We start from the raw sequence: 72089 nt of genomic DNA on the forward strand, positions 1-72089 counted from the left end.
TCTGAACCCACTTGACCTGGTCCAAACCCAGTTGACTTGACTTGAACCTAGTTGGGTTTAAAGTCAAAGTCAAAGTCCTTTTTGGTCCAGATTCCGGTTTGGATTTCTGAACCCAGACTTAGCCTACTTGAGCTGAGTTCGAACCTGCTGAACCCAGTTGACTTGGATCGAACCCTGTTTGATTCAAACCACTTAGGTTGAGTAGCTTGACCTACTCTACCTCTTTCTCAACTAAGTCAGCTTCATCTGACTTAGTCTGACCTCTCGAAGGAAGGCTCGAAGCCCAAGAAGCAACCCGGAGCCGTTTCTTCCACGATTTGAAGTAAGTTCGCTTCATTGATCCATCTCTCTCAAGTATTTGATTATTGTATATAGAATATACTTTCTGAAGTAGTATCTTGCTTTAGTTCTTGGTTGAGCCCTCTAGGATGCTTCGGTGTTCACGCGCTCCCCTCGTAACTATCGTCGGATATATATGTTCGAATGCGCAGTATATGCGTTCTTCAAAAATAGTATCTCACCCTAGTTCTTGGTTGAGCCCTCTAGGACACTTCGGTGTTCACTCGCTCGCCTCGTAACTATCATTGGATACAGATCTATGTGTATATCTGCTGATTCTGCCGACGCGTCTGATATCGCACAGGCTATGTAATTTACCTTTGCCGTCGCGTCGTATGATGCCAAGGCTCCTTGTTTTCTGCACTTCCGATTACTGCACTTCCGATTATGTATTTACTTACGCCGTCGCGTCGAACGATGCCAAGGCTTCTGCTTTGTTATATATGTAGAATATTTCGTTCAGTTACACACCCTGAACAATAGTATATGCATTTCTTTACGCCGCCGCTGTATAAAGCACAGGCTTCTGCTTATACTACATATATAGCGCATAAATGAGCGTTCAAATGGAGATCAACTCCAAATCGCCCATGCGATTCCTTGATCGCTCCTCGTTCAAGATTCTGCTTGACGAATAAAGCCCCTATTGGAAAGGCTTCGCTTTTTGGCAAAATGTTCTTTACGTAAAGACTAAGTTAATTACGTATGGCCTGGCTATGGCCAAGGGTTCCTGCAACCTTGATGGATGCAAAGTACGCACAACGGTGCGCATCCATTTTCCTGAATTAAGCGTGGCGATTTCCTACCAAAGAGGGGAGATGCCGCTGAAATGAATAAAAGAAACGCACGCTTTCTCCGTAAAAGAGAGGAAGTGCTGCTGAAATTTCTGAAGAAGCTAAGAATAGCTCAGAAAGAACGTAGCAGGATACTCTGACATATAGCAGAGTGCTACCCAGTTCATGGTTTGCCCTCTACAACGTAGAAGGGTTCGTCGCACCACTGCCGGTAGAGCAGGGGAGGTGCTGACGAAATGGTCGGCAGAAGAGCTGCCGGAACCAATGGAACGGCATAATGATGTCCGTTGATGGAACGATGCCAGATCGGCTCGTATCCTTGTGCCTGCAAGGGCACCTTGCTCGTAAGGGCCGCTGAGCTGGAGTAGAGGTTGCGCCTTGGCTAGGTTTGGACTCGTTGCGTAAAAATACGCCGAGTAGCCGATCTATTTAGATCGAGTCATATGCATGCTCATTGAGAACGGTTACACAACCAGACTCGTAAGGGCCGAAGAGCCAGAGTGTGTTGTTTCCACCCAAAGAGGTGTGATGCTCGTGGTGGCCGAAATGCCAAAGAGCGGTGTTCTGCATGCATATGAATAAGACTTAAGGTCGCACATACCCCGCGGTTGAAGATCGTGTTAGGGGTACCCCCTCAGTAATGACTGTGTTGGGGAAGACTGAATGGGGTCGGGTACATACTCCCGTAGTGCTGAAAGCACGTGCTGCCTAAATGGCATGCAGATTCTGTCCAAGTAATTGTAAGACTGGCAGACCCCTTCAGGAATTATGCTCATTGTGGAATGACAGTGATGGTACAGCCTTGAGTGACATGTATTTTACTTTGGACCTGATAGAGTCCACGATGGCCTCAGTCACTCATGGGTTTTGGGGTCGTGGTTATCCTTAAGATCTAAGGATTGAACCCAACTACTGCAAGTAGAGGATGCATCCGAATATGGGCCTAGTAGGATTCTCCTAGTTGAAACACACTGCCCTACTATGGATAGGGTCAACAGGCCTCTGGGGTATCTAAAATACATAGAATAATCAACCCCCAGAACGTCGCATTGATGCCCGGACAATAGCTCTACCTGCGTACCAAAGGCGGGAGCGGTTAATTATCGAAACAATGCATTAGCTTAGGTTCAGCGATGCTTTGAATGTATGAGTGGATGACGTGTTGAGTCAGTCCTGCATAACCTTTGTGAAGGTGTCATGTTCGGTATACTACTGGACCGACTGGGCAAAGACCCGTGTTGTATCCGCACGACTAAGCGAAGCTCGAAGAGTTGTCCTTAGATGCATGGGATAGGGATGTGCCAAGTATGAAGACTTGAGCTAGACATCACTTTGAGACCTGGAAGAGGTCATGGCTAAGTCGTGGAGACTTAAGCGGCTATTCAAATCACAGCCCAGAAAAGGCTTGCTCTAAGTCATGAAGACTTGAGCGGATGTTCAACTCATAGCTTTGAGGAGGCTCCTGCGATATACGCTAAGTCTTGGAGGCTTGAGCGTCGTTATTGCGCATTGCGACTCTGAGTGGTCATTATTGTATTTGAGTTGAATGGATGTATGACTGCATGCTTACCAGACCATCAGTGGTTCTGACCCCGTTTCATGGGGATTTCAGGTGTTGTACCTGCGTGGCGATATGCGGAGCAAGGCGGCATCGAGTTCCAGGGTTTCTCTAGAGAGAGTTGTACTGCTTCCTTTTTATTGAACCTACACTGCTTTTCTAAGCAGTGGTGTTGTAATAAACAAGTGGTTTTTGATAAATGGAACACTTTGGTGGTCAATGAGTTGTTTGGCCACATACCTGCAATGTGCTCGGAGTTTTCTAAAACTGACGACTCATTATCGTCTGATTCCGCTGCTAAAAGCTTTTCTAAATTCCGCTGCAAAAAAAAAAAAAAAGAAATTCATGAAAATTTTAACTATTAGCTTTGTTTTGGAAATCCGGGGCGTTACAGAATTGGTATCAGAGCATGAGTCTGAGAAACCTGGTTCAAGATCCGTCATGGTCCCGATATCGCACTGTAAGTATATGTTTTTATACTTTTGTTCTAATCTGGGTGCATCTTTGTATAGATGGCAACTCATGACTCGCGTGGATACTGCTATCGCTGCAAGGTCATGCACGATGAGTGGATATGCCCGTATGAAGTCCAAGACTGCCAATACTGTGGCGAAGATGGGCATTCCTCCAATGAATGCCAAAGGAAATATACCGCCGATATAGGTTGGCGGGCATCAAAGGGTCTCAAGGATGAGACTTCGCGTGTTAGTGGACCGCATCACTCTAGTGTTGGGAGCAACCATACCCCAACATCTTTTGATGAATTACCAAGGCTGAGGGATTTTGATTTGAACTTCCCTGCGGAGGTCTATCACTCGCCAAGCTACCATCCGGCATCACATATGCCGAGCTTAAATGGCAGGAACAAAAGAGGGGATTCTTTCTGTTCGCCAATCATTATTCCAGACTCCCAGAGTCTTGATCTTGCTGACTGGGAAAGTGGACTGGAGTCCCTCATATATCCCCAATATTCGCTTGCTAGTGCGGAAGTGCCGCCCAAGCCAAAGCTAGTAGTGCCTGCACCAAGGCCATGTGGCAATAGATGGACCTTTTGGAGTTCGTCTTCATCAAAGAAATCCAAGTCTTAAAGAGACTGGTAATGTTTTGGAGTCAGTAGACTCATGTATATAGTTTATCAACGCCTAAAGTTTGCCAGTGCGGCATGACGTTTTGTTTAAGGCGATGTTTGTGTAAATGTGATATATATTAAGTAAATAAAGCTTTTACTTCCTCATATACATCGAAAAACTAAGAACAAGTGCCTGTGTGTGCATAGATAAATGGCTCCTACGACGAGGAGAACCATACCAAGCGAGGAGTCCCATACGCAGGGATTCCTGTTGGAGACACTCAACAACCTGGTTACCGCCATCCGTGAAACGAGGCCAGAACCAGTCGCACCACAAAACGAGCACCTGGGAGGAGCGACTTATGAGAAGTTCCTCAAGCTTGACCCGCCAGTTTTCATTGGCAAAGCCGATCCTGAGCTCACGGAGAGTTGGATCGAAGAGACAGAACGTGCCTTCTTAGTACTGGGAGTACCAGAGGAAAAGAAGACTAACTTTGGCACGTATCGGTTGAAAGACAATGCACTGAAGTGGTGGGATACCACTAAACTTATCCAGTTCTCACAAGTCGAAGTCATTCCTTGGACTGACTTTCGGAGGACTTTTATGGATAACTACTTCCCGTTGCATTCCAGAAACAAGAAAAAGATGGAGTTTCTGGAGTTGGAACAGGGCGGTATGAGTCTAATGGACTATACCACCAAATTTCAGAATCTAGAGCGCTACTGCTCTCGATTGTTCGAAAAAGACCAAGAAAGGGCCGACAAATATGTGAATGGTCTGCGCGAAGGGCTGCGATCTCGAGTGATAACAAGCATGCCTTCGACTTTTCAGGCTGCGGTAGCAGCAGCTTCAAAAATCCAAGAGGACTGGGCACGATCTAAAGTGATCGTAGCAAAGAAGCCCATAGTGAATGGTGAGAATCGTAAAAGGACGTTCCCAAGTGGCCAGGGTTCACGACAACCCTTTCAAAAGAAGAAGTTCCAAGGAGGGAACAACACTCAGCAAGTCGTGAGGCCAAGACAGAACCCAACTCCGAATGGTCAGCAGTCCAACTTCAGCTGCCCAAGGTGTCGTATGAACCACCCTGGAAAGCCATGTCCTCGTGACATTGGTGGGTGCTTGTATTGTGGCAAGATGGGCCACTTTATAAGGGATTGTGCCAAGAAGGCTGCAGATGAATAGAGGAGTAATGCCGGATCTGCCGGACCCTCTCGACCAGCACCACAACGTTCTCAGTTTCAACGACCTCCACCTAGAATAGAACAAAGGCCTACTGCAGGTCGTGTATATGCTGTAACGACTGAACAAGTCGAAAATGGTGACCTGATTGAAGGCACCGTACCTGTTAATGGACATGCAGCTTACGTCTTGTTTGATTGTGGTGCTACTCATACGTTTATCTCTGACGATTTCACCGAACAACTCCACGCTTCGGTGCAACCGATTGATAAAATGATCGAAGTGTATAACCCGTTGGGTTCACGCACCAAATGTATCCAGTGTGTGAAAAATTTGGATATTGAGATAGCAGGGCAACACTTGCCTACCGACGCCATCCTGATCGATATGATACAGTACGATGTCATTCTGTGAATGAATTGGTTGGCTCAGAATAATGCCAAGATTCTGTGCCGCGAGGGCAGAGTGATTCTATCTCGACCCGGATTGCCTAAAATGGAATACCGGTTATCCAAGCCTGTTCCACAGAAAAGGCTCATATCAGCACTTAAGGTACAAAAATACCTTAGGAAGGGTTGTGTGGCCTTCCTGTTGAGTCTCTCGGTGGAAAAATCCAACGACCAACCCCTTGAGAGTTTGGAAGTGGTACGGGAGTTTCCCAATGTATTTCCTGAGGAATTGCCAGGACTTCCGCCACTTCGTGAGGTTGAATTTGGAATTCAATCCTTACCTGGAACAGCGCCGATATCCAAAGCCCCGTATCGAATGGCGCCAGCTGAACTCAGTGAGTTGAAGTGTCAGTTGGAAGAACTGATGGAACAAGGGTTCATCCGACCGTGTGTCACCGTGGGGAGCCCCGGTACTATTTGTAAAGAAGAAGGATGGATCCCTTCGGTTATGCATCGATTATCGGATGCTTAACCAGGCAACTGTTAAAAATAAGTACCCGTTGCCTCGGATTGAGGACTTATTCGATCAGCTCAGAACAGCGAGGGTGTTCACCAAGATCGACCTCAGGTCTGGGTACCATCAGCTCAGAGTAAAGAAAGAGGATATACCCAAGACAGCCTTCAGAACGAGATACGGCCATTATGAGTTCGTAGTAATGCCCTTCGGACTCACTAATGCGCCTGCTGCCTTTATGGATCTAATGAACCGGATATTCAGACCATATTTGGATAGCTTTGTCATCGTCTTTATTGATGACATTCTCGTATATTCTGAGAACAAGGAACAACACGTGGAGCACTTGAAAATCGTCTTGAAAATCCTTCAAGATAACCAACTCTATGCTAAGTTTTCAAAATGTGAATTCTGGCTAGATAAAGTGATGTTCCTTGGTCATGTGATCTCGAAAGATGGAATCGCAGTAGATCCTGCGAAGGTGGAAGCTGTGATGGACTGGAAGCAGCCAGAAAATATCACTGAGGTTCGTAGCTTCCTTGGACTTGCCGGATATTATCGGAAGTTCATACAAGACTTCTCCCGAATCGCCGTACCGATGACGAAATTACTTAAAAAGGGAGTCAAGTTTGAATGGACTGACCAATGTAAGGAGTGCTTTGAGGTTCTCAAACAGAGGCTTACCACTGCCCCTGTCCTTACCTTACCTTCTGGTCAGGGAGGCTTCGTGGCTTATACCGATGCCTCGGGAACAGGTCTGGGTTGTGTGTTGATGCAGCATGGCAAAGTAATCGCCTATGCGTCACGACAGTTGAAAGTCCATGAGAAAAATTATCCAACCCACGATCTTGAGCTTGCCGCGGTAGTGTTCGCACTTAAAATTTGGCGACACTACCTTTATGGAGAGAAATTTGAGGTCATGTCGGACCATAAAAGCCTAAAATACCTCTTTTCTCAAAAAAAACTCAATATGCGGCAACGGCGATGGCTGGAATTCCTCAAAGACTATGAATTCACGCTTTCCTATCACCCTGGAAAGGCGAATGTTGTAGCAGATGCCCTTAGTCGCAAGACTGTTGGCACTCTGGCCAGCCTAACCGGACAATGGAAGTTGATGGAGGATTTCGTCAACTGGAGGCCATTTTTGGCTGATTCTGGCCGAATCCAAATGTCATGTTTGACGATCCACATTGAGTTCCTCGATCGCATCGTAGCCGAACAGTTCAAGGATCCCCAGTACTTGGAATTGAAAGCTCGTGTTGAAAAAGATGACACTTTCTTCCATTTGAAAGAAGATGGAGGAATATGGATGGAAGAAAGGATTTGGGTTCCAAATAACCCTGAGCTAAGACAGGAAGTACTCCAGGAGGCTCATAATAGCAAGTACACCATTCACCCTGGAGGTACGAAGATTTCTCGAGATTTGCAGAGGAAGTACTAGTGGAAGGGTATGAAGCGTGATGTGGCTACGTTTGTCTCGAAGTGTTTGATCTGCCAGCAAGTTAAGATCGAACATCAGCGACCTGGTGGAAAGATGCAGCGGATCGAGATTCCAGAATGGAAATGGGAAGGCATTACGATGGATTTCATCGTTGGATTGCCTCGATCCAAGAGACAATACGATTCGATATGGGTGATCGTGGACAGACTCACCAAGTCTGCTCACTTCCTGCCAATCAACACTCGATACTCAACTGAACGATTGGCAGAGATCTACATTCGGGAAATCGTTAGACTCCATGGAGTGCCGATTTCGATCATATCCGATCGTGACCCGAAGTTCACCTCTCACTTTTGGGAGCAGCTTCAGAGAGCCCTGGGGACGAAACTCAAGTTCAGTACAGCATTCTATCCCCAAACAGATGGGCAATCAGAACGAACCATACAGACTCTTGAAGATATGCTAAGAGCCTGTATGCTGGAATGGAAAGGTGATTGGGATTCCCACCTAGCGTTGGCTGAATTTGCTTATAATAATAGCCACCACGCTAGCATTGGGATGGCACCGTATGAAGCCTTGTATGGACGACCCTGTAGATCACCAATCCATTGGGGTGAAGTGGGTGAGCGAACCTTGGACTCGCCCATTGTGTTGCAGCATTATACTGAGCAGGTCCACATGATCAGAAAGAAGCTACTGACTGCTCAGAGTCGACAGAAGAGCTACGCCGATCAGCGGCGTAGGGAACTCACTTTTGCGGTTGGAGATAAGGTTTTTATCAAGGTCTCTCCAACCAAGAGTGTGTTTCGTTTTGGAAAGAAGGGGAAGCTCAGCCCCAGATTCATTGGTCCCTTCGAAGTTTTGAGCCGACTCGGAGAGACTGCCTACCGAGTAGCATTGCCACCACAATACGCGCAAATACATGATGTATTTCACGTATCAATGCTTCGTAAGTACGTTCATGATCCTTCTCACGTCATTCAACATGAAGACATTGACATCCGAGAAGATATGACGGTAGAAGAAAGGCCAGTGAAGATCATGGACCGACGGGAGCAAGTGCTAAGAACGAAGGTCATTACACTTGTTAAAGTGAGGTGGCAGCATCATGGAATCGATGATTGCACTTGGGAGCCTGAATCGGATATGCGGGATAAATATCCTGAACTCTTCACCTTGTACTCTTAGCTGAATTTCGCGGACGAAATTCCTTTAAGGGGGTAATGATGTAAGACCCGCAATTTTTCAGAAAATATCTGAATAAAATTCATGAGGCATTTACCGGTAAAAATAGCATTTCTTCTCAGAATGCGAAACGAATCAATTCCTGCGAGCCAGTTATACTTAGGATATTCGTCGAATCACGAATATATCCTCAAACACTCTGGAAGCCATAACTTCCTACCTGAATGAAATCAAAGGATTCCTGCGAGCCAACTTTCTTAGTTACGTCAATACGAAGGGAATGGCGTACTCAGAATTTTTCGGAAAAAAATCGTCGGAAACCCGAAATTCTTGCGGGACCCACGGAAATATTGGTGGGACCCACAGAAATATTCCTCAGAAAATATCTGGTGGGACCCACAAAAATATCCCATGGAATATCCAAGTGGGCCCCACACCAAGGAACCTCTTGGAATTAAAAAGAAGCCAAGGGGGTAGAAGGGGGATGAAAAAACCCAAGAGGAGGTGGGCTTGGGCTATAAATAGCCCTCCCCACTCTCTCTCTTCTCATAAAAATCGACCCCCTCTCTCTCTTGCCTTCTCTCTCTCTCCTAAACCTCCCCTACCTAGCCTAGCCCACCTGAGCCCACCTGACCTGGTCTGAGCCTGCCTGACTTAGCCTGAGCCTGCCTGACCTGGTCCTAACCCACCTGACCTGGGTCTGAACCCACTTGACCTGGTCCAAACCCAGTTGACTTGACTTGAACCTAGTTGGGTTTAAAGTCAAAGTCAAAGTCCTTTTTGGTCCAGATTCCGGTTTGGATTTCTGAACCCAGACTTAGCCTACTTGAGCTGAGTTCGAACCTGCTGAACCCAGTTGACTTGGATCAAACCCTGTTTGATTCAAACCACTTAGGTTGAGTAGCTTGACCTACTCTACCTCTTTCTCAACTAAGTCAGCTTCATCTGACTTAGTCTGACCTCTCGAAGGAAGGCTCGAAGCCCAAGAAGCAACCCGGAGCCGTTTCTTCCACGATTTGAAGTAAGTTCGCTTCGTTGATCCATCTCTCTCAAGTATTTGATTATTGTATATAGAATATACTTTCTGAAGTAGTATCTTGCTTTAGTTCTTGGTTGAGCCCTCTAGGACGCTTCGGTGTTCACGCGCTCGCCTCGTAACTATCGTCGGATATATATGTTCGAATGCGCAGTATATGCGTTCTTCAAAAATAGTATCTCACCCTAGTTCTTGGTTGAGCCCTCTAGGACAGTTCGGTGTTCACTCGCTCGCCTCGTAACTATCGTTGGATACAGATCTAGGTGTATATCTGCTGATTCTGCCGACGCGTCTTATATCGCACAGGCTATGTAATTTACCTTTGCCGTCGCGTCGTATGATGCCAAGGCTCCCTGTTTTCTGCACTTCCGATTACTGCACTTCCGATTATGTATTTACTTACGCCGTCGCGTCGAACGATGCCAAGGCTTCTGCTTTGTTATATATGTAGAATATTTCGTTCAGTTACACACCCTGAACAATAGTATATGCATTTCTTTACGCCGCCGCTGTATAAAGCACAGGCTTCTGCTTATACTACATATATAGCGCATAAATGAGCGTTCAAATGGAGATCAACTCCAAATCGCCCATGCGATTCCTTGACCGCTCCTCGTTCAAGATTCTGCTTGACGAATGAAGCCCCTATTGGAAAGGCTTCGCTTTTTGGCAAAATGCTCTTTACGTAAAGACTAAGTTAATTACGTATGGCCTGGCTATGGCCAAGGGTTCCTGCAACCTTGATGGATGCAAAGTACGCACAACGGTGCGCATCCATTTCCCCGAATTAAGCGTGGCGATTTTCTACCAAAGAGGGGAGATGCCGCTGAAATGGATAAAAGAAACGCACGCTTTCTCCGTAAAAGAGAGGAAGTGCTGCTGAAATTTCTGAAGAAGCTAAGAATAGCTCAGAAAGAACGTAGCAGGATACTCTGACATATAGCAGAGTGCTACCCAGTTCATGGTTTGCCCTCTACAACGTAGAAGGGTTCATCGCACCACTGCCGGTAGAGCAGGGGAGGTGCTGACGAAATGGTCGGCAGAAGAGCTGCCGGAACCAATGGAACGGCATAATGATGTCCGTTGATGGAACGATGCCAGATCGGCTCGTATCCTTGTGCCTGCAAGGGCACCTTGCTCGTAAGGGCCGCTGAGCCGGAGTAGAGGTTGCGCCTTGGCTAGGTTTGGACTCGTTGCGTAAAAATACGCCGAGTAGCCGATCTATTTAGATCGAGTCATATGCATGCTCATTGAGAACGGTTACACAACCAGACTCGTAAGGGCCGAAGAGCCAGAGTGTGTTGTTTCCACCCAAAGAGGTGTGATGCTCGTGGTGGCCAAAATGCCAAAGAGCGGTGTTCTGCATGCATATGAATAAGACTTAAGGTCGCACATACCCCGCGGTTGAAGATCGTGTTAGGGGTACCCCCTCAGTAATGACTGTGTTGGGGAAGACTGAATGGGGTCGGGTACATACTCCCGTAGTGCTGAAAGCACGGGCTGCCTAAATGGCATGCAGATTCTGTCCAAATAATTGTAAGACTGGCAGACCCCTTCAGGAATTATGCTCACTGTGGAATGACAGTGATGGTACAGCCTTGAGTGACATGTATTTTACTTTGGACCTGATAGAGTCCACGATGGCCTCAGTCACTCATGGGTTTTGGGGTCGTGGTTATCCTTAAGATCTAAGGATTGAACCCAACTACTGCAAGTAGAGGATGCATCCGAATATGGGCCTAGTAGGATTCTCCCAGTTGAAACACACTGCCCTACTATGGATAGGGTCAACAGGCCTCTGGGGTATCTAAAATACATAGAATAATCAACCCCCAGAACGTCGCGTTGATGCCCGGATAATAGCTCTACCTGCGTACCAAAGGCGGGAGCGGTTAATTATCGAAACAATGCATTAGCTTAGGTTCAGCGATGCTTTGAATGTATGAGTGGATGACGTGTTGAGTCAGTCCTGCATAACCTTTGTGAAGGTGTCATGTTCGGTATACTACTGGACCGACTGGGCAAAGACCCGTGTTGTATCCGCACGACTAAGCGAAGCTCGAAGAGTTGTCCTTAGATGCATGGGATACGGATGTGCCAAGTATGAAGACTTGAGCTAGACATCACTTTGAGACCCGGAAGAGGTCATGGCTAAGTCGTGGAGACTTAAGCGGCTATTCAAATCACAGCCCTGAAAAGGCTTGCTCTAAGTCATGAAGACTTGAGCGGATGTTCAACTCATAACCCTGAGGAGGCTTCTGCGATATACGCTAAGTCTTGGAGGCTTGAGCGTCGTTATTGCGCATTGCGACCCTGAGTGATCAATATTGTATTTGAGTTGAATGGATGTATGACTGCATGCTTACCAGACCATCAGTGGTTCTGACCCCGTTTCATGGGGATTTCAGGTGTTGTACCTGCGTGGCGATATGCGGAGCAAGGCGGCATCGAGTTCCAGGGTTTCTCTAGACAGAGTTGTATTGCTTCCTTTTTATTGAACCTACACTGCTTTTCTAAGCAGTGGTGTTGTAATAAACAAGTGGTTTTCGATAAATGGAACACTTTGGTGGTCAATGAGTTGTTTGGCCACATACCTGCAACGTGCTCGGAGTTTTCTAAAACTGACGACTCATTATCGTCTGATTCCGCTGCTAAAAGCTTTTCTAAATTCCGCTGCAAAGAAAAAAAAAAGAAATTCATGAAAATTTTAACTATTAGCTTTGTTTTGGAAATCCGGGGCGTTACATCAGGACTCTAACCCGGAGTTCCAGTTCGCTTGAGACCCTATTTTCAAAGATCTTGAATTTCAAATACTGATTTTAACCCCTTTTCAAAGCCATTTTCAGTGTTTATTTCAAAAATGTTCAAAATTCGATGTGGGTCCACTCAGTTGGCACCATATCCAGAGGAATTCTAACTCAGTTAGGACCTTATGCCATTTCAAAAATCCTAATTTTAAGTTTACTTTTGAAAATTTTTTGAAAACTCCTTCAATTTCAAGTTTTAAAATCGCTTTTTGAAAAACTCAAGTAGGGCCCACCCGGGGTGGCGCCATATTCGAGTAAGTCAGGGCTAGACTAGGGTTAGTTGATGTCTTGGTTAGTGTTAGAGGTTTAGAAGAGTCAAAACCATTTTGAAAAACTCATTTTTGAAAGTTAGTTTTTAAAACTAGTGTTTTTAAAGGTTTTTAAAAGTGTTTTAAAAACCCAATGTGAGAGAATGCCAAGTGGCACCACATTTGGGGGATTCTTAGGTTTAGCTAGGGGTTAATTAGGAACTATTTAGGATAATTTAGACTAGGGGTAGTTAGGTAACTCCACCCCAAAATCGCCCCCCCCCCCCCCTTTAGAGTCCAAAATTTTCAAAATTGTCAATTTTTAAACCTAATTTTTTTATTATAAATAGAGGCATAAGGGGGGTCGATTTTCCCATCTCTCTCTTATTGGATTCTTGGAGCTTCTCTCTCCTCTCCAGCCCTTCCTCCATTGCTGCAACTCCAAGGTATGAACTTCTTCACTTTTCTTATTTTATTTAATGCTTTTTAATGCTTTAAACCTAGATTTAGGCTTGGACACCCCTCCTTATGGAAGATCAACCATGGTTTCACCTCAAGAACCATCAAGAACCATCAAGAACCAGCAAGAACAATCCAAGAAGGTGATTTAACCCTGTTTTGGATAATTTACAGAGATTTTAATCCATTAGAATTGATTTTAACATGATTCTTTGCATTATTAACCAATAAAATATATGATTTACCCTTTTTAATGGGTTAAATCTATGTTTTAAAGGTGATATCAAATTCCAGCCATTGATTCCCTATTTTTAATTTATTTTCATGGTTTATTCATGTTTGTTTTACGTTCTATAGCATAGAAATAAGTTTTTTTTACTGTTTATGGTTTATTTTATTTATTTACATTAGTTAATGCATGGTTTTTCAAGTTTCTTAAATTTCTGTGTGTTCTAGGTTTAGAACAGTAAAGATGATGTTATTTTGGATTGAAGCACTCATTGTTTATTTCTTATTTTTTTATATGTGATGCATGCATGAGTTATTGAGTTACTGTAGAAAAATCAGAGGTTTTGGATCTCGGGAACCCTGTTAAAAAAATCAGACATCAAATCGGGTTTTTAAAGCTTTAAAATCATGGTTAAAATCAAGAAGGTAACTTGCTGTTATGATATTGCTCTCATCTTATATCCGATTTTAGATCTGTAAAGTGCTATGGATTCACATTGAGTAGATATGTCTGCTGTGAAATTTTAGGATTTTTTTATCACTGTTTATTATTTTTCCCTTTTTAGAGAATCTATTTTTAAATTTACAACTCGTTAGGGTTTACCAAAACCCTAATCAGATTTGTGTTAGTCATAAATCCCAAACCACAGATCCGATTTTAGATCTGTAAAAAGTGAGTATTGTTATTTTTCTGTCTACTGTTCACCACTAAAATTTCAGATATTTTTGTGTAGAATTGCTATTTATGTCTGTATTTTCAATCTGGAATAGCTGTTTTAATCCCTGTTAAGAGTGATATATTTTAGCTCAGATTGCCGGATGGATTTCTCCCTAACCGGAGATGATTTTTCCGATATGTAAATTGGGAAATCTCTGTTTTTCTTTCTAGTTAGTCTCTGTAAAATTTCATAAATTTTCATGGAGATTTGACCCCTGGTTCAGGTCTTGGACTGAGACTGGTTGGTGAATTAGGTCAAAAATAGCATATTTTTAGGGTTTAATGCAATTTTCGGATTAATTTAATGTCAAAAAATTATTTTTATAATTCCAATTATATATTAGTGTTATAACAAGTGCAGGTACCAATTTTTATGGATTTTGGAATCCATTTGATGGCTGAATTGAGCAAATTGCAAAACCGGGTTCCTGAAAGATCCAAAAACACTGCTAAAATCACAGTTTTTGTGATATTGTTGGATTTTCGTGCATAGGCATATATTTTTAGGGTTTAATCATGTTCATAATCATATTAGGATGCTTTAGGTTTAATTTTGTGCTCATTTGATTTCATTTAGTGCATAAAACCTAAATTTTTACCAAAATCTCTTTCTAAAAACCCTGATTTCAAGGCCATAGTCTTTCTATCAGGGGCAATTTGGTCATTTGATCTAAATTTCGAAATCCCTAACCCTACTTTCATATTTTTAATCATGTCATAGTATATTTGGTTTGAGTTTATTCCATTCAAATTTCAAAACTTGCATTTTATCAAAATATCTTTCTAAAAACCCTAATTTTAAGGCCATAGTCTTGTTATTAGGGGTATTTTGGTCATTTTGACCCCAATTTCGAAATTTCATATTTTATCTTTCTTATTTATCCAATCTTATTTCATATCTTATCAATTTTGATTTAAGGGAATCATGGAAAAGGCTTATATCTAGCAAAATTCAGTAATTTCTAGATATTACTGGATAAACCTAGAAAAGCCAACATATATTCATTAACCAAGTTTTCTAGTTTTGCAGGTACATTGAAGACTTTATTTTTCATGTATTTAAATTTCAATAGTGATGTAATTTGTAATTAAACTTTGGAATAAGAATTTATATTCCCTGCTTAGCTTAGGTTGCATTGCATATAGTTTATTTTTAATTTTAATGTGTGATGGATGATGATTCATGCATATTTTTACAAATTCACCATGGTCTACACGAATGGCACATGCACTAGCTTCTATGAAGTTTATAAACTTGGTGGAATTTGTATTTATGGCCATAGTCAGAATACGAATGATACTCAGATTTATGATCTTCACATTAGCCACATTCAGCCTACACTCTTAGGCTAACTTCAAAATGCACTGCATTTCTCAAAAATACAAAAAGTATTTCTCAATTTCTTAAATCCGTATTCATTCATTTCATGCATTTGCCAATTCCAATCTCAATTCAAAGAAGTTCATTTTCTCAAAATCTCCTAAGTCTTATAGCAAAATCGATTTTCCCAAAGACATTGAATTTCAAAGGATATTTCAAGTATTTCCCAAGTTCCAAATTCAAATTTTCTAAGTTAGAATTTCAATTTCCAAGTTTGAATTCCGAGAAACCAAGTCTCTCAGAATCGATTTTCACCAAATGTCAAGGATTCCTCAAAATCGATTTTTATTTCTTTCAGAAGTATATTTGAAATCCCAATTCACGATTTTCCAAGATTTACATTTTATATCATTCAAAGCAAACATCATGTTTTCAAATGTGCATTTTTCTGAATATTCATAGCACATGTCTGATTCTATGTGCATTTAAAAATTAGAATATGATTTAGATAAGTTGAATAGAGTAGAGCATAAGATTGATCCTTGGTTCAATTACCCCTGTTAAAGGTGGCAGGAACGGTTGAACCTCGTACCGACAGGCGAGTCCCATTCTACGGAATTTTCCCGCATTTTAAAACGGAGACGAGTTATTTTCAAAAATCTTTTTCAAAGGTCAGTTTGATTTGCAAAAGTAAAAATTTTGCGATGATAACAGAAATCTAAGAAACTTGAGAAAATATGCATTAACTAATGAAAAACAATAAAATAAACCATAAAACAGTAAAATAAAAATTATTTCTATGCTGGAAAACGTGTAATAAACATGAATAAGCAAAGAAAAAAATAAAATACAGGGAATCCATGGCTGGAATTTGCTTTCACCTTTGAAATCATGGATTTAACCCATTTAACGGGAAAATCTTACGTTTCGTCGGTTAGGAACATGAAAAACGCACCTCTCATCGATTCTAATGGATTAGAATCCTTGAAATCACCCTCAAACTGAGTTAGATCATCTTCTTGGGTCGATTTTGGGGTTCTTGGATGAAATCCATGGTTAAATCCATGAACACAAGAGTTTCCATGGTGAAATCTATTGAAAAATCATAAAAACTAATAAAATAATAATAAAATAATATTAAATAAACTCACCTTGGGGCTGCAGCTGAAATGGAGGAAGGTGGAGTTGCTGGAGAGGAGAGAGAGGCCACGAAAATTTGAGAGAAAAAGAGCCCCCTTTTGACCCCCTTTAGGTCCCCTATTTATAGATTTTCAAAAAGTCTCTTAATTAGGGTTAATTAAGAGGTTTTTCTTTTTTTTCAGGACTCTTTCTAAATAATCCACTAAGGGCAACGATTTTTTGTGGTTTTCTAACCCTAAATGAACTCTAATTAAACTCTAATTAATACCTAATTAAACCCTAAAAAGTCCAAATGTGACACCACCTAGTATGGACCCACATTTGGTTTTTAAAACCTGAATTTAAAACCTTTAAAAACCAATGGTTTAAAACTTAAATAAAATAGATTTTTAAAATTGATTTTGACTCCTCTAAACCCCTAACCTAACTAGGACAATGACTAACCCTAGTCTAACCTTGACTTATTCAAATGTGGCGCCACCCCGAGTGGGCTCCACTTGAATTTTCAAAAAATGATTTTAAAACTTGAAAATGAGAGGTTTTTGAAAAGAAATTCAAAAGTAAACTTTGAGATTGAAAGTTTTGAAATGGTACAGAGTCTTGACTGAGTCAGAACTCCTCTAGATACGGCGCCAATGGGGTGGGCCCCACATCGAAGTTTTGAAAAACTTGAAATAAATACTAAAAATGGCTTTAAAAAAGGGTTAAAATCAACAGTTGAAATTCAAAGTTTTAAAAATAGAGTTCTAAGCAAACTGGAACTCTGGGCTAGAGTCCTGGATTTATAGGACTCTGAGATTTTGGGTTTTAAAAGCCAAATGAAGGAGTTTTTGAAAAGATTTTATCAAAAAATGATGAAATAAGTTAGAAAATACTGTCAGGGTTAGACTCCTAACTCAATCAGGACTCTGAAATAGAGTCCTGAATTAACTGGACTCTACAAAATGACCTATTTTTGAAAACAAATGGAAATAAATGAAAATAGAATAAAAACAGACTTCAAAACAGACTCCTGACTGGACTAGGACTCCAGGACAGAGTCCTGATCGGACTAAAACTCTAGATTTTTTTTTTTTTTGTATTTTCTGAAAAATAAATGAAAGAACTTGTCAAAACAGTGAAAATAATAACGAATATTGAAATAAAAGAGAGTTCTGATTCAACTGAGACTCTATGGACAGAGTCCTGATTGAACTAGGACTTTCAGATTTTTGGATTTTCTGAGAAAACAAATAAGAGAATTTTGAAAAACAGTTAGAAACAGGATAAAATTAAAGTTTTGATTCAGAGTCCTGATCTGTATAGGACTCTAAGAAAGAGTCCTGATTCGATCAGAACTCTAAGAATTTTGGTTTTCTGATGAGCAAATGATGAAATTTGGGCAAAGCTTTTGAAAACCAGTGAAAATGAAGCGAGAGCATCAATTTTGGATAGAGTCCTACTTCGATTAGGACTCTGGGGTAGAGTCCTGATTTGATCAGGACTCTGAGATAAAATCTCAGAATTTTGAAATTCTTTGATAAAAGTGTAATAGTTTTGGTAGATTGAAAGATTTCTGAAAGATTCTCTCAAAATTGAAATCATGATCAGAGTCCTGATCCAACTAGGACTCTCTGAACAGAGTCTTGTTTTGACTAAACTCTGAGTTTCTAACTCTTTTTGAAAGATTTTGAAAGATTTGATTGAAAATGGATAAAAATAGTTGTAAAAGATTAGAGTCCCAATCCAATTGAAACTCTGAAGAAGAGTCCTGATCCGACTGGACTCTTGAAGAAGGGTCCTGATCCAACCAGGACTCTGAGATTTTGGCCAAAACAGAAGATTTTAAAAGGTTTTCTTCAAAGACAAGTAAAAAGGTAGTGAAAAGTAGAGTTTTGATCCGACTAAGACTCTGGAAAAAGAGTCCTGATCCAACTAGGACTCTAAAATTTTTGAGATTTTTTGATAAGTAAAGGAATTCAGAAGCGACACCACCTAAATGGGTCTCATCTGAGAATTGAAATCAATTGAAATTGAGTTTGAAATGAATCCAGATTGTTTTCTGAGAAAATATTTTGAAATATAAAGTCCTGGGGTTGGAAAATGACAGAATGATGATTAAAAACCCAGGGTTTAAAATCGATTTTGAAAGAAAAAGTTTTAAAAACCTGAACCTGGATTGAATATTTTAAAAACAGGAGTGCTGGATCTCGAAAATGAGATGGGATGACATGCGATGCTATGCAATGCAATGAAATGGTATGCCGAATGCATGCAATGATATGCAATGACACATGAAATGTAAGTACTGGATGAGGGTGAAAATTTGGGGTGTTTACAGTAACGACGGTAACCCAGTGGCAGGGACCCCACTTCTTCAAGTTAGGTGGGCGCCTCGACTGCACCTCCTTTCGGGATCATCCTCTTTTTCCTCAATTCTCAAAAACAAAGAAAGGATTTGACCTTCTAATGAAGCACGGTTATCAGCCCTTCAGGGGCCTGGGTAGAAATGAAGACGGCGTTCTAGAGCCAATCATCCCCGCTCAGCATGTCAACAGTACCGGCCTAGGCTTCTCGGGTCAGTTATCCGGCAAGCACACTATCTTCGTCAAGGGAGCCCAGTGATAAAGACAATGCCAGTGTTTTCTGTTTTCTTGCGTTATGTCAGGGCAAGATCCGCCACAGTTTCTTTCTTTTCTTCAAACAATCACTTGTAAATGTCAAAGTTTACTTAATCAATGAAAAGTTTGTTTTCTCTGTTCATCTTGGTGCACACGAATTCCTTACTTATATACTTGTCTATGTTGTCAATCTTTGTTTCTGTACAAAAGGTTGTTTTCGAATGTTTTACCCTTTTTCTCAAAAACCTTCTTTGCGCTTACAGGATTGCAAGAATCATGGCTCCTAAATCGCTCAAAAGGCTCGTTATCAATACCAATCTTTCTCAAAACAAATCCAAACTAGCCAGAATCTGCAAGGCAAAGGCAGGGGCAGAAGTCAGCAGAATGACATAGCAGATCGAAGAGTTGGCAGATTTCGACTCAGCGATTCAAGATTTGCCAGAATTCGCCAGTATTCAGAAACAGGACGAACCATCACCATTGGTTCAAGATCCGACGGAAGATGTCAACATCGGTTCGGAAGATGATCCAAAAATCCTCAAAATTGGTTCCAGCTTGAATTCAGATGAGAAGGAAAGGCTCATCTATTTTCTCAAACAGCATCAGGAAGTCTTTGCTTGGACTTACGAGGATATGCTAGGCTTAGACTCCAAGTTAGTCGAGCATCGCCTTGTATTAAAGCCAGATTGCAAGCCAATCAAGCAGAAACTCAGAAAAATGGATCCTCGGGTGGCACCGCAAGTCAAAGAAGGACTTGAAGAGTTGTTAAAAGCAGGATTCATTCGGACCATTGAATATCCAGACTGATTGGCAAATATTGTGGTAGTTCCCAAAAAGAATGGCAAAGTTCGGATTTGTATTGACTTCAGAGATCTGAACAAAGCCACCCCCAAAGATGACTATCCACTCCCCAACATCGATCTTCTGATCGATAGCACGGCAGACCATGCCATGTTCTCCTTTATGGACGGATATTCAGGCTATAATCAAATCAAATTGGCCGCTCGTGACCAATCCAAAACTTCCTTTACCATGCCTTGGGGTACCTTTTGCTATACAGTCATGCCGTTTGGGCTCAAGAATGCTGGGGCAACCTATCATAGAGCAATGGCAGTTATCTTTCATGACCAGATGCACAAGAACATGGATGCCTATGTGGATGACATCCTGGTCAAATCAACAGAAGGAGAAGATCATCTTGATGCTCTCGGCCAAGTCTTCGAAAGACTTATCCTCTACAAACTGAGACTGAATCCACAAAAATGCGTCTTCGGGGTAGAGTCAGGCAAGCTGCTTAGCTACATGATCAGCAGGCATAGAAGTAGATCCTGCCAAGGCAAAGGCGATCATTGATATGCCGCCTCCCACTAATCTTAAAGAGCTGCGAAGCCTTCAAGGTCGCATTCAGTCAATTCGACGCTTCATCTCCAATTTGTCCATGAGATGCGAGCCCTTCAATCACTTGCTGAGAAAAGAAGTAAAGTTTGAGTGGGGACCAGAATGTTAGCTCTCATTTGAGCGCATCAAGCAGTATCTTCTCAATCCACCAGTTATGAAGCCACCAGAACTTGGAAAGCCGCTTCTCTTATATATTTCCGTCAACCATAATGCTTGTGGCGGGTTTCTTGCACAGTACGAGGAAGGCAGCCAGATAGAGCATGCCATCTACTAAGTCAGCAAGACTTTCATCGATTATGAGAAGAGATATTCTCAGATGGAAAAGACATGTCTAGCCTTAGTGTGGATGTGTCAGAAGCTGAGACATTATCTAATGGCCTCAGAGATCAAAATTCTGTCGAGACTTAACCCTCTCAAGTACATCCTTGAGCAACCTTTCCTCACTGGACGGATTGCAAAATGGCAAGTCCTTCTGATGTAGTACGACTTGGAATACATTTCTCAGAAGTCAGTCAAGGGTCAGTCCATCGCAGATCAGTTGGCAGATTTCCCGTTGACAGAAGAAATCAAAGCCGAAGATGATTTTCCTGACGATCGTATCTGCAGTATCCAGGAATTCCCAATTTGGACTCTATTCTTTGATGGAGCCCGAAACATGTCTGGTATAGGAATTGGGATCTTGCTAATCACTCCTGAAAAGGAGATGCTCCCTTATTCCCTCAAACTCGACTTCCAATGTACTCATAATATGGCCGAGTATGAAGCTCTAATACAAGGCCTCAAGATTTTGTAAGACTTTGGTGTCAAGAGAGTGCACGCCTTCGGTGACTCATTACTTGTTGTCAGTCAAGTTAATGCTGAATGGCAAGTCAAGGAGTCAAAGTTAATCCCTTATCAAAAGATCGCTTTAGCTCTCATAGGCAATTTTGAAGAATTTCAGCTCAACCATGTCAAGAGAGAGTACAATCACATAGCCGATGGCCTAGCCTGCTTAGGCTCTATTTTGTCTTTTAAAGACAGTGAATCGTGTCGTTCCTTCGAGATCGGCAGACTTGATCAACCTGCCTACATTCCAGTTGAACAAGTGAGTCAAGTCACTCAGAAAGAGAAGCCTTGGTACCAAGACATCAAGAGCTTTATTGAAACTGGTAAATTTCCATCGGAAATGCCAAGAAAGGAGCAACGCGCGATTCAGCGCACGTCAGCCCGTTATTTTATCTTTGCCAATGTTCTCTACTGTCGTGGGTTCAGTTCTGAGTACGCCAGATGCTTAGATAAAGATGAAGCCATGGAAATTGTCCAAGAAGCACACGAAGGAATTTGTGGTGGTCACGTCGGCTACCAAACACTCGTCAAGCAGATCATCCGGGCAGGATATTATTGGAAAACCATGCAGCAGGATTGCCATCAATTCGTAAGGAAGTGCGTCAAATGTCAAATGCACGCACCTTCCATTCATGCGCCAGCCGCATACGTGCAATCCGTGGTCTCTCCTTGGCCCTTTTCAATGTGGGCCTTTGATGTAGTCGGTCCGATCACTCCTTCGGCTTCTAATGGCCACCGATATTTCATCGCAGCTACAGAATACTTCACCAAATAGGTCGAAGTTGTCACTCTGCGAACAGTAGAAGGCCGACACGTGGTTTCGTTTATCCATAAAAATCTTCTTTGCCGCTTCGGCGTCCCACATGATATTGTGTCAGACAATGGCAGCCATTTCAAGAATGAGAAGATGAAGACTTTTTGCTCGAAGTTCAGGATTCATCATCACTTCTCAGCTCCCTACTATCCTCAAGGAAATGGCCAGGTAGAAGCCACCAATAAAATTTTGATCCGCATTCTGGAAAGAACGGTGGAAACAGGCCGCGATTGGCACGAGAAGATGCACGATGCACTTTGGGCATATCGAACCACTATTCGGACCCCAACCAATGTTACTCCTTCAGAGCTCGTTTACGGGACCGAGGTAGTACTACCTCTCCATGTTCATAAGCCCGCACTCAAGTTTGCGTCGCTCGTCGAACTTCCGTTCGATCAGTATCAGCAGCAGAGGTTGGTACAACTTGATCTATTAGATGAGAAAAGGCTCAAGGCAGCAGAACACGCTCAGGCCTATCGTCAGAGGATAGCTCGGCACTATGCCAAATCAGTTATTGAGAGAAGATTCTGAGTCAATGATCTTGTGCTCAGATCGACAGCTCATCTCAAGCATCGGCCGAAGGGCAAGTGGTCACCCAATTGGGAAGGCCCTTATGTAGTTAAAGAAGCGCTGCCTCGCAATTCCTATCGTCTGATCAACGCAGACGGAGTGGAACTACCAGATCCTATTAACGCTTTACATTTAAAAAGGTTTTACACTTGAATTGTTTATCATAGCCTTTTGTACTCTTCAAAAGTTTCCTTCAATAAAGCAATAATCTTCTGTTAAGTTCTCACATTCTTCTCCCTGATACTGGGGCATTTTATTTTGATCTATACTTATCTTCCTTCATCATAATGCAGGCAGGATCAGACGAATCCTTTTCTAAAAATCTTACCAACTCTTTTATCATTATTAAATTGCGTTCATTTTATTTTAGTTTTATCTAATCAAATTTTAATTTATTGTCAATCTTTATTAATTTGTCAAGTTTCATTAAGTTTTATCAAATTTAATTAAATATCATTTCTTTATCTTTAAAAAATACCCCCCTTCAGGTTAAGGGATAAACCTGATGCCTCTTTCCCATGAGGTATTCTTTTCATATTTTTCCCCTCAGGTTAAGAGAAAAACCTGACCCTCATTTGTCCGAGGTGTTCCCATTCAGGATAAGGGATAATTCTGATACCCCTCATAGGAGCATCGCTGCTACCCGTGAAAATTCTTTTTCAAAACAAATTTTCAGTAAATCTATTTAAAGTCTTCTTCATTTTTATAAATTTTATTCTTCTTCAAGTTAACGGATAGATCTGAATTATTTCCCATAAATTCTTCAATTCACCTCCAATTTTGTTCTATGTTCCCTTAGGATGGGGGAAGATCCTGAAGCCATCATAAATAAATTCAGATCTTAGACCACCTTGGGTCAAGGATCCCGAATGAATCTCTCATCTTCATCGTCAAAATCTATTCACGCTTTTGTCAATCCTTCAAGTTTCGACTTCCGGGTTGGAATTGTTTCCTTCCCACCTGAGTTCCGACTAAGGATTTCATTTTTCCATTTTTGTTTTTCTCTTTCTTGAAAAAAACCAGGTTCCGACTCGGATTTTCCTTTTTGTATATTCTTATTTTTTTGAAGTCTCAAGTTCCGACTTGAACTTCCTTTTGAATCCAATGCTCGTGTTGGACAAATCGTTGTTTTAAGAATTCGAGTTTTTAAACTCAATTCTCATTTATTTTCTTATACTTAAAAACCGGGTTCCGACTCGGATTTTCCTTTTTGTATATTCTTAATTTTTTTTGAAGTCTCAAGTTCCGACTTGAACTTCCTTTTGAATCCAATACTCGTGTTGGACAAATCGTTGTTTTAAGAATTTGAGTTTTCAGACTCAATTTTCATGTCATTTCCTTATACTTAAAAAACTGGGTTCCGACTCGGATTTTCCGTTTGTATATTCTTATTTCTGAAGTCTCAAGTTCTGACTTGAACTTTCTTTTGAATCCAATGCTCGTGTTGGACAAATCATTGCTTTGAGAATTCGAGCTTTCAAACTCAATTCTCATTTCATTTTCTTATATTTAAAAACCGGGTTCCGACTCGGATTTCCCCTTTTTTTTGTATATTCTTATTTTTGAAGTCTCAAGTTCCGACTTGAACTTCCTTCTGAATCCAATGCTCGTGTTGGATAAATTGTTGTGTTGAGAATTCGAGTTTTTCAAACTCAATTCTCACTCACTTCTTATGTTTGAAAAACTGAGCCCCGACTTGGATTTTCGCTTTTGTACATCCTCATTTTCTCAAAATTCCGGCTTGAATCTCCCTGTCAATCTAATGCTCGCATTTGGATCGGAGTTCTCCTTGAATTTCCCCTTCAGGATAAGGGATAATCTTGAAAACACCGGCAATCATTCTCGCTTAATTCTCAAGTATCTTTGAATGTCGGTTTCATTTTTCAATTCTCCTTTTTGAAAAACCTAGTGCTCGTGCTGGTGTGCATTTTGAAAACCCGGTGCTCATACTGGTGTGCATTTTCAAAAACCCAGCGCTCGTACTGAGGCATATTTGAAATCCAGTGCTCGTACTGATACATCTAGCACTCGTGCTAGTGTCTGGATGGCTGATCAGTTAGCCCTCCCGGTTCAGTCTTTGTACTAACCAATCATCATTACTCAAGTCTTAAATTCTCAATTTCGACCTTCAGGTCATCATTTTATCAAAAATCAATCATTTTCTCTTGCGAAGGACCCTCTTCAGGGAGAGTTCGAGGGAGCTCATTCCTTTCGCATGCAACCATCTTTCGTTCGCAAGAAACCCTTTTCCAGGGAGAGTTTGAAGGGACTCGTTTTCTTCCCGAACAGTTTGCAAAACAACAACCAGCTTTACACAAAAGAACCCTTTTTCCAGGGAGAACTTGGACGGAAGCTCGTTTCTTTTGTGGCCCCTGTTTTTCTCACCTTTGGCCAACCCCTTCACAGAGGACCCTCTTCTAGGGAGAGTGTGATGGACTCGTTCCTCTGTGATACTTTCTCAACTTTGTTTTTCGGCCACCTTTCCATAAGAGAAGCCTAGAGATAGGGAGTTTTGACGAAAACTTAATCTCTCTTCGAAAGTTCCATTTTGCAAACACCTCCTCTTTCAGGGAAGAGAGGAGTATTTCCAACTTCCCATTCAGGGAAGGGCTTAAGCCTGAGTCTCTCTTTTTTGGGGAAAAAAAGAGGAGAATTTTTGTCATGGACGCATCAATTCGATATCAAGTAATCTCTTTCATTAAGGATTTCTAGAATACTTTGCCAATTTGCTATCAAAAGTCATTGTTGATCTCAAAATTTTCATCATATAAAAAATTACCTCAAACTACCTTTAGTATTATTTCCAAAAGAGCAAGACTTTTGCGAAATAAGAACTGAATTCAAGTTTTTTCTGTTGGTCAACCAAGAGGATGAAGAAAAATCTTCAATATGACCGGCAAAAGAAAAATTCGATGATGTTGAAAAGCCATGAGCGAATTGATATTGATCATAGCTATGGCAGATTATTAAAGACCATTCTTTGGCGGTAAGACAGTGTAAATATCTTGGGAAGTAAAAAAGAACCTACCCAATCCATATCTCCTCAGTCATTTGAGCTGTAAATCAAATATCCGCAAAAGGGATCTCTCAATTGTCGTCAAGATGAAGACAAATTATGCGAGCTAGATCTCCGGGGCCAAAGAAGATTTGGATCATCTCCGAGATGAAGGAGTTTGTGAAGGATCCTTTCAAGGAAAGTTCAGATCACCGTCGAGATGAAGGTGAGTGTGATGGACCTACCGACAAACCCTAAAAGATATTTGATTTCTGCTATCATCTAGAGAATTTTGACCAATGAACCTATATCATCAAGCCTAATTCCTGAGAAAAACAAGGATCGGAACATCTCCAAGATGGAGTTTGTGACGTACCCTTCCCTTGAAAATGAGAGAAAAGTCAGGACATCTCCAAAATAAAGGATGATGTAAAAGCTCAAGAAAGTCCCATGACTCAAGAAAGTGCAAAAAGATCATCATGGGAAATGCCCAGGATATCAAACTGCCCAAAAATGTCAGGAATCATCTTTTTCTATGTGAAATTCTTTTATCAATATCTTTTCACTCAATTGCTTTTATGAAGCTAAGAATATTTCCTCTCTTTTCATATCAAGGAAATTGATATCTTCCTTAAAGAAACTCAACAACAACAAAATTTGAATTTGACTCTTGATTCTACAGAGTTAGCCCAATTGAAGCTAATACTCTAGGTAGAAAGCGGTGATATTTTCATACACAATTCAATCATTTTGGATCAACTACAATTTTTTGGCATCTTATTGGCAATATTTTCTCATTATCCCAAAGTGAAGTGTGAACTTGATGTTCGTTTTGACGTATCCTGACGTCATCCCTCCTTAGGACTGAAAAGTCCTTTCCTTCCGTCTGATCTGAGCGCTCTCATATTTGCACACTTCTCTGTGTTCCCCACTATCCCACCATAGACAGTTCCCGCTCAGGTTAAGGGTTAAACCTGAACTAACTTTTTGCAAAAGATCTGTTATGGTCAAAAGCTATTTTTAGTCTCAGCGATGAGGCGCCCAAGAACAACCCCTTTTCAAGCTTTAGGGACCCCCATTTTCATCTTTTTGCAAAAACCCCTCTTGAACTTGTTGTGCAAAGTCTAGAGGCCCATCACAGTTTTCCTCGCTCCTCGAGGATGTTGTATCCATTCAGGCTAAGGATTAAACCTGTTACCTCGCTCCTCGGGGTATCTCCCAAAACCTTCTGCGAGAGGTCGTCTATTTTTAGAAAACTGATCTAGTCTCAGCAATGAGACGCCCCAGATCATCCTCTTTCCAAGCTTTAGGGAACCCCTTGTCTCTTTCTTCTCGCAAACTCCATTCGGATTTGTTCGTCCAAATTCCGAAGGTCCCATTATGGTTTCTTCATCCTAGGATTCCGTATGGTCGCCCTTTCAGGTTAAGGGATAAGCCTGAGTCTCGTTCCACGAGGTATCTTTCCGTTCAGGTTAGGGTTAAACCTGAGTCTCATTTTCGACTAGATATCCTTTCTAGTCCTTCCACGGTTTCTTCATTTGATGACTTCGTGCGATTTCCCCCCACTCAGGTCAAGGGTTAAACCTGAATCTCGCTTTTGTGATACACTTCATTGTCCCATCACGGCTTCTTCGTTCGAGGATTCTGTATGGTCGTCCCTTCCAGGTTTGGGTTAAACCTCAGCCTCGTTTCGACGAGGTAATCCTCCCCGTCCCATCATGGTCTTCCCCACAAGGGAATCCGTGCTTTGTATATCCATCAAGGAAAGGATCATGCTTAGAGTTTCATCTCGCGAGGCATTTCTCTCACAAATGTCCCATCGAGGTCTGCTTATATTCCTTTCCCCATCCAAATTACCTTGATCTATCTTCGTCCCATCCAGGTTAAGGGCCAAACCTGAGTCATTCCAAACGGATTGATCTTGTCTCACCCATGAGACTTGATCAAAATTCTGATCTTTCACCATCTTGGGATCTTTTTACCTAAAGTCCCATCACGATTTCCTCATTTTTTTTATTTTTTTTATTCAGTCATATCATTTTCGAGGATTTTGTCCCCCAGAACCATTCAGGATAAAGTTTTAAGCCTGAAAAACCATGTTTTCAAAATAATTCTTCCGCACCTAGTTCATATCTGCTGACTGGGGCATTTTTCAAAATTTGGATTGTTTCTTTGCCACTAAGCTCGGCTTTCAACCGGCTTAGTAGCAAAGAGGGGCATCTGTGAACACCCCAAATTTTTCAAAATATTGTAAATATCCCCTTTTTGACCTTTGCACCCATTTTTTGGGCAATTGAGTCACTTCTTAATCTAAATTCCATTTTTTTTTATTTTACATATCTGACTCAATTTCGGATCCGGATCCAGATAAAAATCTAAATCTGAGCTTCGTTATCCAGTTTTTTTAAATCAAAATTCCCAAAAATTCCAACATAACTTTCTGAAAAGGCTCAAAACAGTTCGTCCGGTATCCGTTTGGATCCATCAAGTTGTGTTTCTCAATTCGAGGTTTAAAGCTCGAATATTTTCTCGAAACTTGGGTCCAGACCCATTTCCTGAAGAAATTTTCCCAAGACAACCTTAAAAACCCTTTTTCTAAATATTTCTCAAAAAATACAAAAAAATTAGTTTTAAATCCTTGTTTTCTCGTAAGTTTTAGGATTTTATTCCAAAAATATCAAAAAATATAGAAAATGTCAAGAAAATAAAAAAAAAAAGAGAAAAGAAGAAGGGCAGTTTTTGCAAAAGCCTTTGAAAAAGAGCTGGCCTTTTGAAATTTTAGGAAAATAAGAGGATTTTTTTGCGAAAAAAAAAATCGCATTAGGGTTACGAAGGCTCTCTCCATCGCCTTTTGGGTTTTCTACTTCTCTCGCCGGAACCCTCTCATGACCGACCCCATGTGCTCTTCTCCCACTCCAAAACCCTCCATCAACCCTCCGATTGCCTCTACCGCCCTTCTCCTTCGTCCATCATCAACAAAATCGCATGCCTCCATGTGTGTTCCTCCCTCTGGAAGCATCCATGGCCTCCACCCTCCGATCTTCTTCTTCCCCCGATCGATCCACCATAAACCCTCGATCGCCAACGGCCTGGCATGCTCCATTTCTCCACCTTCAATCGCCATGGCCATTCGCCTCAACCGCTCATCTTCAATGACCTCACCCTTCTCGAACCTTCATCTGCTTTCCTATAAGAGCACGCACAGAAAGGGTAAGGGGGGGGACGACACTCAGAACCATTGGCATCGATTCCTTTTCTATCGCATCCATCCCTGGGGAGCAGGATCAATTTTTTTTTTACCTCCATTCTTCTCATCACTCGACCAATGGGGAAAAACTATGCAGCATAGGGAAGCAAATCAATTTCCCCCTTCCCGATCGATCGAAGGAGCTTTCATCCTCGACCACCAGAAGAATCACTCAGTCAATCTTCAACCTCGTGTCTTCGGCCTTTGGATTTCTGCAAGGTTTGCGGAGAACCCCTCTCTTCTCAGCCATCGCGGATCTATACCCCCTGGTGTTTACCCTTGTTCGAGCAACTAAAAGATCAAAGGCATCTGCAGGTAAATAATCACTATCCTCTCCTTTCCTTTTTTTTTTTTAAATATTACTATTACCTGCAGTGTTTCTCTATTCAGATCTCTTCCGCTTTTTTTTCTTTTTTCATTTTTTTTTTATTACAAAGCCAACTAAGTGGAATCAACCTACATAATAGCAGGATTGACCCACCCATGGCAACATCATCAGGGATCACGATATCCCAACATTTTTTTATGCAACTTATTTCCCTAATTTTCCTCTGCAATACATCTTGATTTTCTTTAGTTCATGTCAATCTAGATATACGTTTCTGCTGCTTGGATTCGAAGACTTTTTTTTCTCTCTCTTTGTTGTAAGATTTGACTTCATTTCATCCGATTCCCTGTGTTCAAATTCAGCAACATCGGGTCTTGTTCATATAACATGCCATGAATCTCTGTGTTGAAAATCCTGTATCTCCCCACTTTTTTTTTCTTTTTCTTTTTCTTTTTTTTTTATTTATTTATTGCAATTGCTTTTGTAAATATATAGGGTTCTATCGGCATTGTTTTATCTCTCTCATTTTATTTTATTTTATTTTTTTTTGTCACCATCTATGCTGTATAGGCTTTGGATTTCATTATTTCTACTATTCAGTCAATGTTGTCAACAATGCACTGAACCTTTGTTCAATTATTAGTAGGAATGTGTTATCATTCTGATATCTTTCAATTGGTAACTCTTATATTATTGCTTTGTTTTGTTGACAGTTTTCATACACATGATCAGTCATGAAGAGTTATCCCTATGATGTTCCTGAAATCACTTCTTAGTTACTTAACTATTTTGGAATGTTATGGTTATGTAACATATTCCTTCATTAGTATGCCAATATTTACTGTAAGAAGAATGCTAATAAGCATTGGCCCTGGAAAAGATTAGTTGATGTCACCTTTTCGAGGAAGTTTCATATTTTTGAGTCAGGGAAAACCATGGACTTCTGAATATTGAGCGAAACCTGCTGTTAGCCAATAGGATGATTTTTGCTCTTTGGAGGTGAGCTTACAAAAGAACAAAAAAAAAAAGTTTTCAGACAATGAGACTCCAATAATCAAAGCCCTAGATTCTCCTTGGGGAATCACCAGGGCTTTTGACGGAATAAATATTGGTTCAGATAGAATATGTCCATCCTGGTCTCTGATTGACATTTAATGTTCTATTTCACATCGACGATTGTATCAAAATCATCTTCAGTAGGCATTCACCTTTCACTTTATTGCACATTGGCTGTAATTATCATCCGGAGATATAGCCAGTTTGTCACATTGTCACACCGCATTACTATATCAGCATCAGCATTGCTTCATATGTCATCTAACTGCATCAGGCCCATCGGCTATTCTGTTTTCTCTGTTAGCTTATGTTTCATCGATTCATGATTACAATGCATATCACCAATGCAATGTCACCTTCAAACAGGCTCAGTAATTTATCAGGATTCGGTCACCTGAATCTCTTAGTGATTGAACATGCTAATTGCTTTGCCATGGTCAAATATGGTTCATCATTGGGTTATACAAAGATTACTTTAACTGGCTGTAGAATTATCTTGATTCATCGTGAAATATCCCAAGGCTTTCTAAAAATCAGTTCGCAGCACAACGTGGAGGAGTCGAGTTGCCACTCGACTATGTCGCGCTGTAAGTAATTGTTTGTCCTGATTAAATCTACTGAAGTCGAATTGCTAATAGATCTGTTTTGCAGGTCCCGCCTGCCACTACCACATTCAAGCTTATGAAATCACTTTGTTACCCATTCTTCTGTGTTAAACCTGTGAAACTAATATCGGTTTCACTCTTCAAGTTATGTGGGTTCGAATATGTATATATGTACGATGTGGGCTCGAATCATCAAAGTCTAGCTGAAACCTCTCCTGTTGCAGTTTGATTGGTCATAATTAGAGATGATTTATCATATTGCTGAAACTACGATTCATGGATCCAATTCTGTTGATGCCGATTTGTCATCTAACTGATTGATTGATCTGCAGATACAGATCAGTATATATCCGCTAATACCTGCATCCCATATGGGATTGAATGTTTATATTTGAGCAATATCCACTTGTTGTAGATGAAAATATATTGTCGAATTTAGCATGACTGGGTCTCCTTGCTGAACTATTGCCTTATTCTATAACAGGTTTGTGCTCTTCTGCAAGTTGTTTCAAGTTAAACTACTATTGCTTTATTCTATATCAGGTTCGTACTCTTCTGCAAGTTGTTTCAAGTTAAACTACTATTGCCTTATTCTATATCAGGTTCGTACTCTTCTGCAAGTTGTTTCAAGTTAAACTACTATTGCCTTATTCCATATCGGGTTTATGCTTTTCTTCAAGTTGCTACACATGCGTCCTCTGTATTCTGTATTTAATCATATATGTATATACTAGTATACACTTCATTTACGTCACACCCTCAAGCAGACAAGGTTGCCTATTCTGGAGGTATTGCAAAAATAGGGATGGAGCAGGTTGGTTGCAGGAAAGGTGTGTTTTTCAAAGATGAATTGTCTCTTCATAATCAACCATATGCTTTACTCCCAATTTCAAGAGATGGGCTTTAATCCTTCAAATAAAGATAGAAGTAGTTCAACTTGGCTGGATGTTGTTGAATGATAACATCATTTGTAATGGACCATAAAAACCAGTCCCGGCAAGGTGAGATCACACAAATCCTGGTCGAATTTTTAGAAGTTGCCATCGACTCCATTGTCTTCCTAAAGGGGATTTATCCTTCTGGTGCATTTGAGAGGCGTCGTTACATGAACATTGTTGTGCAGAGGGCTCATCATCCTCAACTTCGTGATTATATCCATTCTGTAGTGTCATGCCTACAGCCTTTTCTAGGCAAGTCGTTCAACTCAAACGTTGAAGCAGCAGATATGGAGTTTGCTTTGAGGTCCTTTCCCATAAAACTTTCAGTGACTGAACCTGTTACAAGGGCTCTCCCTGAGGATTGCCAGTGGGAAATTACAGCCTACTTTCGTTCTTTACCATGTGCCAATGAATCCACCAACATAACATGGATTCTAGAATCTTGTTAAGTCTCTGGCTAGTGTTGCTGCTTAATCATCCCTTAAGGATGAGATATACTAGCGGTTGTGGGATCAGCTATTTCGTTCCTCTGCCTGACTTTGACAGGAGGTTGATCCCCAGGGGTTAATTTAATTTTGTTCCCTAAAGTTACACAGCAGTGCCAAGGCACTGCTGTAATCTCTACTCCCGTTTTGTATATTCCAACGTCATCCCTTTCACAGCATCCTGCAACATGTACACACACCACCTACTGTACTTCATTTGTGGCATGTGCACATCACTGTGCATACATTCACTGCTGCACACCAGTAATAGCAGAATTCCATGGGGGTATAGTTCACATGCAATATTACTCATGTTAGGAAATTTCAATAGATTTCCTGTTTTCACATCTGGGTCTTAGATGTTAGCCATCCCATTTACCTCAACAACACATGATTAGCCAAAATTTTCATTTAGTAGAAGCGACTAGAGTGCCTAGTCCTTGGGACCGTTGTGCATTACTAAAAATCTGTTCACATCTGTCAGGATTATTCCGAAATATTAGCTGAAATATAGATTCTTATGGTCTACAGAGCATCAAGTTATGATCTGTCACATTTGAATTTTGGTCATAAGCAAGTGGTATAAAGACATTACCTGTATATTAATTTGTTTCATCCATATTCGGCCTATTCTTGTATACTTGTCCACTTCATCAACACCATCCCCCTATGTTGCCTATATATCATTTGTAATGTATATATATGTATATATATCTATATATATATATATATATACTCATATTTATATATATATATATATATATATATATATAAACCTATATATATATATATATATATATATATATATATATATATATATATGGGTATATGTCACTTCCCACATCATGAATCATGAAAATCATAGCATAGAAGCATCTCGTTATTGAAATCAAGGTAGGTATATGAGTGCCTCATCGCTTTTCATCTCTGAAATCCATGTGATATATGCTATTTCTCTTCTATTTTCCATACTAACCAAGTGTTTTGCAGGGAATATGTGGAAAATATCATCATTTGGAGTTGTAAATTCAATAATTAGATCTTAATGAGAATTTATATTTCTTATTTTAGATAGAATGAATGAGCATAATAATGTCATAAATTGCTTATTTTCATGCTTCTTCCTTTATTTATCAAAATTCTCACAGATGGCAACACGAATGGCACGCGCACCATTTCATAAGAGGTAAACTAGTCCTAAGTTGATGATTTACATCAACGGCCATAGTCGGGATGTAAACAAGACTTAGGATTTTTACCTTTTATAAAATAACATTGGATCCGCACTGGATCCTCTTCAAAAAATCATCATATTTTCAAATATTTCCTTCTTTTATTAGAGTTTAACTTAGAATTAATTCAATATATATACCAATGGCCATAGTCAGGGTATATTGAGAGTTAATTTCATTTTAAACTGTATAAAAGCACCAAAATGTATTTTATTCTTCATTTGAATCTAAATATAGATTATTATATAATACATCCAATGACCATAGTCAAGGATGTATTATATCTTCAATCTTATTTTAATTCATCTAAAGAATGAAATAGCTTTTCAAAATCCAAATTTCAAAAATTCAAATTCATTCATCATTTAGGATAGAATTGCATCATATTTTAAATTCTTTTTCATAAATCCAAGTAATTCTTTCCTTCATTTCTCAGATCAAATCCTATTCATAAATTCAAATTCAACTCTATTTCTCAAAAAGATTCAAGAATCCAATTTCAAGGTCGCATTTGACTTTGAAACTTCATAATCATCTTGTATTTCAAATTCCAAATTCTATCTTAAATTCAAAGTCCAATTTAATTTTGAAATTCATTTGTATATTCAAGATTCAATTTCTAAAAATCGTTTTCCAAGTTCAATTTAAACTTGGAAATTCTTGATTCATCTTCTGAATTTAATTCCAAATCCATTTTAGGATCCAGAATTCAACACTCATATTGGATCTCAGACTTCAGATCCAATTCCTCCTTAGGATCCAGACTCCAATTTCACATTTGGATCTCAGACTTCAGATCCAAATCCATCTTAGGGTCCAGAGTCCAACTCTACATTGGATCTCCGACTTAAGATCCAGTTCCATTTTAGGATCCAGAATCCAACTCTACATTGGATCTCAGACTTCAGATCCAATTCCATTTTAGAAACTGGAATCCAACTACATTTGGATCTCAAATTTCAGATCTAATCCATTTTAGGATCCAAGATTCAACATTCACGTTGGATCTCAGATTTCAGATCCAATTCCACTTTAGGATCCAGCATCCAACTTCACTTTGGATCTCAGGCTTCAGATCCAAATCTATTTTAGGATCCAGAACCCAATTCTACATTTGGATCTCAGACTTCAGAGCCACTCCATTTTAGGATCCAGAACCCAAGTCCATCTTGGATTCCAAATCTCGGATCCCATTTTAGGATCCGGAATCCAATTCTAAATTCCAGATTTCAATCCCCTTTTCGGATCTAATCTAAACCCATCTTTATCCTTAAATGCCATTCGATTCTCTCAGTCCATTCCAATTTCAAACCTCAGAAATCTAAATTCAATTCCATCTCAAGTATTCATTTTTCTTCCCTAAATTCAAGTTCAAAATTTAAAGTCCCTTTTCCGACTTTGAAATTCTATTTTTTCCTTCCATTTCGAAAGCTCCAAATCATTCTTTCTCAAAAGTCAATATTTATTTTTCCAACTCTGATTTACTTCAAAAACTTAGAACTTCTCTAATCTATCTCAAAGTTCTAAGTTAGATTTAATCATTTCTTCACTTCCTTATTAAGTTCATCTCAGAATACTTGGAAATTTCCAAAACATTCTTTTCAAAAGAGCATACATCCTTGCATTGCACAAGTATGATTCTTTGTGCATTTAGAGTTAGAAAAAATTCTTAGATTATATTTAGGCAAAGTAAAAGGCATAGATTCGATCCTTGGTTCGATTATCCCTGGTAAAGGCGCCAGGAACGATCGAACCTCGTACCGACGAGCGAATCCCGTCTCTCCATTTTCCCGCAAAGTTTCAAAACGGAGGCGAGTTAAATTTCTAAATATTTTCAAATTAAGGTCAAGTGAGACCGCGCAAAATAGTTCTGCTTCTCTCTCTCTTTCTTTCTTTCTTTTCTCTTCTCTCTTTCTTTTATTTCACTCCCTTCAAAAAGGAGGAAAATAAAGGTTAGAAAAGGAAAAGAGAAGGAAGAGAGAGAAACCACAAGAGAAAAGAAAAAAAAATTTTGCGATGATCACAGTGTACTGCTTGTGTTCTTTTGACTTATGCAGGATAGCACAAGAGCGGAAGTGATTACGTGACATGAAAGTGCAAGAGTAGAAGCTTTTTTTTTTTTACTTTTTAGTTTAGAATTAGGAATTTGATTCGGGGTTGTAAATATCGCTTTTTACGGCCTCTGCGAAGGGTATTCATTCGTTGTAATAGTTAGTGTTTTTAATTTTCTTGTACATTTTACATTTCATAATACAGCAATAAAGAATAGTTTAGATTTGCTTGTTCGAATACGAAATATTTTCGTTCCCTGAGTTTGACCCGGTCTAATCCACTAGTGAGAACCAGTTTTTATTATTTGATGTCTGGTTTTCACATGTTTTACATATAAAAATCTTTTCAAAATTACAATGATTTAAAAGAAGACATGAAATTTTTGGCGCCGTTGCCGGGGAACGGCGTAATATTAGTATTCGCTTTATTGCCAAGTGTTTGTTGCATTTAGGTTTAGAACCACGTATGTGCATATCTTAGAGACGAGCTTACTTTTCAGCACAACCCACCTACTAGGATCCCTTTAGAGATGATTGTTTACGATTGGTACCGTACACATAGATTTCATATTTCTTTGCATAATCTCTGTTATATGTAATTGTGTGGTGTTTGTTTAGTTTTTGTTGTTTTTAGTCTACTCGCTTTGTGGTTTGCGTGGTTTGGCCGCTTAGTGTGTTAGTTAGGTAGAAAACCCAAAGTTAGGACGTGTGCTACACCGGTCTACTCCAAGGTGTATGCAATGGCTGACGATCATCAATTGATCCGTCCTTTGAGGGAGTACTTCATGCCAAATACGTATACTCTTGCCTCCTGCATCACGAGACCTGATGTAGGAGCGAGCCATTTTGAGATTAAGGTCAGTGTGATTCAAATGCTACCTTCGTTTTATGGCCTTAGCAATGAGGACCCATATCGTCATCTCGACGAATTTTTAGAGATTTGCTCGACTGTGCGAATCAATAACTTTGGAGATGATGCTATGAGGTTGACTTTGTTTTCGTTCTCTCTCAAAGATAAAGCCAAGCACAGGCTAAAATCTCTTGAGACGGTTCGTATTACTACTTGGGAAGGAATGCAGCGCGAATTCCTCAAAAAGTACTTCCCAATTGGTAAAACGAATCAGTTTCGTAAAGCTATAACCATTTTTTCTCAAATTGAGGGAGAACAGCTTCATGAGTCTTGGGAGAGATTGAAAGATCTTCTCCGCAAGTGTCCCCACCACCAGGTGCCTCGTTGGTAGTTGGCAGAGTATTTCTATGACGGGCTTACTTAGAATCACCCTCAAATGGTTGATTCGTCTTGTGGGGGCACTTTTATGCTCAAGAGTGAGGACGAGGCGTGGTCTTTATTCGAGACCTTGAGTGAAAACACGATGCATCATACCTTGTCTTCACGGCTCGATAGGACTACATCTCTGTCTAGTGGTCCTAGGAAAATAGGGATTTCTGAAGTTAGGTCCGAGTTAGAATTACGTACCAAGGTCGACCAGTTGACTAGGAAGTTAGATCAATTCCTAGCCAATTCTTCGTGAAGTCCAGTAGGAAGAGTGTGCGAGCTTTGTGCTAGCCCTGCACACTGTGTTTCGGCTTGTTTGGCATCACCGCTATATCCTGAATTCATTCAGGAGCAGGTGAATGCTGCCCAAGGTTTCGCTAGACCCATGCCTGATTCATTTACACCATCATATAACCCAGGTTGGCGAAACCAGTTCATTTCCCCATCCCATCAGCCCTCCCAGACACAGTATAGACACAGTAACCCTTCACAAGGTTACTCGCATCCCATTTTTCCACAGGTTCATACTCAGTCTAGTCTACCTTCTCTTCAGGATCCCATTCCAAGTTCATCATTTCAGGAGAAGATGTTGGAGGCCTTTTCTGATATCAAGGCCACTATTTGCTCCCATACGCAGTCGATAGCCAAGCTGGAGACTCAAAGGGGACAGTTAGCTCAGACATTGAGTGGACAAAGCCAGGGGAACCTTCATAGTCAGTCTGTTGTCACATCTAAGGGAGAGGAGCCCATGTTATTTGACTTGCAACCCACTGCTTCACATCCTGTGCAAGTCAAATATGTTATTTCCCTTCAGAGCGGGAAGGCGTGTCACTCCACTCGGGAATCGACTCATGAGCCCCATATCATTTCTACTAACGAGTCGATCTCCATGATACCTCAGCAGAAGGGGCCAGGCACACATCATGCATTATCATCACATATTCATAAAGCCCCATTCTCTCAGCCTTTAGGATCACCGATTGTTTTTAGTAAGCAAGAGGTATAGATGCAGAAGGTGCTTAACCAAGTCAATCCAGATCATATTCACCACTTGTCTGAAGTTGCATTCATTGATAGTCGGTCAGTCCTAGATTCTCATTTCCTGACCAGTCTCTCAAATGAGACTAATCTCTGTTCTTCATGTCGAGAGAGTCATGATACTACATTTAGAGGTAGACGGGATGGAAACACAGTGCGTAGTGTCACAGATGACACTCTTTTCTTCATAGAGCCTCATTGAGCAATACTTCATGTCCATTGATCTCATGGACGATGAAGGTTTTTCCAGGGATCCGTCTGGCTGGGGACATGAAACTTAGCACTTTATACATTTGTTTTTAGAATTTGTAGATTTTATTTGGTTTTATTTTTTTTGTTTTTTATCTCTTTCTATGAGTTTCATGTTTTGTCATGTACACATTGCATTCATTACATTCATAGAACATGCATTTTAAATTCATGTCAGGTCAGTCTGCTCTTTTCCCTCATTTATTTCGTCTCATGTGCATTCACTTAGTTTCATATAAGCATGGGGGAGTGCCACTGGGACAGTGTCATTCAAGCATGGGGGAGGGTGTAGTTTGCACATCTTGATATTTCTATTCACGTTCTTGCACATGTTTACACATCTCTCATGAAAAGTAGGTTTTTAAAGAAAGAGTTTGAACTTATATGAATGTTATTTCAAATTTGATGTTTTTAGAGGATTTTTAAGCCCCACGAAATTTTTTTCTGACATAGATCTAGAAATTATGGTTGTTTATGCGGATTTCGAAGAAATGATGATAGATACATGTTAGAGTTTATTTTGAATCGCAAATATGAATATGCACAATTTTATTTTTGAAAAACTAAGCAAATGAACAAAAGCGTAAAAATGAGCTCAAAAGTGAAAAAAGAAGCATGCGTTAGGTTGTTTGGATAATTCCACAATCCCTAGTAGATGGAACTTAGATGTAAGTTGAAACTTTTGGATTCCATTTCGAAAAGGAGAGTGGAAAACTTCGTGATCCTAAGTAGCTGAGAACAGATACAAGTTGAAATGTTTGACTCTCACGTTATAAAGGTGAATGAAGGAAGTCACTTTTATGTCTTAGTTGATATCTTTTGGCATATATTGAAAAAGTATAGAAGATATTGACATTGCACAAGGCATAAAAGCAGACCACACAAAGCTATAAGAGAAGAATGAATACGCAAAAAGAAAAACCGTGAAAAATGAAAAATCAAGAAAAGACCTTAAAAAGAAAGAAAAGCTCAGTGCTTAGAAGTGTGATTGAGAAAACCTGTGCAAAAAACATATGAGTGAGGATGAATAAATAATAACTTGTTTTTATTGGATTTTCTAAGAATAAAACATAAATAATTGTGATATTTAGAAAAGTGAAAGAAATTCTTTTTCTGTGGTGATATATAAAAAACTCTAATTATGTTTTGATTTTTTTTGTAACACGAAATATTTGTGAAAACAAAGTCTTTAATTAACTACTGCTTATGAGGATGTGTAATATTATGCATACATGACAGCGATGATTGTGGGTAGCATCACTGCAAACCCTCACGAGACCTTACTCGTCCACTGGGGTAACCCAGGGGTTGAAAGGGCTTGTTGCATGAGCTAAATGCAACCGTGATTCCTACGAAAGTGAGTTAGTTGATAGTTTTGATTTCGTGCATTTTTCTAGTTTGCTCGAGGACTAGCAAAACATAAGCATGGGGGTATTTGATCATGCATATATTTTAGAGATATTTCATATAAAAATATGCATGATTTCATGAGAAAATGATTTAAAAACCCAATTTTATGTTAGTTTCGAGTAAATGTGCTAAAATAATATAAGAATAGAAAATGCATGAAAAATAGCTTTATTTTACATTTTAATACATATTTTAGTTTTTGACATAATTGTAGTAGTTTAGTTTTTGAAAATAATAAAAAAATTAGAGTTAAAATAGACTTAGTTTTGTATTTTCTAAAACATAGTCATTTTGAGTTGTTTTGTAAATAACTTTTTGAAGAGCGGTTTTGAAATGCAATTTTAAAAAGAAGATGGACTTATAAACAAAAGTTCAAATCTTTAAATATGATACATAGGGGGAAGAGAGGCTTGTCTTCTCTTTCTTGCCCAAGCCTTCTCTTCTTCCCCTTCTTCTCCACCTCTTCTTGCCTCTTCTTCCCCTTCTCCCTATTTTCCCCTCTTTTTCTCATCCTCTTTTCGGTGGAGAATTCCGACAATGGCTGAAGCAAGAGAGAGGATTCAAACCTCTTTTTTCAACCAAAACTGTAAGTCCTCTCTTCCTCTCTCCTTCTTCCCTCTTCTCTTCTTTGTTCCTTATTCTTTCTTGTTTTTGATATCACGTAGTGTTTAGATCATTTTCCTTATGCATTGCATCTTGTTTTTCAAGTAGCATACATTACAAAGCATTCATGTGTTTTCTTTTCATCTTTCAATTTCTGAAGTAATTAGTTTTCATTAACAGTAGAGTAAGTACTTTAGGATCTAGCATCGTTTCTGCAAAGTAGTAGTAGCAGCAATTCGGTTTTTGCAAAATCCTCAGCCTCAGCATTAACATTAGCAGAGGTTAATATTTGGAATTTGATCATCTGACGGTTTTGGAAAAGAATAGTTGATCATCTAATAAACTATTAATTGATGTTGGATGATTAAATATCTAGATCAGATGGATCGACTATCTGAGTCTGATCAATCAGAGGTCTAGATCGATCAAACTTGATTTATCGTTCATATTGAAATGTTTACTGTTTCCAGCAATGAAATGAAGAAATCCGATTGAACTATCTACTGCCCCCAACGATTATTGTTTTCCAAGTTAATTGGATCTGATTTTTTTTTAATCGATCTGATGTCTAGATCAATTCCAATATGCCTGAATCCCTTTGCTATCTGTTTTTTTTTTTAAATTACAACTGCGATCGGAGACCTTAGCCGGAAATCCTAATTTAGATCTCCGATCAGTAAATCTGCCGTGAGTTTAATTTTTAGAAAGCAGAGAGTCGGACTTGTTGCCTCTATTGGAATAGGATCTGTCGAAATCCTCTGGATACAGTTGGACTCCCGTGTTTCTTCTGGTAGATCAGCCAGATGACATTGCCGGAAAATCACCTTCAGTCGCCGGAACTTCTGTTCAGCCTGCCGTGAAATTCCAGATCTGCAAGACTGAAAGAAATCGATCGATTTGCTGTGAAACAAATGGATGCATCAGCTATAATCAGGTGAAATTCCAGATCTGCCGGAACCACCAGTGCCTCTTTGTAAACACCCCAAATTTTTACCTTCATCCAGTGTTTGTCCATTTCATAAGTCATTACAAATCATTGCATGTCATTGCACGTATTCTGCATAGCATTGTATGACATTGCATCTCATTTTCGAGATCCAGCACTCCTATTTCAAAACATTCAATCCAGATTTGAATTTTAAAGCTTTATTTCAAAATCAATTTCAAAACCTGGGTTTTTATTCAATGCTCTGTCATTTTTCAACCCCAGGACTTTATATTTCGAAGTATTTTCTCAGAAAATAATCTGGATTCATTCCAAATTCACATTTTAATCGATTTCAATTCACAGATGAGACCCATTGAGGTGGTGTCGCTTCTGAATTCCTCTATTCATCAAATTTCTCAAATTTTTGAAAGTTTCAGTCTGATCAGGACTCTGTCTCAGAGTCCTAATCCAGTCAGGAGTCTGTTTTTAAGTCTGTTTTACTTCCATTTTTAGTCTTTTTTGATTATTTTCAAAATTTAGGTCATTTTACAGAGTCCAGTTAGTTCAGGACTCTATTTTAGAGTTCGGTCAAGTTAGGAGTCTAACCCTGACTGTGTTTTCTGACTTATTTCATCGTTTCTTGATAAAATCTTTCAAAAATCTTTCATTTAGCTTTCTAAAATTTAAAATCTCAGAGTCCTAAGAGTTCAGGACTCTGACTCGGAGTTCCAGTTCGCTTGAGACCCTATTTTCAGAGATCTTGAATTTCAAATATTGATTTTAACCGCTTTTTCAAAGCTGTTTTCAGTAGTTATTTCAAAACTTTCAAAAATCGATATGGGCCCACTCAGTTGGAACCATATCCAGAGGAATTCTGACCCAGTTAGAACCCTATTCCATTTCAAAAATTTTAATTTCAAAGTTTACTTTTGAAAATCTTTTGAAAAATCCTTCAATTTCAAATTTTAAAATCATCTTTTTTTGAAAAACTCAAGTAGGGCCCACCCGGGGTGGTGCCATATTCGAGTAAGTCATGGCTAGACTAGGGTTAGTCAGTGTCTTGGTTAGTGTTAGAGATTTAGAAGAGTCAAAAGTTATTTTAAAAACTCATTTTGAACTTTGGATTTTAAAACTAGTGTTTTAAAAGGTTTTTAAAGAACTTTAAAAACCCAAATGTGGAAAATGCCAAGTGGCATCACATTTGGGGATTTTTTAGGATTAGCTAGGGGTTAATTAGGCATTATTTAGGATAATTTAGACTAGGGGTAGTTAGGTAACTCCACCCCAAAATCGCCCCCCCTTTAGAAGTCCAAAAATTTCAAAATTGCTAATTTTTAAAACCTAAAAAATTGTTAACAACATTAGATTTCTTATTTTTGGCTTTATATCCATTTTCTGCTTCATAGAAATGCCCCTGTTATCCTCATACATCAAATTATAGCAGCTTCATCCACTGTTTCGCATCATGTCTTTGTTTTGTCAGGGTCTGCCTGTATAATACTTAGAAGATTTTCATCATGCTTTCCTGAAATGCTTGTTGACTTTTATCTATCCATGTATATCACCTGTTGTCTTTTGCATTTACCCATTCGATGTTTTGAAGCAAATGCGTAGATCATATTTAGCAAGTAACGCTTCAGATGTCATCTGATGATAGGGTTGGATGCAGCCATGCTGATCATGATGGGTTTTTGTTTTAGATTCAGAATAACGTTGTGATCTGATATTCACAGAGTGGAGGTGGCATAAACAGGTATGCCAGTAAAACTCAATATGCTTTCCTTCTTGAAATCAGAATTTTCTGGGTTCTGCAGAATTGCTTATTCACGGGCATGCTATTGGAAACAATTTATTCCATCTATGCTTATCATGATTTGTAGAGCTTCTTATAGCTTGCCTTTGCCCTGTAATCGTAACCTTGATGTTCTTAAAACGGAAGGTTTGTCAGTTTCATTTTCTGCAAAATTTTGGTCATTGGAAGATTAAAGTCTCTACCTAGAGTTTGGGGCATCATTGTTTAACTTCATTTTATTTTGGTGCATTTTCTAGAAATCTGAGATTGGTATGGCTATCCAGAGGGTGTTAAGGTGGGGAAATAAGGTCAGTAAATGAGTTTATACCTGTTTCAGCCCATCCATTTTTTTTTTCTTTTCCCCAATGGTGGGCCCATATTTGGCTTTGATGAAGAGTTTTCAAGTGATATAGGTCTAGTGGCAGACCTGTGTGAGGTTCAGCTCGTGAGTAGAGGTTTGTGTTGCTGGCTTGACCCTTTCACTGTGAGTTTTCAAGTGATATAGGTATAATGGCAGATCTGTGTGAGGTTCAACTCATGAGTAGAGGTTTGTGTTGCTTGGTTTGATCCTTTCACTATTAGTTTTCTTTCCTTTTGGATCAGTTGTGGATGTGTTTGGTATGCACTGGAAGGTAATACGGGTGATTTAAGTGATGCATCAAAAGAAAATGAAGGAAAAGATAAGTCAGCTATATATATATGATGGGTTGAATATCAAATGTTGAAGGGAGCGCATGTACAAGTTGTTTGCTGTTTTGGGGCCTTGTGGTGGATGTTATTAAGGTTGTAGAAGACTAAACTGGCTCAAATATGTTGGCTATTCAGTCTTACTATTTATATAACAAATTCAGGTGAGTATGTCACGACCCTGTGTATATTGATCTCTTCGCATCCTAAGGAAGCATTTACTGAAAATTGGGTGGTAAAATTAATCTGGTCTGATTTTAATTTCAGTAATTCATATAATCTAAAGTTGGTCAATTCAATGTCTGTCTTACTTAGATGATCATGAAAATCTGTTCTATACGTGGTGAGAAATGATCCTATCTCAACCTGCCCAGCTGAGAAAATTGCAAATGGTATCTCAATTCAATCTGGTTGCATGGACAAAGCATGTAAAAATCCTCAACTCTAGGATATTTGAATCTTTCTTTGATTTTTGTTTCAACATTCATGTCATAAAATGAGTTATTCACTTTCTTGTTCTTGTCTTGGGTTACGTGAAACCACATATATTACATTGCTTGTGATAGTTGGGACTTGAAACAGGTAGCCCATCCAATTATGAAGCTGAACCCAATATCATGTTTCTAGAGGAGAACCAAGTTTTTCTTTCTTTGACAGGGATTCTTTGGAGAACAACTCTAATAAGCACCTACCATCTACTAAACACCTTTCCTCCAAGATTGGTGATCAAGTGAATGAAGCAAGAAGAGTTGAACATGATTTGTCGGTCATTGATCTAGTTAGTGATGGTGGAAGTTTCACAGAAATTCAGCCACCAGATAAAGCTCATGCTATATTTCCTCTAGAAGGCCTTGGTAAATCGGATATGCGAACACCACTTCAAACACCAAAACCACCAAAATGGGAGGGATGGTGGGTGGCCATGATAGGTTGCATGCTGACCATGATGAGTTTGTTTTTGGAATAGGAATAACACTGTGATTTGGGTTTCATAGGGCGTAACTGCTCCATGCTACGTGGTAAACTTTGTGTTTGTTCCAATCTTCTCAAGTTGAAGGGCTTATCTTCAAATTGTGAGGGAGTCCAGTGACCATTGTATAATGATGCCATACCTGGCCACTAACTGAAACTTTTGGTTATTTGCTAAGCATCCAGTCTGCCTTAAGAACACTGTTATTTCTTCTTTGTGTAAATTGTTGTTGAAGATTTCCAGACTTCTTAACCTAAGCCTTGCTGTGAAGTTTAGTGCTATTTCCATTGAGGTTGATTTTGTAATTGAATTGACCTTCTGAACCTATCTGAAAAACTGCCTTGTGGTCTACTCAAACTGATGCTAATAGAGTTATGTTGACAACTATGTGGAACCTAGTCTACGACTGGATGATAACCGTTAGAGGGTGTGAGGGACTACAACAAAAGGCGCAGCACCTCTACATCAGGAGGGTGTAAGGTCCACCGTCACTTCCTCATTGGCACGTGCCCAAGTACCTGTATCAGCCATAACAACTACTGCCAAAGCTACTCCAGCAGCTATATCAACAGGATATAAGGTACAAATGGTTCTGTAAAGTAAGCCTTAATCCTGTTTACCTTTTGATTTGGGTAGACTCAAGCAATTGAAAATCTTAAAGAATGACAATAGATCAAAACCCTGCTGCTATACAATTAGCAGAATTCAGATGTTACCATCAATCAAGGCATGGGCACTGGTGGTTTCTCACAACATGAGACAAAAACATTCAGTTAAACTGAGTCTTCAGCAAAAGAGATGGGTTTATCCCATCTGAGAGCAGGTTAACCGAGAATGGGCACTTCTACATGATACTGGAGGTTTATTTTTTCAAGAGCAGATGTGAAGCCTAGATCTTGACTTCGACCTCCCTCTTTCTCTTAATACATCTTGTACTCATGATTATCATTTTTCACTAGTTCGTATATGTGTATATATATATATATATATATATATATTTACATTACAATACCATTCAGATAAATGTTAATTTATTTATCTTTTTCCTTTTCATTTCTCATAGCATGTTCATTCCAAAAATATCATACAACACACTGCTACAGTATGTGCAATACCTTTCTCTTCCAGCATCCATCTCACTTACCGTATGCCTCCATTGGCATAATATGTGATGTCTTCTTTTAAATCGTTGTAATTTTGAAAAGATTTTTAAATGTAAAACATGTGAAAACCAGACATCAAATAATAAAAACCGGTTCTCACTAGTAGATGAGACCAGGTCGAACTCAGGGAACGAGAATATTTCGTATTCAAGCACACAATTCTAAACTATTCTTTATTGCCACATTATTGAAATGTAAAATGTTCAAGAAATGTAAAATAAAAAGTAAAAAGACGCTCTACTCTTCGTACTTCGTGTCACGCAATCACTTTCACTCCAATCCCTTGCAATCCTGCACAATTCAAATGAACACGAGCAGTACCAGAGATAGAAACCTATATTAACTAGCTAAATGCTAAAAACACTGACGGATATCATCAAAAGAATTCAATGACAATTAAAACTACATTAACTAACACAATTAACTAAATTTCAATTCACTAACACTCAACTTTATGAAATCTAATTATTTCAATTAACGAACAGTGAAGACAATTAATCACTAACACTTTATTAACAAGCAAAACAGGAAAAATTCTTGATTGGAAAAACAGCAAATCGACCTATATCAACTAAAAAAAAATAGAAAATGAAATGTAACAAAGAAATCGAAGGTTGCAAAACAGAAAATTAGAAGATATAGAAAATATGAATGTGAATTTACTAAAAAAAATAGAATTTCATCAAAATGAAAAGAAAAGGAAATCAAAAGAAAAACTGAAAATGAATGTAAAAACCAGAAATGATCTAATTGAAAACAGAGAAAAAAAACAGAAATTTAGTAAACAAAGAAATTCAAGTAGATATTCAATATCTTTCAGACTGAAAATTCACGATATATTTGATCGAATTCTTATAGAATTCAGTCATTTACTTCAGAAATCCAATATTCACTTGCTGGATTTTAGTTGATCATGAATCAGATGTAATGAAGCATCTTATTCTTCTGTTATGCAGATGGATATCAGATTGATCTTTGCTGGACCGTTGCAGAGTTTTTCAGAACAAGCAAGAACTTCCGACAATGAATAGTAACTCAGACAAATTCACATTGAATCTTGACAGAAGATCACAGTTCTACAACTTTTACAAATCATTCCGGCAGCTAGTTGCTGAATCAAGGTTTCCTCAGAATTTATCAGTGAATAATTGGATCAGAATTTCATTTCATTGATAAAATGATAATGAACCAGAAGTCTTTGATAACTACCAGAGATTTCAGAAAAAAATTTCATCGAATAACATTTTGATCGATCCAGATAATCGATACTTCCTTAGAAACAATTTTTTTTTTCTTTATATATTTTTTCTTTATTTTTTTTTGATATACAGAAATTAATCCACTGAATCTAGATCGAGATTTTGATCAGATTACCAAAACTTATTCATCAGAATAAGTATTACGGCAGAATCCCTGTCAATCGCCGGATTCCTTCACAGATTTTTTTTTCTTTTTATGTTTTTTTTTTTCCAAATTGAAATTCAAACATTATGAAGATTAACATTCAGAAAGAAAGAAAAAAAAAACAAAGAAGAAGAAGAAGAATATTTGGAAGAAGAAGAAGATGAAGACTTACCGTGGAATGGAGCTGGAAGAAATCGGAGAAGAGGTGGCCTCCACCTCATGCGCTGTCGCCGATTGAAGAAGTTCCCTACCACCGGATGAAGAAGATAGGATGATAGAAGAAGAAGAAGAAGAAGAAGAAGTAGGAGATGAAAACAATCCGGCAATTAGGAGAAAGGGGCAAGAGAAGAAAATCAGAGGAAGAAAAGGAAGTTTTGGCGCCCAGGATGAAAAAGCCCCGATTTCTTCTGTTTTTGGGTTTTTAAACCGGCTGGAACCGGTTTGTAATCAGAAAATTTTTCAGTTTCAAAAATTCCAAACCGGTTCCAGCCGGTTTGGTTATTATGTTTTTTAGTTTTCTTTTAGAAATACAAACCGGTTCACGCTGGTTTGTGTTATTATTTTTTTTTTCAGTTTTTTTTTTTCAATTTTCAAAAATTACAAACCATGTAATGGTTTGTTTTTATTATTATTTTTTTTCCATTTTTAAAAGTAAAGAAAACCGTATAAATCGGTTTATTATGAAAAATTTTAAAAACAAAACTATTTATTTATAAAGAAACTCAAAAACTAATCGAACTATATATATATATATATTTTTTTTTCTTTTCTAAAAAAAAACAAACACTTAAAATGAATATAAAACTATTTTTCTCCATTTTTTTATTTTTTATTTTTAATAGAAACTAAAACCAAACTACAAAAACTAAAATAGGCATAAAAAATGTAAAATAAAACTATTTTTCATAAATTTTCTATTTTTAAATCATTTTAGCATATTTACTCGAAAACTAACATAAAATTGGGTTTTTGAAACATTATTTCATAAAATCATGCATATTTAAATGTTAATTAACCCTGATTTATATGCATGATCAAATACCCCCATGCTTATGTTTTGCTAGTCCTCGAGCAAACTAGACAAATGAAAGAAATCAAACTATCACCTAACTCACTTTCATAGGAATCACGGTTGCATTTAGCTTATGCAACAAGCCCTTTCAACCCCTGGGTTAACCCAGTGGACGAGTAAGGTCTCGTGAGGGTTTGCAGTGATGCTACCCACAAACATCTCTGTCATGTATGCATAATATTACACATCCTCACAATCAGTAGGTAATCAAAGACTTTATTTTCACAAATATTTCCTGTTACAAAAAAATCAACATAATTAGAGTCTTTTATCTACCACCACAGAAAAAGAATTTCTTTCACTTTTCTAAATATCACAATTATTTATGTTTTATTCTTAGAAAATCCAATAAAAACATATTATTATTTACTTATCCTCACTCATATGTTTTCTGCACAGGTTTTCTCAATCACACTTCTAAGCACTGAACTTTTCTTTCTTTTTCAGCTCTTTTCTCGATTTTTTCATTTTTTTCACGCTTTTTCTTTTTGTGCACTTATTTTTTTCTCTTATAGCTTTGCGTGTGGTCTGCTTTTATGCCTTGTGCAATGTCAATACCTTCTATACTTTTTCAATGCATACCAAAAGATATCAACTAAGACATAAAAGTGACTTCCTTCATTCACCCTTATAACATGAGAATCAAACATTTCAACTTGTATCGGTTCTCAGTTACTTAGGATCACGAAGTTTTCCACTCTCCTTTTCGAAAATGGAATTAAAAGTTTCAACTTACATCTAAGTTCCATCTACTAAGGATTGTGGAATTATCCAAACAACCTAACGCATGTTATTTTTTTCTTTTGAGCTCATTTTTTACGCTTTTGTTCATTTGCTTAGTTTTTCAAAAATACAACTGTGCATATTCATATTTATGATTCAAAATAAATTCTAACATGTATCTATCATCATTTCTTCGAAATCCGCATAAACAACCATAATTTTTAGATCTATGTCAGAAAAAAAATTCGTGGGGCTTAAAAATCCTCTAAAAACATCAGATTTGAAATAACATTCATATAAGTTCAAACTCTTTCTTTAAAAACCTACTTTTCATGAAGAATGTGTAAACATGTGCAAGAACGTAGACAAAAATATTCTAGTGAGCTACTACACCCTCCCCCATGCTTGAATGACACTGTCCCAGTGGCACTCCCCCATGCTTATGTGAAACTAAGTGAATGCACATGAGATGAAATCAATGAGGGAAAGAAAGTAAACTCAATGAAATCTAAAATGTGAAAATATGCCTACCCTGATCATGATCTATGAATTATGCACATGAACTATATGAAAGTAAACAAAAAAAAAATTGCTTTTCTATGAATATTTTCAAAATCTTAAAATATATACAAACATGTGTGAGCCCTAAACTTCTAAAAGATCAACATCCTCAATGTCTTTTCCTATCACAGTATCTGAGATATAAGGCTTCAGCCGTTGCCCATTTACTTTAAAAATTGCACCCGTGCGAGGGTCAAAAAGATCTATCGCTCCATATGGAAACACCCTATGCACAACAAATGGACCATTCCATCTTGACTTCAACTTGCCTGGAAAAAGATGAAGACGCAAATGATAAAGCCATACCTTTTTCCCAGGCTCGAATTGTTTCCTAACAATATATCGATCATGAAAATGCTTAGTTCGAGCCTTGTAAATCTTTGCACTCTCATAGGCCTCATTACGCAATTCCTCTAACTCACTCAACTGTAATTTTCTCTCGACTCCAGCTTGGGTCATATTGAAATTGAATTTTTTTATAGCCCAATATGCTCTATGTTCTAACTCAACAGGAAGATGGCAAGGTTTCCCAAAAACTAATCGAAACGGTGACATACCAATCGGGGTCTTGAAAGCAGTCCTATAAGCCCACAAGGCATCATCAAGGCGCTGAGACCAATCCTTGCAGTCTGGTCTGACACTCTTTTCAAGAATCCTCTTTATCTCTCTGTTAGAGACTTCAACTTGGCCACTGGTCTGCGGGTGGTAAGGTGTAGCAATCCGATGATGCACAAAATATTTTCTAAGTAAGGAAGCTACTTGCACATTACGAAAGTGTGTACCACCATCACTGATGATTGCTCTAGGAACTCCGAACCGACTAAAAATGTTGTGCTTGATAAATCGAAGCACCTCTTTATGATCGTTGGTCCGGGTGGCCACAGCCTCGACCCATTTTGAAACATAATCAACCGCCACTAAAATATATGTAAATCCAAACGATAGCGGAAAAGGACCCATAAAATCAATGCCCCAAACATCAAAAATCTCCATAATTAGAATAGGTAAAAGAGGCATCATGTCGCGCTTGGTAATGCGACCTGTTTGCTGACATCGCAAACACTTCCTACAGAATTCGTGAGCATCTCTATGAAGTGTGGGCCACCAAAATCCAGACTGAAGGACCTTTGCGGCAGTCTTCCGACTAGAAAAATGACCTCCACAAGCTAAAGAATGACAAAAAGATAAAATGGAATGATACTCTTCTTCCGGCACACATCTCTGAATCATCTGGTCCGGGCATGATCTAAATAATTCTGGTTCCTCCCAAAAATAATGCTTCACTTGCGCAAAAAATCTATCTCTCTCATTTCGATTCCAGTGCGCAGGATACTCTCTAGTTACCAGGAAATTTATGATATCCGCGAACCAGGGTAAACGCTTGACATGAAATAACTGCTCATCTGGAAAAGAATCAACAATCTGTCCTTGATCAATAGATGAATCCATAGTCAGTCTGGACAGATGATCTGCTACAAGATTCTTACATCCACTCCTATCTCGAATCTCGAGATCAAATTCTTGTAACAGAAGAATCACGCGGTTTAGCATCCTTCTTACTCATCAAATATCTCAATGCAGCATGATCTGAGTAAATGATAACTTTGGAGCCTAACAAATATGATCGAAACTTCTCAAGTGCAAATACAACGGCTAGTAACTCCTTCTCGGTGGTAGTATAATGCATTTGTGTGTTAGAAAGAGTCCTACTAGCATAATGAATAACATGAGATCGTTTCTCAATCTTCTGACCTAAAATTGCTCCAACAGCATAATCTGAAGCGTCACACATGATCTCAAATGGCACTGACCACTTAGGCGATCTGAGAATAGGAGCAGTGGTCAGTGCTTCCTTTAGGGCTAAGAATGCCTTCAGACAGGCATCATCAAACACAAACGACTGGTCTTTCAACAACAGGTTACACAACGGTCTAGAAATCTAACTAAAATCCTTAATGAACCGTCTATAGAAACCTGCATGCCCTAAATATGAACGCACTTGCCTCACAGAGGTCGGTGGAGCTAATCTGACAATGGTCTCCACTTTGGCCTTATCGACCTCAATACCTCTTTCGAACACAATATGTCCAAGAACAATCCCCTGTTGTACCATGAAATGACTCTTTTCCCAACTAAGCACTAGATTTGTCTCCCTACAGCGCTGAAGTACACAAGATAACTTTTGGAGACAATCGTCAAAACAAGAGCCATAAACCGAGAAATCGTCCATGAAAATCTCAAGGACATCATCCATCATGTCAGAGAAAATCGCCATCATACATCTCTAAAATGTAGCCGGGGCATTACAAAGCCCAAACGGCATCCTCCTATACGCAAATGTACCATAGGGACAGGTAAATGTCATCTTATCCTGATCCTCGGGATGAACGGCCACCTGGTTATATCCTGAATATCCATCTAAAAAGCAATATTATTGCTGGCCTGTAAGTCTTTCTAAAATCTGGTCGATGAATGGTAACGGGAAATGATCCTTCCTAGTTGCACTGTTCAACTTCCTATAGTCAATACATACTCGCCATCCCGTAGTAGTCCTCATGGGAATGCTCTCTCCTTTCTAATTCTTCTCCACAGTGAGCCCAGACTTTTTGGGAACAACCTGGGTAGGACTCACCCACTGACTGTCGGAGATGGGATAAATAATCCCAGCATCTAACAATTTAACTACTTCCTTCTTCACCACTTCTTTCATATGAGGATTTAGTCTCCTTTGCGCTTCTCTTGAGGGTTTAGCTCCCTCATCGATAATGATCCGATGCATACAAAAGGAGGGGTCAATCCCCTTTAAATCCGCAACAGACCATCCAATAGCTTCCTTGTTCTCATGCAAGACCTGTAACAACTGATGCTCCTGTGAATCTGTCAGGTCTGCAGAAATAATAACTGGGAGAGTATGCTCTTTTCCTAGAAAAACATACTTGAGTGAAGCTGGTAAAGGCTTCAACTCCAACTCTGGGGGACTCTCTATTGATGGTTTTGCTGGCTTCTCAGCTAACTCTGGAAGTGGTTCGGAATGCCAAGTTGTGAACACCCCAAATTTTTAAAAATCTTTTAAATATTCCCTTTTTGCCACTAAATTCATTTTTTAGTAAATAAGTCATTTTTTTTTAGTTCATTTCTCAAGTTTTATCGAAATTAAAATCATTTTATATGTTTAAATTGATTTCGGATCTGGATCCATTGTCCAGATCCAAATCCAAGTCTCATTGTTCAAATTTTAAATTAAAATTATAGAAAATACCAAAAATAGCCTTTAAATAGCTCGGATAATCCATTCGACATTCGTTTGGATCCATCATATTGTATTTTTCGATTCAAGTGTCAAAACTCGAACATTTTCTCAAAACCTGGGTTCAAACCCATTCTTCTGAAGAAACTTTCCCCAAAATAACCCTGATCTTTCAGAAAAACCTTTCTCTTATGAATATTTTGTAAAATTAGTATTAATTTTCTTAGTTTTAGAGTTTTGTTTTTTTTTACAAATATATGTTTAAAAAGAAAAGAACAAAAAAATAAGAAAATCAAAAATCCAGAAAATTTTTCAGAAACTAGGTAATCTACCCTCCTTTTTAAACTTTTTGTTAAAACCCTCTGATTGAAACCTCTTTTTGAAAACAAAAACTATTTTTTTTAGAAAAGTTCTGAAAAGGAGGCCCCTCTTGGGAATTTCAAAAAAATTGCAACGGCCAGCCCCGTTCGCACCCTCCATCGCCTCCTCTCTCGCTGGAACTCCCTCCATCTCCAACAAATCCTCTCTGGAAGATTCTTCTTCGGCCTTAAAAAGGAGATCACGGAGGGAGGGCAAGGGATCCATCTTCACCCCCACACCATTCTTCTACGTGTCGCCTTCATTCCCCATCTTCTCCTTCTGTCTCACTTTCTTCTTCCCCTGGTTTCCCTTGGTCGATCAATCTTCAGAGCTTCGTCCTATCTACAGAGTATAGGAGACGCCTCTCCTTCTCCAATTAAAACAAGACAATTTGGTAAAAGCCTCTCCCCTCTTCTCCTGGTGGTTTTAATTGCTTGGATTTTTCAGTTTGGCCCCATTAAAGCATCCATGGCAGCAGCGAATTGTTTATAGCAATATCGCTCTACCTACATGCAATATCAACTGAAGGATTGATTCCAACATCCATTTTTTTTTTCTTGCTTTACGATTCATTTTCTTCAGTTTGTGTAAATATAGATTTCAGTTTTATGTTATTTCAGGTTCAACATTCCTTTTATCATTCATCGTATCATCCTCTGTATTTTTTTTTTTATATGCCATCTCTTATTACCATCTCATTCATCTGCTATTTTCTGTTTGATTCAACCCTCTTCCCCCCCCTCTCTCTCATGCCCTATCTCTTAATGCTATTGATTACATAAACCAAATTGCTTGAACTATTTTGATTATCTGTTTGCAATCCCTAAGTGCCATGGAAAAGCCTGATTCATGAAGGACCAATTATACCAAAAGATTTTGAAGAGGGGAAGATCAAAGAGAAGCATAAGATCAATTGCTGACCGTTGGATTGCTAAAATACTGTATAATGCAAAGAATTTTTGTACTCTGCAAGGGACCATTCTACTGGATTTGTGTTAAGCATTAAAGATCAATCGAGAGCCACATATCTCTCAGAAAATGGAGAAAAACCACTCACGCAAGTTAGCTGCTCTAAGCAACAATCCTGAGCATATAAAAGAATGGAATATTGGTTCCCCATTTGTAATTTATTATTGTTCTAGCTAATCCATTCGTTGTCAGCTAGCCCATCCACTAACTTGCCATACCAAATCCATTAATTCACCATGACAAATCCATGGTTGTTTGAGGAAATAGAATTTAGTTAAAAGGGTTATTTGTTTTTTTTTTTTTTTACGTGTTTAAATTGCAGAAGTTAAAGATGATCTGTGGTTGCCGGTAGTGATGACAGCAGAAGGTAGGGATGAGTTCTCAATGCTAGCTTGGATAATTCAGAGGATGAGATGGACTCATCTGATCACGTTTGTGTAATTCAGAGATAATGGTGAATCTCCAATGGAATTTTAATGTATGGTACTTATATATTCATTTACCATATAATATCCCTGCAATTATCAGTACCTACATATTCACCGATCATTTACATAGCCCCACTTGCCTTCCACTTCCATCTCACGTTTCATCCACTTTTCACCATTATAGGCCACCAATTCACCAACAATTCACATCTAGCGCCTAACCACCCTGTTCATAGGATGCTACCCTGTTACGGTGACTATCAAGCATCTGCTGCACAACCAGCACATGGGTAGTGAATCTGCAACCATTACATCTAGCAGAACAACCATTTAGGCATGGTGTACGGCTGCTTTTTTTTCATTAGGGTGGAGCTTCTTTTAATCCAGTGAAAATCTGAAACAAAAAAAAAAAAAGAAAAAAAAAAAAAAGAAAAGAAAAGAAAAGGGGGTGTTCAAGTACATTATCAGCATAAGATCTTTGTGCATAGTTCATTTTTTTTTTTTCAATCTTTCCTTTTACCTTTCATTTTTTTTTTGCATCGTTCCCGGTTATGCTTTTTGCACATCTCTGTAATTTGGGATCTAGACTCAAAGACTCATCTTAGCAATTCATATCTTCTGAATTTGCATTTCTGTCAACAGCAATTTAAACTTGTTTAAGTCATTTTTGCAGTTTATATTTCCTTCCCTTCGTTAAGAAAGGAAATATGGAGTTGCTTTTCCTTCCAAAATATCTTAATACTAAGGCGACAATTCATTGGTACCTGGAAGATCATGTACCTAGAGAGAATAATTTGATTTTTGACAACTCTGCTTTTAAGCTGCTAAATGGGCATGTCATTCCTGGTGCTGTAAATTCAATGCTCTATATGCTGGAGGCTGAAGATAATGATTCACCGTATCAGGCATGTCATTACAGGAAAGTGATTGTCGGCATAATTCTGGCAGAACAAGTTCTACCTTGGGTGATGATGGTCTGGACAGGTTTGAACTGGACATATACACAGGGTAATCTCTTTCTCAAGTTCATTAAACATGTACCCTATTGCTGGAGGTCTAGCAAACAGGTGCTCCTTTATCCCATGGTCCAACAAAGAGAGATACCTTCATCTCAGATCCAACAGGTGGGAATGTCATTTTTTTTTTCCATAACCTGTGAGCTAGGAATCATGCTATCCAAGTAAAGCAAATGGAGTTAATAATGTCCAGACAGCATGAAAACCCCTTTTGCCTCCTCTCTACTACCTGTATATATATATATATATATATATATATATATTTAACTTCATTTCAGCATCACCACCTTTCCCCTTTTACCTGCCACCTTCCAGCTGCTATATTTCTAACTCCTCACAGTTCAAACCACCATTCACATCTCTAATACCTTCATTTTTTTTTTCTCTTTTTCTGTTATATAACCATCACTCTAACCATTCTTGCAGCCATACCTGTCACCATTTCATAGAAAATTCCAGTAACTGTAGCTTCTTAGATATATTGCCATCTAATACACAATACAGTAGCAGATTGCTACAGCAACACATTGCCATTACTTCTACTCACCTGTAGCTATATTTGATGCAGCATGTGGCGCCATTTACACACTCACCCTTCATCACATTCTTTCACAGCAATAACCCACAAACCACTACTACCCACATAGCTCACCTTCATGCCCTATAGCTACTTCCAGTTTCATCGGTTGTGTCATCTATTCACACTTAAGCATATCATGGCTGTATCCACCACAGTAGCATTCACTTTCAGCTCTCTCCTTTTCTTATATTACCATTTGTTGCATTATGTAAAAATTGTTTCCTGCACTTTCATTACACTATATCTTCCATCACCAACATAACACTTTGAGCTGTGCAGGTTAATATATCACAGTATCTGTCACCCCTAGCAACTACATTAATCACAGCCTATGACATATATCTGTTGTAAATCATTATGCTCGTGCTGCATTTCATTCATATACTTCAGCCATATTCTTACACCTATTCCATCCTTATGCTCCCAGCAGCATCCAGCCCATCATACCTTCACTGTTGCTTCAGGGCCTCCAACTCCATTTCACTCCATTATATTCCGGTTGCTACATCCTTGAAAACACCACTTGTTATATGCAATCTTTACTATTTTTGTCCAGCCACCCTTCTTTCCCTACTGTAACTACCATAGTGGCACCACACACCTTCTATGTTTACCAAAATCACTGGTTACATTCCATCTTCATGGCACAATACCCTGCTATCCTTTATATATACTAAACTTCGTAACATCTGTAAACCTATCAACTTCATACCTTTCTACTTGTCTAGCATAAGTGTCTCCTCTATAGTGTATTGTACACAATCCATCTTATGTTCAATTTTGCTTCATCAACTGATGCATATCTTCCCTTTTCATTACCACCTCACACCACTGTTGTTGTGATGTTCCAGCCCTGTTACGACATACAACACCCTTCCAGCAATATTCACTTCCCTCATTACTGCCTATACCTCATATCCAACAAAAGCTACAGCAGTGGCTACTAGGCCTCCACCAATTTGTTCATCCATTACCTACAGTCCATTAGCTCATTTTCTCTCTCTCTCATATATATATATATATATATATATATATATATATATATATATATATATATATATATATATATAACATATGCATGTATATGTACATATGTATAAGCCTATATATCATCTTTTCATCATTCATGTCTTGGTGTATGAACATTTCTTTTAGATATTCATAAGATATATGTCATTTTTCTTCTATTTTCATGATTAACCCAGTTGTTTTTGCAGGAGAATATAAGGAAAATGTCATTATTTGGAGTTGTAAAATTGGATTTTATGTGTTGTAATAGTTAGATCTAAATGAGAATTTACATTTCCTGTCTTAGGTAGAATGAATGAGCATTATGAAATCACAAATTGCCTGTTTTCATGCAATTTTTTCCTTTATTTCTCAAAATTCTCACAAATGGTGAAACACGAATGGCACGTGCACCATTTCGTAAGAGGTAATTGATCCTAAGTCAATGATCCACATCAATGACCATAGTCAGGGTGTGGACAAAACTTAGGATTTTTATCTTTTACGAAATAACACTGGATCCACATTGGATCCGTTTTCAAAATTCATCATATTTTCCTTAAATATTTTCCCTCCTTTTATCAGAATTTAACTTAAAATTAACTCAAAATATATACCAATGGCCATAGTCAAGGTATATTGAGAGTTCATTTCATTTTAAATTCTATAAAAGCACCAAATGTATTTCATTCTTCTCTTGAATCTAAATATAGATTATTATATAATACATTCAATGACCATAGTCAAGGATGTATTATATCTTCAATCTTATTTTAATTCATTTAAAGAATGGAATAGCTTTTCAAAATCCAATTTCAAAAATTTAAATTCATTCATCATTTAGGATAGAATTGCATCATATTTTTAAAATTCTTTTTCATAAATTCAAGTGATTCTTTCCTTCATTTCTCATATCAAATCCTATTCATAAATTCAAATTCAACTCTATTTCTCAAAAAGATTCAAGAATTCAATTTCAAGGTCCCATTTGACTTTGAAACTTCAGAATCAGCTTATATCCAAAATTCAAATTCTAACTTCAAATTCAAAGTCCAAATTGACTTTGGAATTCACTTATATATCCAGAATTCCAAAATCTAAATGAAAATTCAAAGTTTAAATTAACTTTGAAACTTCTGATTCATCTTCAAACTCAAAACCAAGCTTATTTTCAAAATTCAAAAATCAAAGTTTGAGATTGATTATGAATCTCAAAAGCTTTACCCTTCCTGAATTTTAAATTCAATCTGGGTTTTCAAAACCCAGATCCATTTTTCAAAAGTCTCATTTGGACTTTCAAAAACCCAAAATCCATTCTAGGATCCAGAATCCAAATTTCACCTTGGATCTCAGACTTCAGATCCAAAAATTCCTTTAGGATCCAGGACCCAATTTCACTTTGGATCTTAGATTACAAATCCAATTCCATCTTAGGATCCAGAATCCAGTTCTACTTTGGACCTCAGACTTCAGATCCAAATCCATGTTAGGATCCAGAATCCAACTCTACATTGGATCTCAGACTTCAGATCCAAATCCATCTTAGGATCCAGAACCCAATTCTACATTTGGGTCTCAGACTTCAGATCTAAATCCATCTTAGGATCCAGAACCCAATTTTATCTCAGATCTCAGATCTTAAATCCATCTTTTGATCCAATTCCATTCTCAATTCTAGATTTCAAATCCAATTCCACTTTCAGATCTCATCCAAAACTCCCTAAATCCATTTCTATTCTTAAATACCATTTGATTATCTCAGATCCATTCCAAACTTAAAAATCCAAATTCAATTCCATCTCAAGTATTCATTTCCTTTCCTAAATCCAAGTTCAAAATTCAAAGTCCATTTCTGACTTTGAAACTTAATTCCCTTTCCTTTCAAAGCTTTAAGTCATTCTTTATCAAAATCAAGATTTATTCTTCCAACTCTGATTATTTCAAAAACTTAGAACTTCTCTGATCTATCTCAAGTTCCAAAGTTAAATTCAAATAATTTCTTCACTCCTTTATCAATTTTTCATCTCAAGATACTTGGAAATTTCTAAATCAAATTTTCAAAAGAGCATACATCCTTACATTGCACAAGCATGATTCTTTGTGCATTTAGAGTTAGGATAAATTCTTAGATTATATTTAGGCAAAGCAAAAGGCATAGATTCGATCCTTGGTTCGATTACCCCTGGTAAAGGCGCCAGGAACAGTCGAACCTCGTACCGACGAGCGAATCCCGTCTCTCCATCTTTTTCTCGCAAATTTTCAAAACGGAGGCGAGTAATTTTCTAAATGTTTTCAAATAAAGGTCAAGTGAAAACCCGCAAAAGAGTTCCTCTTCTCTCTTTCTTTCTTTTCTCTTCTCTTTCTCTTTTCTTTCTTTTATTCTTCTCCCTTCAAAAAGGAGGATAATAGAGGTTAGAAAAGGAAAAGAGAAGGAAGAGAGAGAAACCAACAAGAGAATAGGAAAAATTTTGCGATGATCACACAAGTCCAACTGACATTATCTGCCTCACTATCTATCGTATCAAGGCGATCCTCTTTGAATGATTCATCATCCTCCTCTTGAGGTGGATTACTCAACAACCAAGCATGCTCAGCTTCTATAAGATCCTGAATGATATCAACTTCAAAAGAAGCTTCCTTAGTATCGGACTCCATCAATGCACAAAAAATGTTCAACCTCATTTTCCTATTTCCAAATGAAACATCCATCTCACCAGTGCGGCAATTAATGCACGCATTGACAGTAGCTAGGAAAGGGCGACCAAGAATAATAGAAGTCTGTTTGATGCTATCAACTCCCTCCATATCTAATATCACGAAGTCGACAGGGAAATAACAATCCTCCACCTTGACTAAAACATCTTCAAGTATCCCTCTCGGGATCTTAATCGATCTATCCGCAAGCTGAAGCGTCATAGGTGTAGGTTTCATCTCTTTCAATCCAAATTTGTCATAGAAGAAACCCGGCAAAATATTAACACTTGACCCAAGGTCAAGCAAAGCACGCTCAACAGTGATGTTTCCTATGACACATGAGATGATAGGGGTCCCTGGGTCCTTAAGTTTAGGTGGGGTTTGGTGTTGTAATACTGCGCTTATCTGCTCAGTCAAATATATTTTCTTCTGCGCATGGGACCTCAACTTTCTTTTCTGCGTACAAAGCTCTTTGAGGAACTTTGCATATGCAGGGACTTGCTGGATGGCATCTAGTAAGGGGAGGTTTATATGAACGTGCTTGAATATCTCAAGCATCTCTTGCATGTTTACTCCCGACTTACCTAGTGCTCTCGGTTTCTCTAACGCCTCAGGAAAGGGGGCTTTGGGAATATGGGTTGTGGAAGGCTCAAATGGAAGAACCCTCTCGCTTTCCTGAGGTAAAACATTAGGGACAGGCTGCTTCTTACTTATCTTCTCTCTTTCTTCTGCAGCCTTCCTCGAATGGTATTGCTTCCCACTTCTAAGGGTTACTACTGCTTGAGCCTACTCTTGATGTGTATCTGTCATATGCAAACTCTGCAGAGGTTCTTTACCCCTAGGGTTAACTATAGGCTGGCTAGGCAATGCCCCCTCACTTCTCCTGCTAAGTGTATCAGCAAGCTGCCCCATTTGAATTTCTAATTTTGCAATAGACTGGGTATGTGAGCTCAAAGCTTGCAAAATCTTATCCTCAAAAGATTGACTAGGTGAAGGCTCCTGAAAATGGGGTTGAGTATAAGCAGGTTGGGCTGGAGGATCATTGGATCTGTGAAATCCAGGTGTATAACCACCTTGCCTCGATTGACTCTGGGAAGGGTTAGGGGCTTGGGCCTGTGAGTTACGCCATGAGAAATTTGGATGGTTTCGCCAACCTGGGTTATAAGTGTTGGCAAATTGGTTAGGTGCGGGCCTAGCGAAGTTTTGAGCCATTTGAGCTTGCTCTTGGACAAACTCAGGGTACTGTGGCGCAGCTAGACACTGGCGAACATGGTGTGCAGGACTCGCACACAGCGCACACACCTGCATGGCAGGAGAGGGACCCAACAACAACTGATCTAATTTCTGGGACAGTTGGTCTACCTTGTTGCTCAACTCAAGGTTCATCCCTATCTCGAAAATACCTGCCTTCTTAGTGCTATCCTGTACAGGTGCAACTCTATCAGACCGTGAAGTTGTCGCATGATGCATCAAATTCTCGCTTAATGTCTCAAAGAGTAACCACGCTTCATCCTCACTTTTGAGCATGAAAGTGCCCCCACATGCGGCATCAACCATTTGACGATTCTTCTCAGTAAGACCGTCATAGAAATATTGCACCAATTGCCATCGAGGCACCTGGTGGTGGGGACACTTGCGGAGAAGATCCTTCATCCTCTCCCAAGTCTCATGGAACAGTTCCCCCTCTATTTGCGAAAAGCTGGTGATGGCCTTTCGATACTGATTCGTCTTACCGATTGGGAAATATTTTTTTAAAAATTCTCTTTGCATATGTTCCCACGTGGTAATTTGAACTGTATCTAATGCCTTCAGCCAGTATTTGGCTTTATCCTTCAGAGAGAAGGGAAACAAGGTCAACCTCATAGCATCATCTCTAAAGTTGTTGATTCTCACTGTCGAACAAATCTCTAAGAATTCGTCGAGATGATGATATGGGTCTTCATTGCTAAGGCCATAAAATGAGGGTAGCATTTGGATTACACTGGCCTTAATCTCAAACTGATTCGCTCCTACATCAGGTCTTGTGATGCAGGAGGCGGGAGTATAGGTGTTAGACATGAAGTACTCCGTAAGAGGACGAGTAATCTGCTGATTCTCAGCCATGGTTGCAGATCTTTGGGCTCTCCTAATAAGGGACTCGGGGTCCTCAATCGGCTCTACCAGCTCAGGGTCAAGTGAGCGTTGCCCTTGCATACACCTCGTAGTAGACCGGTGTAGCTCACGTCCTAACTTTGGGTTTTCTACCTAACTAACGCACTAAGCGGCCAAACCACGCAAACCACAAAGCGAGTAAACTAAAAACAACAAAAACTAAACAATCACCACGCAAGTAAACATAACAGAGATGATGCAAAAGAAATATAAAGTCTATGTGTACGGTACCAATCGTACACAGTCACCTCTAAGGGAATCCTAGTAGGTGGGTTGTGCAAAAAAATAAGCTCGTCTCTAAGATATGAACATACGTGGTTCTAAACCTAAATGCAAACAAACATTAGGCAATAAAGCGAATACTAATATTACGCCGTTCCCCGGCAACGGCGCCAAAAATTTGATGTCTTTTTTTAAATCGTTGTAATTTTGAAAAGATTTTTAAATGTAAAACATGTGAAAACCAGACATCAAATAATAAAAACCGGTTCTCACTAGTGGATGAGGCCGGGTCGAACTCAGGGAACAGGAATATTTCGTATTCAAGCACACAATTCTAAACTATTCTTTATTGCCACATTATTGAAATGTAAAATGTTCAAGAAATGTAAAATCAACTAACTATTACAACAAATGAATACCCTTCGCAGAGGGCGTAAAGTGCAATATTTACAAACCCAATTAAAATCCTAATTCTAAAATAAAAAGTAAAAAGATGCTCTACTCTTCGTACTTCGTGTCACGCAATCACTTTCGCTCCAATCCCTTGCAATCCTGCACAATTCAAATAAACACGAGCAGTACCAGAGATAGAAACCTATATTAATTAGCTAAATGCTAAAAACACTGACGGATATCATCAAAAGAATTCAATGACAATTAAAACTACATTAACTAACACAATTAACTAAATTTCAATTCACTAACACTCAACTTTATGAAATCTAATTATTTCAATTAACGAACAGTGAAGACAATTAATCACTAACACTTTATTAACAAGCAAAACAGGAAAAATTCTTGATTGGAAAAACAGCAAATCGACCTATATCAACTAAAAAAAATAAATAGAAAATGAATTGTAACACAGAAATTGGAGGTTGCAAAACAGAAAATTAGAAGATATAGAAAATATGAATGTGAATTTACTAAAAAAAACAGAATTTCATCAAAATGAAAAGAAAAGGAAATCAAAAGAAAAACTGAAAATGAATGTAAAAACCAGAAATGATCTAATTGAAAACAGAGAAAAAAAAACAGAAATTTAGTAAACAAAGAAATTCAAGTAGATATTCAATATCTTTCAGACTGAAAATTCACGATATATTTGATCGAATTCTTATAGAATTCAGTCATTTACTTCAGAAATCCAATATTCACTTGCGGGATTTTAGTTGATCGTGAATCAGATGTAATGAAGCATCTTATTCTTCTGTTATGCAGATGGATATCAGATTGATCTCTGCTGGACCATTGCAGAGTTTTTCAGAACAAGCAAGAACTTCCGACAATGAATAGTAACTCAGACGAATTCACATTGAATCTTGACAGAAGATCACAATTCTACAACTTTTACAAATCATTCCGGCAGCTAGTTGCTGAATCAAGGTTTCCTCAGAATTTATCAGTGAATAATTGGATCAGAATTTCATTTCATCGATATAATGATAATGAACCAGAAGTCTTTGATAACTGCCAGAGATTTCAGAAAAAAATTTCATCGAATAACATTTTGATCGATCCAGATGATCGATACTTCCTTAGAATTTTTTTTTTCTTTATATATTTTTTCTTTATTTTTTTTTCGATATACAGAAATTAATCCACTGAATCTAGATCGAGATTTTGATCAGATTACCAAAACTTATTCATCAGAACAAGTATTACGGCAGAATCCCTGTCAATCGCTGGATTCCTTCACAGATTTTTTTTTCTTTTTATGTTTTCTTTTTTTTTTCCAAATTGAAATTCAAACATTATGAAGATTAACATTCAGAAAGAAAGAAAAAAAAAACGAAGAAGAAGAAGAAGATGAAGACTTACCGTGGAATGGAGCTGGAAGAAATCGGAGAAGAGGTGGCCTCCACCTCGTGCGCTGCCGCCGATTGAAGAAGTTCCCTGCCACCGGATGAAGAAGATAGGATGAAGAAGATAGGATGATAGAAGAAGAAGAAGAAGTAGGAGATGAAAACGATCCGGCAACTGGGAGAAAGGGGCAAGAGAAGAAAATTAGAGGAAGAAAAGGAAGTTTTGGCGCCCAGGATGAAAAAGCCTCGATTTCTTCTGTTTTTGGGTTTTTAAAGAGCTCAAACCGGCTGGAACCGGTTTGTAATCAGAAAATTTTTCAGTTTCAAAAATTCCAAACCGGTTCCAGCTGGTTTGGTTATTATTTTTTTTAGTTTTCTTTTAGAAATACAAACCGGTTCACGCTGGTTTGTGTTATTATTTTTTTTTTCAGTTTTTTTTTTTCAATTTTCAAAAATTACAAACCATGTAATGGTTTGTTTTTATTATTTATTTATTTTTTTCATTTTTAAAAGTAAAGAAAACCGTATAAATCGGTTTATTATGAAAAATTTCAAAAACAAAACTATTTATTTATAAAGAAACTCAAAAACTAATCAAACTATATATATATATTTTTCTTTTCTAAAAAAAAAACACTTAAAATGAATATAAAACTATTTTTCTCCATTTTTTTATTTTTTATTTTTAATAGAAACTAAAACCAAACTACAAAAACTAAAACAGGCATAAAAAATGTAAAATAAAACTATTTTTCATGCATTTTCTATTTTTAAATCATTTTAGCACATTTACTCGAAAACTAACATAAAATTGGGTTTTTGAAACATTATTTCATAAAATCATGCATATTTAAATGTTAATTAACCCTGATTTATATGCATGATCAATATGTCCCCAGCAGCAGGTAATTTTATCACTGATATTAGGCTCTATTTTGTGATGATACGTGATTTTATACCATGAATCATGGTTGAAAAGGCATGGCTTGTGACATCCTCTTGGTAAATTCTGAGTGTGGTTCATAAGGGTGAATTCTGAGTGTGTACCGTCTTCATTGAAACTCTATAAGCACTCACAGTAAGTCATAACTAACCAAACCTGTAAATTCCAGTCATGTACATGTTTTATCCATTAGCACAAATACTATGTATATAGTTCATTAGTTGTTGTATTCCCATTACATGCACATTCTCATATACGTATTTTTACTAGCTCTTGGTATGGTATATGCCTTCTTATATATGTTTTTCCATTAGCATAATGCATTTGTATATGCATTTTCACACGTATTTTTCCATCAGTATATGCAATTTTAGCATCTTAGTTTCCTTTCATATTCTTGTATTTTTGCTCTATGCTCATCCTGTTTTGCAGGAGATGCATGGAAATGCTATTGTCCTTCATAAATTAGGAAATCTTTTGTAATTTCAATCTAAAGGTTGTAATAACCAGATACTAATGAGATTTTTTTTTTTTTTTTAGCTTTTAGATAGAATGAATGAGCATTATGTCATAAATTGCTTGTTTTCATGCTTTTTGCCTTATTTTCCAAAATCTCACAATGGTGAAACATGAATGGCACGTGCACCATTCTAATATTTGGTGACTAATCCTAAGTTGATGATTTACATCAATGACCATAGTCAGGATGTGAACAAAACTTAGGATTTTCATCTTTTATGGAATAACACTGGATCCACACTGGACCCTTTTCAAATTCATCATGTTTTCTTTAAATATTTCCCTCTTTTATCAGAGTTTAGTCTAAAATAGATTCAATACATATATCAATGGTCATAGTCAGGATATATTGAGAATTAATTTCATTTTAAACTCTATAAAAGCACCAAAAATGTATTTTATTCTTCACTTGAATTTAAATGTGGTTATTATATAATACATTCAATGACCATAGTCAGGGATGTATTATATCTTCAATCTCATTTTTAATTCATTTAAAGAATGGAATAGCTTTTCAAAATCCAATTTCAAGATTCTTTAAATTCATTCATCATTTAAGATAGAGCAACATCATATTTTCAAAATTCTTTTCCAAAATCCAAGTGATCTCAAACATCTTTCTCTATTCTAATTCATTCTTCTATCTTATTTCAAAGATTTAAATTTCAATTTCAAAGTCCAATTTGACTTTGAAATTTCAAAATTCAATCTTTATATTCAAAATTTCATTTCCAAATTCAAGTCCAATTTCAAAGTTCAATTTCAACTTTGAGAGTTATGATCCATCTTCTGATTCAAAGTTCGAATTCAAAGGTCCAGTTTGACTTTGAAATTCATTTGTATATCCCCCAAAAAATTCAAATTTTAAATCAAACCTCAAAGTTCAATTTAACTTTGAAGTCATCTTCTGTTTCAAAATCAAGTTTAATTTTATCATCCTCAAAATTCAAAATCAAAGTTTTGAGATTGATTCTGAATCTCAAAAATTGATTCTTCTCTAAAGTTTTAAATTCAATCTGGGTTTTCAAAAAACCAAGATCCATTTTCAAAAGATCCAAAATTTCTACCTTGAGTTCCAAAATTTGGAACCCAATTCCATATTGGATTCGGATCTTCAAAAACCAACTTCATTTTGGATCTCAGACTCCAGATCCAATTCCATTTAAGATTCCAGAATTCAACTTCATTTTGGATCTCAGACTTCGGATCCAAATTCCATTTAGGATTCCAAATTTCGGATCTAACTCAATCTTGGATCTTAGACTTCAGATCCAAATCCATTTTAGGATCCAGAACCCAGTTCCACTTTGGATCTCAGACTTCAGATCCAAAATCCATCTTAGAGTCCAAAGTCCAACTCTATTTTGGATCTCAGATTTCGGATCCAAAATCCATCTTAGGGTTCAGAGTCCAACTCTATTTTGGATTTTAGATTTCGGATCATAAATCCATTTTAAGATCTAAAATCCATTTTAGGATTCAAAATCCAAATCCATCTTGGATTCCAAATCTTAGATCCAATTCTATTTAGGATCTAGAATCCAATTCCATTTCCAATTCCATTTCCAATTCCATATTTCAAATCCAAATTCCACCCTGATTTCAGACTTTAAATCTAGAATTCAATATCACTTCAAAATTTCATCTTCTTCTCTTAAATCTATGTTTAAATTCAAATTCAAATTCCATTTCTAACTTTGAAACTTCATTTCCTTTTTCATTCATCTTCCAATCACTCTTCCCAAATTCAAAGATTTATTCTCCCATCACTGATTATTTCAAAGACTTAGAACTTCTCTGATCCATCTCAAATTCTAAGTTAGATTTTACCATTCCGAAACCATTTCTTCACTCCATTATCAAGTTCATCTCAGAACACTTGGAAAATTTCAAATATCTTTCAAAAGAGCATACATCCTTGCATTGCACAAGCATGATTCTTTGTGCATTTAGGCTTAGGATAAATTCTTAGATGATATTTTAGCAAAGCAAAAGACATACATTCGATACTTGGTTCGATTACCGCCAGGAACGGTCGAACCTCGTACTGACGAGCGAATCCCGTCTCTCCAATTTTCCCGCAAAATATTTCAAAACGAAGGCGAGTAATTTTCTAAATATTTTCAAATTAAGGTCAAGTGAGACCCCGCAAAAGAGTTCCTCTTCTCTCTTCTTTTCTTTTCACTCTTTCTTTCTGTCTTTTATTTTCTCCCTTCAAAAAGGAGGAAATAAAGGTTGGAAAGAGAAAGAGAAGGAAGAGAGAGAAATCTCAAGAGAGGAAAAATTTTGCGATGATCACAGCATCCTCGGTCCTTGATGCATGAACATACATGAAGGTAAATCATATTACCCAAAATGATGGATTTACCGCATATGCATAATACGAATACCATAATTAAGTAGTAGAGTTGCAAATATAGGAAAGCCTCTTACCTAATTTTGTAAACTGGTTGCCTTTTAGATATCACCTCTTGAATACTGATTTTGTAAGACCCATAATTTTTCAGTATCTTTCTGAAGAAATTCACGAGGCATTTTTCCAGTGAAAATAGCATTTTTACCGTAAAGCGAATCGAACTGATTCCTGCGATCCAAATATACTTAGGATATTCGTATCTTCACGAATATATGCTCAAACGCTCTGGAGATCATAACTTCCTCCCTGCTCGAAATCAAGAGATTCCTGCGAGCCAACTTTCTTAGTTGCATCAATACGAAGAGAATGGCGTACTCAGAATTTTTCGGAAAAAAATCGCCGAAACCTGAAAATTTTGCGGGACCCACGGAAATGTTGGTGGGACCCACAGAAATATTCCTCAGAAAATATCTTGTGGGACCCATAAAATATCCTATGAAAATATCTAGTGGGCCCCACTTCAAAAGGAACCTCCTGGAATTAAAATAAAGCTCAAGGGCAAAAGGGGGATAAAAATTCCCAAGAGGAGGTGGGCTTGGGCTATAAATAGCCCTCCCCACTCTCTCTCTTCTCATAATTTCGACCCCCCCTCTCTCTCTTGCCTTCTCTCTCTCTCTTCTTTTTCCAAACCTCCCCTACCTAGCCTAGCCCACCTGCGCCCACCTGACCTGGTCTGAGCCTGCCTGACTTAGCCTGAGCCTGCCTGACCTAGGTCTGAACCCACCTGACCTAGCTCAAACCCAGTTGACTTGACTTGAACCTAGTTGGGTTTGAAGTCAAAGTCAAAGTCCTTTTTGGTCAAGCTTTTGGTTTGGATTTCTGAACCCAGACTTAGCCTACTTGGGTTGAGTTCGAACCTGTTGAACCCAGTTAACTTGGACCGAACCCTGTTTGGTTCAAACCACTTAGGTTGAGTAGCTTGACCTACTCTACCTCTTTCTCAACTAAGTCAGCTTCATCTGACTTAGTCTGATGATGTCTTTTTGTAATCGTTGTAAATTTTGAAAAGATTTTTATATGAAAAACATGTGAAAACCAGACATCAAATAATAAAAACCGGTTCTCACTAGTGGATGAGACCGGGTCGAACTCAGGGAACGGGAATACTTCATATTCAAGCACACAAATCTGAACTATTCTTTATTGCCGAATTATTGAAATGTAAAATGTTCAGAAAAGGTAAAAACAACTAACTATTACAACAAATGAATACCCTTCGCAGAGGGCGTAAAGTGCAATATTTACAAACCCAATTAAAATTCCTAATTCTAAAAATAAGAGAAAAACATCTTCTATTCTTGCACTTCGCTTGTCGTGTAATCACTTCCGCTCCAATCCCTTTCAACCCTGCACAATTCAAATGAAACACGAGCAATACACAATACAAGAATAAAACTATACTAAACTAGCTAAATGCTAAAAATACGAAGGAAATTATGCAAGATTACTGATTACTAATTACAAACTAAGTACAAATGCTAATTATCTTACTTAACTCAATGAAACAAACTTATTCTCCTAATCCATAACAATTGGATAAACTAACATCAAACTAGTTACTTAACTAAACAACTAACTAATTACTCAATTAACTAACAGTAATTTCAATTAACAACTAACACTTACTTATCAAACCTGAAATGAATTGAAAATCGTAAATCAAGGAATATAAACAGAATTTGCAATGACTTAGTAAACAAAAATTAAACTAAGAATGTAAAACAGGAAACAGAAATGACAAAAACCGAAATTGAATGAAAGAAACAGAAAATTAAGGAATTCAAAACATAAGGGAAGAAGTAAAAACAATAAGGAAATTCTAAAAAAAACAACAAACTGCAATTAAAGAAAGAAAAGAAAAAAAAAACAGTAAAACAAAAAATTAGTAACGATTCAACTAAACAGGAAAAAAAAAATTGGAATCTACTACATAATCAAATCCAAAATTATTGAACTAAAACTAAAACAAGAATTAGAAATGGAAGAAACAAGAATTAATTGTAAAATCAAAACAGGAAAATGACTAAAAAACAGAAACTACCGGTATAACAGGAACTTAGCAAAGTAAATCAACATGAAATTCAGAATGAAAAGAAAAATCAAAACAAGAAAAAAAACTTAAAAGACAGGAAATAAAAAAACTACAAACAGGAATCTACTTTATGCGATGAATGAATGAAAAACAAGATTTAACAAATGCTAATGAGCTAAACTAATGAAATTTAAATGTTAACAAACAATTAAATCTAATGAATTAAAGAAATACAGATAAAAGAAACAGAAGATTGTACGATGAAAACAAATCTCAATTAACTACCGATTTTTTTTCTTTTTTTTTCATTTTTCATTTTTTTCTTTTTATTTTCGTTTTACAGACATATCAACAATCAGCTGAAGACCTGAAGAAGAAATAGAAATATCGGAAGAAGAAGAATCCGATCAGAAGATGAAGAAAAGGAAGATCTGAACCAGAAGAAGAAGAAGAAGAAGAAGATTCGGATGAAAAAGAAGAACTGAAAAAGAAGAGGAAGAAGAAGAAGAAGAAGAAGAAATAATAAGAGAAGAAGAAGGAAAGAAGAACTCAGCACTCACCGTGAATGAATCTGAGGGAAGAAGCTGGCGACCTCCACCACCGCTGCCGTCGCCGGAAGGAAGCTCCACCACTGTCGGTTGGATTTGAATAGAGCAAGAGGGAGAAGGGGAAGAAAGAGGTCAGAAATGGCCCGGTGTTGGTGGAGGAGAGTGAGAAAAGAGGGAAAGAGAGGGAAAGAGGGGAAAGAGGAGAGGTTTCAGGCGTAAATGGGGGAGGCGCCAATTTTTACGATTTGGGGGTTTTTAAAAACACAAAACCGGTTTGTAACAGATGCAAACCGGTTCAAGCCGGTTTGTTTATTTATTTATTTTTAAAATTCAAACCGGTTCAGCCGGTTTATTTATTATTTTCTCAATTTTTTTTCAAAAAAAAACCCAAACCGTGTAAACGGGTTGGTTATTTTTTTTTTTCAATTAAAAAAAACAAAAACTATGTAAACTAGTTTATTATAAAGTTTTCAAAAATCAAAACTTATTTATAAAGAAACTAAAAAAAACTATTCTACTAATTTTTCTTTTCTAAACAAAACAAACACTTAAAATGAAAAAATATTTTTCTATATTATTTTTTTTTTATTTCATTTTTAATTGCAAACTAAAACTAAACTACTTATAACAAAAACTAAAATATGTATAAAAATGTAAAAATAAAACTATTTTTCATGCATTTTCTATTTTTAAATCATTTTAGCACATTTACTCAAAAACTAACATAAAATTGGGTTTTTGAAACATTATTTCATAAAATCATGCATATTTAAATGTTAATAAACCCTGAATTATATGCATGATCAAATACCCCCATGCTTATGTTTTGCTAGTCCTCGAGCAAACTAAAAAAATGCAAGAAATCAAACTATCACCTAACTCACTTTCGTAGGAATCACGGTTGCATTTAGCTCATGCAACAAGCCCTTTCAGCCCCTGGGTTACCCTAGTGGACGAGTAAGGTCTCGTGAGGGTTTGCAGTGATGCTACCCACAAACATCTCTGTCATGTATGCATAATATTACACATCCTCACAATCAGTAGATAATCAAAAACTTTATTTTCACAAATATTTCCTGTTATTTCAAAATCGAAATATAATTAGAGTCTTTTATGCACCACCACAGAAAAGAATTTCTTTCACTTTTCTAAAATATCACAATTATTTATGTTTTATTCTTAGAAAATCCAATAAAAACATATTATTATTTACTTATCCTCACTCATATGTTTTCTGCATAGGTTTTCTCAATCATACTTCTAAGCATTGAACTTTTCTTTCTTTTTAAGCTCTTTCCTCTCTTTTTTTTTCTTTTCACGCTTTTTCTTTTTGCGCACTTATTTTTCTCATATAGCTTGCGTGTGGTCTACTTTTATGCCTTGTGCAATGTCAATATCTTCTATACTTTTTCAATACATACCAAAAGATATCAACTAAGACATAAAAGTGACTTCCTTCATTCACCTTTATAACATGAGAGTCAAATATTTCAACTTGTATCTGTTCTCAGTTACTTAGGATCACAAAGTTTTCCACTCTCCTTTTCGAAAAATGGAATTAAAAGTTTCAACTTACATCTAAGTTCCATCTACTAAGGATTGTGGAATTATCCAAACAACCTAACGCATGCTTTTTCTCACTTTTTGAGCTCATTTTTATGCTTTTGTTCATTTGCTTAGTTTTTCAAAAATAGAACTGTGCATA

At 37.9% G+C, this 72089-nt stretch overlaps 1 protein-coding gene across 1 annotated transcript; it reads left to right on the plus strand.

The window, feature by feature from the left end:
* The first annotated feature begins 6615 nt into the window (after positions 1-6615).
* On the plus strand, positions 6616-44520 carry LOC149834898 (transposon Tf1-107 polyprotein). The gene is given in 5 exon segments (XM_090009482.1): positions 6616-7756; positions 40941-41080; positions 43124-43174; positions 43470-43498; positions 44211-44520. Coding segments are annotated over 5 exon segments (1671 nt in total).
* The last annotated feature ends 27569 nt before the right edge of the window (positions 44521-72089 follow it).

The sequence above is a fragment of the Nuphar pumila genome, chromosome 6 (genome assembly GCF_984573655.1).
Source record: "Nuphar pumila chromosome 6, dmNupPumi1.hap1.1, whole genome shotgun sequence".
Classification (NCBI taxonomy): Eukaryota; Viridiplantae; Streptophyta; class Magnoliopsida; order Nymphaeales; family Nymphaeaceae; genus Nuphar; species Nuphar pumila.